General features: G+C 44.1%; 2 protein-coding genes across 2 annotated transcripts; both read right to left on the bottom strand.

The window, feature by feature from the left end:
- Positions 1 to 26,887: 26,887 nt before the first annotated feature.
- BCDIN3D (BCDIN3 domain containing RNA methyltransferase) lies at positions 26,888 to 32,081 on the bottom strand. Its single transcript, XM_066584127.1, has 2 exons — positions 31,880 to 32,081; positions 26,888 to 27,509 (listed from the first exon to the last, which is right to left on the bottom strand). The coding sequence occupies exons 1-2, from the start codon at positions 32,072 to 32,074 to the stop codon at positions 26,937 to 26,939; spliced, it is 768 nt and encodes a 255-aa protein (XP_066440224.1). The 5' UTR covers positions 32,075 to 32,081; the 3' UTR covers positions 26,888 to 26,936.
- Positions 32,082 to 35,736: 3,655 nt separating this feature from the next.
- Positions 35,737 to 66,805, bottom strand: FAIM2 (Fas apoptotic inhibitory molecule 2). Its single transcript, XM_066593732.1, has 12 exons — positions 66,685 to 66,805; positions 58,154 to 58,334; positions 56,042 to 56,145; positions 55,779 to 55,843; positions 50,776 to 50,829; positions 49,270 to 49,320; positions 48,275 to 48,314; positions 46,929 to 46,966; positions 44,291 to 44,378; positions 40,865 to 40,960; positions 40,677 to 40,730; positions 35,737 to 37,033 (listed from the first exon to the last, which is right to left on the bottom strand). The coding sequence occupies exons 1-12, from the start codon at positions 66,697 to 66,699 to the stop codon at positions 36,884 to 36,886; spliced, it is 936 nt and encodes a 311-aa protein (XP_066449829.1). The 5' UTR covers positions 66,700 to 66,805; the 3' UTR covers positions 35,737 to 36,883.
- Between the last annotated feature and the right edge of the window lie 5,284 nt (positions 66,806 to 72,089).

Raw genomic sequence — 72,089 nt, 5'->3', positions numbered from 1 at the left:
GCATTTATCCATGCCTGAAAGCGCTGCGGAATAAGTTGGCGCTATACAAATAAAGATTATTATTATTATTATTGTTACATCTAAAGCTGGATCACATAGTGACATCTGAAGACCAGTTTGAAATGGAATAAGCAGCGCTGCAATATTTCTATTGTTGCCAGTGTTTATTGTGGTGAATCTTCTTTTGCACGGGATGCCGTATGCCACAGGGAAGACAAGGCACTAATTGTGATTTGCCTTTAAAACAATGTTTGTGCTAGTAAGTCTCCCACAGGTGAGTCACTGCGCTGAAGCAGAGGTAATCATGTGTATAGAAAAGGCCTGATGAAAGAAGGAAAGATGAGCGCAGGGCGCGGCCAGCGCTGAGAGATGGAAGTACTACCCAGCATGATCAAAGTGCTGCTGCCTGGAAGCGTGGGAGTAGGGGAAGACTGACGTGTCAGTCCTGGAGTTCAGTCCCGCAGCTCTACAAGTTGGAGATATCTCCGATACAATAGGCAACCGCATATCTTAAGAAACTGGATATAAATCATAGTCTTGTAGAAGCAAAGTAACAGCTAGTAAAAATGTTATTACCAGCACTCCACTTACTGTCAGTGGGACTGCCGAGTACCCGAGTAACGCTCTCGCTCGGGTATTTATGTTAGTCCCATTGAAATTAATGGAGCGCTGCACGTGCATGCTCGGCCAGTGCTCCATTCAGGGTGACCTCACTGAGGGGGAAGAGATGGGACACGGGAGCCCTGTTTTCCAGATTGGCGGGATTTCAGCAGTGAAGTCCCCAAAGATCAGCAAGCTGTCCCCTATCCTGTGGAAAACAGCATAAAAAAAGTTGTAAAGAGATCAGTCTTGTTAAATTTAAATATAAATCACGCAGTCTGTACTTTAAGGAGTTAACACTTTGCTACTAGCAGCACATTCCACCTGAGACATAGAGTTTGAATTCCCCGATATGTCTCTATCCAGTAGGCTCATGTCCCTGTGACACTAGCTCAGTTCATACCCACGAGCAGCGGTACAATCTAAGTCCTACATAGCAGGCTGGCATAACTTACGATTCGTTGACAATGAACTCTGCAGCATCCTCTCTGGTCTTGGTCAATTGCTAAGCCAACAATAACATGAATACATTAAATAATATACAGTAGAAACAGTGCAAGTTTTTTGGTGGTGTTTTGTCTTACTTTGGTTGCACTTTTTGAAACCATGGAATTTTTTTAGACGATTTTTTCATTAAAGGGGCTGCCCAGTTACCAGACAACATTTCTGCAATAGCTCCAACTATCTTAAAATAAACAGAGCCACAGATCCAGCACCAATGCCTCACCGTCCCCCCGATGATCGTTGTGAAAGATGATGTAAGCAGAAGTCATCTGACCGCTGAGGCTTCTCTATTCTAAAATCTTGGCATCATGGTGTACATGATGTGAGCGCTGATGCCAGGAGAACGGACGATGTCCCTGCTGCCTCTGATTCACTGCAGTGGTCAGGTGACTTCCGCTGACGTCATCTTCCACAACAATCATTGGGAGGACAGCAGGCACCATGGCAGAGGACAGGTAAGTATTGCTCTGATGGTTACTGTAAGACAGTTAGAGCTATTTCAGAAATGTTCTTCAACTTCAAAATTCCTTTAACTTTTTTATAGTTAAAAAAAAAAAACGTGTTTATAAAAAAGTATTCCAAAAAGCTTAAAAAATGCATAAAATTCATGGTGTTTTTATAAGCTGTAACAAACAGCACAAAAAAAGCTGTGCATGAAGGAAATATTTTTATGCACTCCTTGCAGAGGAGAACTTCAAACTTTTCCACCTAATGCAAAATCTATAACCGGTCCATGTACCAACTATGTTCAACTTACTGGTTTCTTACATTTCAGGGCCGGGTGAGATGACTACCTCTACCCCCCTATAACCTTCCCCCTGGTGCGATGTACTGAAGCTAGACTTGCTGGCACTGTATCAGGCCGTGGATCATTATTCTGGGGAAGATATAACACAGCACCCAATTGACTAAATTGGCCTGGAATTCCATTCACATACTGTGTTTAACAGGTTCCCACAAGACTGATCTACAAGACTGTCTCCCAGTCTCGACCAGCACAAGTATGAGTCATGAAGCTGAACCTACGCTGTTATTTTCCCTGCGGTTACTTTGGATACATAACAAGAAACTATTGCCTGTATATGCCGACAACTCTAGTCCATCAACGAGGTCCTTCATGGCTGACAACTACAGGCTAAAGTTAATGATACTGACCAAACCAGTTACCCATCCCACCTCATTCCAAGCATGATACAGATACCTGCCAATGTACACATTCATGCCAGCGGGCCCATACAACTCATAGACACATATGTATATACTCACAGTGATCCTCCTTCATCGGCGAACTCATAGACTACACTACAATTTCAACAGTCCAAATGCACCATCCATGTTCTTGTCTTTTATGTCTACATACTGCAGATTGATTGCAAATATTTCGGCAACTGAAAAACCAGCTGGATGGGGTTATTTTTGCAGCACTAGACTTCATGTTCTTGTTCTGGGTCTCTGGTGTTGTAACGCAGATTCAGGATATGATACAGTGGAAGGAGTTACAAAAATATGCAATATATATTTTTGAACAGAGGAATGGAAATGAATATTGCTGTAATAACAAGCAGGCAGTTATCTATTACCATAGATTTACCCAACACTAACTATGACTAACTAAATCCTAGGATCAATAATACTCTATGCACAATATGAATTGACAGTAATGTGGATAACAGTATCAATAAAGTTGTAAAGAGATCAGTCCTGTTAAGTTGAAATATAAATTTATGCTGTCTGTACTTTAAGGCGTTAACATTTTTAACATCCCGATTTAGGCAGGACAGTTCTGCTTACCGCCGGGACCCCAGTGGGACAGCCATTTGTCCCAATTTTGTGACATTTGTCCCGCTTTTGTCCCGCTTTCAGGATGTCTGGTCTCCATTGAAGTGATTACCTGCCGCTGTGCCGTAATCACTTTACGGCACCGCAGCCAGATACACACCCTGACGGCAGTCTGTGCATCCGGGATCTTCCTCCGCTGACCTCTTCTCCTTAGTCCCCATAGCACAGAAGCCGGGGAACGTTGACAGTGAGAAGCCTCCGGAGGAGATGAGGGGGAGCAACACATAGTATGAAATCCGCTGTGGATATGCGACTTATTTTCAGTTAAAATCCACACCAATGGTACAGATTTTGACCATTTTTTTTAGATGCAGAAATGCTGTGGAAATTGCTCCCTGTTTTTTTTAAATGGCCTTGTACATTTTATAATAACGAAGGGAAAATGGTACATCATGATAAGCCCCGCCTCTGACCACACCCCTCTGTCCTGCTTTGACCCTGAGAAACTCTGGTCACGTAACACTTTGCTACTAGCAACAGAGCCCACCTGAGACATAACGTTTGAACTTTCCCTGATATGTCTCTATCCAGTAGGCTCATGTCCCTGTGACACTACCTCAGCTCATAGCCATGGGTACCAGTACAGTCCAAGTCCTACATAACAGGCTGGAATCACTTACGACTCATTGACAATGAACTCCACAGCTTCCTCTTTGGTCTTGGGCTATTGTTCTGCCATGTACTTCTGTGCTCTCTCTGTCCTTCAGACATCTTTTCTCCCTGGATCCCGACATTCACTCAGGCTGTACAGCAGCATTGACTCAAACAGCCCTTCTAGCACCCAAGGCCTAAGGCTCCCGCTGCCTTTTCCTTCCTGGCAGCAGCTCTTTCGCAGGGTGTTGCACCTCTCCAGCAGCACTTAACTCACTAACACAGTCCCTGCACTTTGACTGTGGTACAGCAAAAATTCCTTTTATAGTTTTGATATTATCTCATTAGAAAGTTCCCATGGAGCATGCTCAGTTCTGTTTGGAGTGGACATCTTGGTGCTCCATTGTGAAGTCCAGTACACCCTTTAGGGGAGCCTCTTGCATTCTCTGCAACAAATCTGTTGTGTGTGAACCATACAGCGTCCATGTTTTACCATGCACACTCAGATGGGCACCGTAGGCATGAAAATATTTTCCCCTAGAAGCAATAGTATCCGATGGAACATATATTAAAGTGGTGTCCTATCTTATAAACTCATGGCATAAAGTAATGCTCACATATGTATCACTTTACGATCAGTGGAGGTCCAACTTCTGGGGCTCACACTGAGAGCTTATTCATACAAGCGTATATCGGACCCGTTTTCACGTCCCGCATATATACGCGACCATCTAATGCATTGCATTTCAATGCATCAGTTCAGATGGACGATTTTACAGAGCGTAAAAATGGTCGGCCGGAAAAGATAGCGCATATGGTGCGCATTCCGGTCAGCCATTTTTACGCCAGCTGGAAAAGATAGTTCTGGACCTATCTTTTCGTCTGGAATACACTTCCCGGTCCCATAGACTCCCATGGAGCATGTGGGAGCTGCCGGAAAAGGGAGGAGGGAGGGAGTTTAGCAGCAGCTCTGCTAAACTCCCTCCCCCTCTCCGCCCCTTGCCAGCTATTGGCAAAGGGAGAGGGGGGGGAGATTAGCACACCGCCTCCCGCCCCCTCCCTTTTCCGACCACCGGCAGAGAGGGGACGGGAGGGGGGAGGGAGTTTAGCAGAGATAAACTATCTCGCCCTACTCTACGGTATCCCGGGGTGGGTGTATACTCGCCACACCCGAGCCATCTGAAGGGGGTATAAATGGGAGATGCAGCCGTGACTTGGTCATACAATTTTTGGCCTCGCTTTGGCCAACCAAAAATCGCAGCGCCTGTGTGGAGGAGCCCCGACCCTGAGATTGTAGAGCCACAAAGCTGCATCTCCTAAGTTTCCCCTGTGTAGTAGCACTCTGATCACTCACCTGTGTTGGGAACTGCAGCTGGTCCTATTGACTTGAATGAGACTGAACTGCAGTTCTCTACATGGTGGATGGTTAGCAGCACCACTGGAGAAAGAAAACCGGTGAGGAGGATGCAGCATTACACCAACACTGTGGCCTCTTTATTCTCAGTACTAACAGGGGACCCAGAGGTTGGACCCCCACCATTTATAAAGTAGTGGCATATCATAGTGATATGCCATCACTTTATAGGGTAGGAAGACCCCTTTAAAATGTTCTCATAATGAGGACTGGTGCATTTGGGGATTTTTGGGACCCATCTATTAGTAGGATGAAATTATTACAAAGACTAGAAAGTTCTAGCTTTGGGCCACCTGGTGCGTACATGGGTAGCTAATTGAATATGAACTAAATAGGTGTTGACGTATCCTGCCACATCCTCATGATTGGATCCCTGTAATAATGTATTTGTCAAAATTAGACTCTGATATGACGAGACCAAATTTGAATTGTGCGTGTTATTAAAATGATAGATTGTTGCAATCTGTAATTAATACGCACTGCCGTTTTATAACGTGTAATTGTTTTAATGCAGTGTTAACTGCTACTGTGAGTTTTATGGACTTCTATTACCTCTGCGAGGTGTATAGAATACATCATCCTTCTTCTTAGTATGAACTGTTCCCATGAGCTGTGCAGTCCTGGGAATTGCAGAAGAGTGATATCATGGCGGAGTCCTCCCTCCCATAGCACAACGCTACTTTCTGCCTGTGTCAGCACCTCTAGGTCTAATTGTCTGGAGTGTCCCAGCAAGATGAGGCAGGTTAGATGGGCTGTGTAGGGAATGTGAAGAATACATGAGCGCTAAGCCTGCTCAGACAGGACTCGAGTGCCGAAACACGCAAAGGATCTCCTAAAGGATTCTCCTTTCATTCTGTGTAAACTAAATGATACTGTAGTATACAGGGGCGATGATTTCTTTTGGAACTGCACAGTTTATTAAAAACCCAGATACAATGGATTGTGATCCAACACCCATATCACCCATGTTAATAAGTAATTGCCCCCTTGCCCATTGTGGTTACATTGTGGGTTAATTAGCAGAAGTGTTGCAAAAGGAAAAGTGGAGCTTTCACCCTGAGCAGTTGATCCTTATCGGAGGCCATTTTTTAAGCTGAACAGGTACAGCTTCATACATAGTACAGTGGACATGGACAGTACAGCAAGCTGAGTCCCCTTTAATTGAATTGCAGTACCATTCTGAGCCACTAAGATGACATCATGATCATCTGGACCCACACCGAACAAGAATTAATAAAATTCCATGAGAGATTCAATGCATTCCACCCCACCATAAACCTGACATTAAGCCACTCGTATACAGAAATCAACTTTTTGGACACCACCATAAAGATTTCAAACAACTCAATACAGACATCCTTATACCGATTGATCGGCCTACATACCTCAGATGGGACAGTTTCCATCCTAAACACATTAAAAAGTCCCATGTCTACAGCCAGGCCATCAGGTATAACCGGATCTGCTCCAACCCAACAGACAGAGAGGAACATTTGTACCATCTTAAAAAGACATTTATAAATCAGGGCTGCCATCCCACCTCAATTGATGACCAAATCACCAGAGCCACCATGATACCCAGGAATTAACTACTCCAATACAAGGAGAAGGAAAGAAACAATCAATCGTGTGCCTCTAGTAGTGACCTACAATCCGCAACTAGAGGTACTAAGGAAAACCGCAAAGAAACTCCATCATACCCAACACAACAATGACCGTCTGAAAACCATATTCCCGGACCCTCTCCTCCTATGCTACAGGCAACCTCCAAATTTGAGGAACTGTATAATCAGGAGTGCATTGCCCTCTGACACACAAAAAGAAACTTATCCCTGTAATGTAAGGAGCTGCAAGACCTGCTCACATCTACTGACTGCGGACATAATACAGATCCCCAACACGCAGCAGGACTATAAGATCCCAGGGACATTCATATGTTCCATGTCTGATGTTGTGTACCTGATCCAGTGCAGTAAATGTCCTGTTGGGGGCCTTTATGTCAGAGAAACAGGCCAGAAACTGAAAGCAAGGATGAGATCTCATCGCCACACGATTAAACACAGAAAAAGAGAATTGCCTGTGGCTGAGCACTTCTCTAACCATGGACATAACATAGGAGATATGAGGGTTTTGATATTGAAGGGTGGTTTCAAGTCACAAAACCATAGAAGAATTTGGGAATATAAATTGATAACAACCTTTGACACGCTGAATATTGGGTTAAATTATTCCCCAGGATTTATGCGTGAATGGGAGGTGTGAGACATTTATTGCACAGATAAGACCCCCATCAACAGTAATTCAGGGACCATAAACTTATTATCTCTTATCAGTGTCTAGTTAAAAATGTTTGTGTACCTCTTGCAGCATCCCTAGCCTGACAACCCCCCCCCCTCCCCCCAACAGTAATTCAGGGACCATAAAACTTTCACTCCGCTATCAGTGCCTAGACAAAAAAGTTTGTTTTCCATTGCAGAATTCCTTTTTAAGTGCAAACCAATCACATCCATGTCTGTGCCTTGTCATACGTATTTATGTTATAAGTGTGTTTAAATATTCATGCCTCTTCAGATCTATTCCATTTTTAGCCTGACGAATAGCCCGGGAGGTTCGAAAGCTCGCATTAACATCATGTATTTTTGTTAGCCATTAAAAGGTATCACATCAACAAGATTACTTGGTTTCTTTTGCTGGGAACAATCACATTCTGAGCCCCTACACAATTAATGAAGCTGTGCAAGTTCTAGTGCGCAGTGACAACAGCAAACAGCTAATCAGTGGCAGAGTCGGATGTCAGATCCCCAGCAATCTGATACTAATGACTTAAAGGGGTTGTCCCGCGAAAGCAAGTGGGGTTATACACTTCTGTATGGCCATATTAATGCACTTTGTAATATACATCGTGCATTAAATATGAGCCAAACAGAAGTTATTCACTTACCTGCTCCGTTGCTAGCGTCCTCGTCTCCATGGTGCCGTCTAATTTCAGCGTCTAATCTCCCGATTAGACGCGCTTGCGCAGTCCGGTCTTCTCCCTTCTGAATGGGGCCGCTCGTGCCGGAGAGCTGCTCCTCGTAGCTCCGCCCCGTCACGTGTGCCGATTCCAGCCAATCAGGAGGCTGGAATCGGCAATGGAACGCACAGAGCCCACGGTGCACCATGGGAGAAGACCTGCGGTCCACCGTGGGTGAAGATCCCGGCGGCCATCTTCGCAAGGTAAGTAAGAAGTCACCGGAGCGCGGGGATTCGGGTAAGTACTATCCTTTTTTTTTTTAAACCCCTGCATCGGGTTTGTCTCGCGCCGAACGGGGGGCTATTGAAAAAAAAAAAAAAACCCGTTTCGGCGCGGGACAACCCCTTTAAGGCCCATTTACACGGAACGATGATTGCTCAAAAATCGCTAAAAAGCGATAGTTTGAGCGATCATTGTTGTGTCTAAACATGTGGCCATCGTGCGCTTTCCGTGCACGGCTAGCTGATGGTTAAATTCAGGCCAAACTAAAAATCGTCCTTCGGTCTTATCAGCAATTCTCCATGGGGAGAGATGATAGCATTGTTTCCTGCTGGAGAACAAAGGAACTGAAAGCTGATAAGAGACCTCTGGCTATTGACTGCTTTCAGCTAAAGGCTTCATTTGCACACTTAATTGCTATTAAGTAACTGAGTAGCTACTTAATAGTTTATGCAAAATGATCGCTCAAAGCTGTCACTTAAACTGTCGTTTGAGCGATCCTTGAGGGATAATTGCTCCATGTAAATGGGCCTTTAATCTAAGGTTACTGCAATAAAAACTACAGTGAATGCACTCACCTGAAAGAGCTAAATGATAAATGCTACAATCTGGGTGAATTTGCCAACTGCAGCCCTTACTGCTGATGGATTATTGGGTGCAGGTCCGGCCGAGATGCATGAAAAACAAAAACCACCAAAAGAGAAAGATCGACGCTCCTATCTGAGCCACAGACAGAAGTAAACTGTAGAATAAATCCTTCATTGGCTATGCGTTATGGAGTAGCTTCATACAGGAGTCATGTAGCTCCGTAATACATAGTCCAATAAAGGATTCTGACTTTGACTCTGATAGCAGTGCCAATCTTCCTCTTTTGGTGATCTTCTTCAGCTGTTTGCTGGAGTCACCGTGTAACTTTCTTATTCTAAGGCCTCAGTCAGACGAGCGCACGCGAAATAAACACTTCTACAAGAACCAATGGGTTCCTATAGAAGTGTTCATATGCACAAAATTAGGGGCGCAAAACGCTGCGCACCTAAGAAAGATAGAACATTGACTATCTTTGGTGCTCGACGGGCAGGAATTTCCATTGACTTCTATGGGACCAGGAGTGAATGGAAACTCCTGTGCACGGAATAGCTTCCCCACTGCTTGCAGCAGGGCGCTTAAAAGGTGCTTTTGGCCAGAAGCATCTTTTCAATGTCCCGCTGTAAGCAGCAGGGTATTCCTTCTGCCCCCCTGCTGGGCAATTCCACAGTAGCAGGGGGCAGTAGGGGACTCCCCCACCTCTCTCCACAAGGGATTTCCCTATTGCAGGGAGAGAGAGGGGGGCTGGGTTACATGACTTCCCCCGAGAGCGTGGGAGGAGGGAGTGAAGCTAGATGGATCACCATCTAGCCATATCCCCTATGGGTTGCTATAGGGATTCTCACAGAGAATCCCTATAGCCCCGCCCACTCACTCTCCGCTATGGGGATATCCCTCGAGATTTCTCTATAGCAGAGAGATGTAGCTGAGCTATGGGGGATCTCCCCAGAGCAGGAAGAGTGAGCAGATCTATTGGGGATTTTCCCATAGCAAGGAACAGAGAGCGGAGCAATGGGGGATTAACCCTTCGCCCCACTATGTTTCTCCGTGCTATGGGGAAACCTCCCATAGCTCCACTCACTCTCCCTGCTTTAAGGAAATCCCAAAGCACTGTGGGGCTTCTTCTCTCACCTCCTGGAGCAGCTGCACTTCTCCAAGCGGACCCTCTGTGCGGATGCCGATCGGGGATTCCATAATTGGAATCCACCCGTGTGAGCCCGACTTAATAATTGCAATGAATTAATTTCTGTATATTGGTTTCATCATTGTTAAAGGGTTTTTCCGAGTTATCACTTTTATAAAGAATAACAATACTCACAGTGTCACCGGACTGCCGCTTTGGCGGTCCGATGCCACGGAATTTGACAGGTGATATCATCTGGTCAGAAAGCCTGGTATCATCCTGTAGACCTGTTACGTGGTTTCTAATGTAGAAGCCCCGAGTCAGGTTTGCACTATGTCACTAGTGACATCACTGCCGGCCTCCCATTGACTGCAGTGGTCACGACAGTAAACAACCCACGCATAGGCGTAGCTTTAGCGGTTGCTGGGGTCGCCATAGCGACCTGGCCCCTGCACTCAGGGGGCTCCGAGGCCGCCCTCGCCATACCCATATGCACATTCAGTGCATTAATGGCTAGCCATTCTGTCTGCAGCAAGATTCCCATCATGCGGCAGCCAGAACGGCCAGTCTCAGAGGAAGAGCAGGAAGGAACTCACATGGGTCAGCTGGGGAGGAGGGAGGAAGTCACATGGGACGGCAGGGCACAGTGATCATGTGATCATGTGCTGCCCCCTGCTTCCTGCTGAATGGGAAGCTTCTGAGCTTGCCCCCCCTGCTGCTGTCACATGGAGGAGAAGTGGACCGGACCCTGGGGTAAGTGTGTATATATATATATATATATATATATATATTTGTGTGTGTGTGTCTGTCTCCCTCCTTCATCCATCCATCTATCTATCTATCTATCTATCTATCTATCTATCCCATATTTATCTCTATACTAGCTATCTATCTCATATCTCTCTATCTCTCTCTATATCTATCTATCTCATATCCTTCTATCTCCTATCTATCTATCTATCTCATATCTATCTATCTAATATCTATCTATCTATCCTATCTCATATCTAAGGTGTACAAAAGGACCCTGGTGCTCCAGTAGTTTGGTGTGCAATGGAAGAAAGTGGAAGAAAACTTACTTCGTAGGGGTATCAATGCCTGTGACACCCCTAAAATCCTGGTAGACGTGTAGGATTACAGATGAAATACGTATTCTTGAAGTTCCAAAGGAGAAGTATTTATTATAAAACATGCAACGCGTTTCGGCTATTCAATAGCCTTTATCAAGCTTGATAAACGCTTGATAAAGGCATTTTTACCGGAATTTCAAGCAGCATTTTCGAACACATTTTACAGTGTGTGACAGCACTTTTTAATGCACCCCATCATTGTGAGGAGGTGTGTTAAAAACCATGAAAATGCAAAAATAGAACAGACAGCTCTCGAAAATCACAGCGTTAGAAACGCCATGTTCGAGCGCAGATTTGAGTAACCTCATTAAAATCTCTGGGAGTGTTGTACCGCGGTTAGTACGGCGCTCGGGACACCGTGCTAATAGCGGTAAAAAGCGGTGTGTGTGAGAGTGGCCTGTGGGGCTACAAACAAATTATCATGTTCAGGAAATGCGTCAGGTTTGGAAAGATTACGCCAAGGGGCAGATCATGTATGCAGCACGATCTAGGTATGGGTACGAGGGAGTGTGGGGTGGAGGCCCAGGGGGGGCCCCGAGCTGAACTTTTGCACCCGGGCCCCTGAGCCCTTAGGTACGCCCCTGAACCCACGTCACCCCTGCAGCCATTGTAAACAGTGGGGGTGAATATTTAGGTTTTTTTTTAATATTCCAGTTGTCCCCTCATAGCCACCAATGTCAAGGGTCCTCAAAAAACTCCTTTAACGCCTTAGTGACTGCCAATTTGTAGGATTCTAGCTGCTCAACACAAATCGTGATGCCTTGGCTGGATTTTTCATTTCATAATGCACCAAATGTTTTCTATTGGTGAAAGGTCCGGACTGCAGGCGGCCAGTTCAGCCCCCGGACTCTTCTTCCGTGAAGCCATGCTGTTGTGATGGATGCAGTATGTGGTTTAGCATTGTCTTGCTGAAATATACAAGGCCTTCCCTGAAAGAGATGTTGTCTGGATATAAATATGTTTTTTTAAAACCTATATATACTGCTTAGCATTGATGGTGCCCTTCATGATGGATGTGTAAGCTGCCCCTGCCATAGGCACTAATGCAACCCCAAACCATCAAAGATGCAGGGTTTTGAACTGTATGCTGATGACAAGCTGGATGGTTGTCCTCCTCCCGAGCCCACAGCAGATTGCATCTGTGGTTTCCATGAACAATTTCAAATTTAGATTTTTGACCACCGAACAGTTTTAATTGAGCTTTGGCCCAGAGACGACACTGGCGTTTCTGGATTGTGTTGATAAATGGCTTCTTCTTTAGCTTACATTTATGGGTTGCATGGCCAACTGTGTTCACAGACAATGATTTTTAGAAGCATTTTTGAGCCCATGCAGTAATTTGCATCACAGAATTATGCCTTGTGCACATGAATTTCTCCAGATTCTCTGAATCCATTGTGGATATTATGTACACTAGATGGTAGGGTAAGTCTTTGCAATTTTACGTTGAACATTTTTCTGATCTTGTTCCATAATTTTCAGGCTCAGCTTTTCAAAGATTCGTGAACCTCTGACAATCTTGGATTCTGAGAGACTCTGCCTCTCTAACATGCTCTTTTTAAACATAGTAAAGTGATTTAGCAGAAAATTGACCCTCTAAGGCCTCCCTTACACAGGTGTTTGCAGTGCTTTTCAACACTGCGTTTACTGCAGATTCAGCCCGATTTCAGCAGCGCTGGCGTGCATTATGCCGGCGCTTTTGCTGCATTTTTAGCACAGCTGAAACCGCAGCCAAGGATGCTGAAAAAGAATGCTTTCCCGGCATGACAAGTGCCCAGCAGCCGGCCTAAAGCTCCAAAAACACAGGCGGGGACCCCAACAGCACCTGCAAGGTAAGTATTGATTTATTTTTTTCTCTCAGGTGGTGTAGGTAGGGAGTTTAGCGCTGCCAAAAACATGGTACCAAGTTGTACCATGTTTTCAGCAGAGTTGAAACCGTTGCCCATTCATTTCAATGGGCGACGCAGGGCCGAAAATGGCCAAAGATGGAACATGCAAACGTCTGTGTGAGGGAGGCCCAACTGTTTTTCATTAGTACCACTTCCTTTTCCAGCCTTTTGTTGACCATGTTGCAACTTTTGTGAGATGTGTTGCTGCCATCAATTTCTAAATAAGTTAATTTTTTTTAAATTTCTCAACTTCAACGTCTGATATGTGTTCTATTGTGAATAAAATTTGGTTATATAAGATTTCAAAATCATTGCATTTTTTTTCTTTACATGTTACACTGCATCCCAACTTTTTTGGAATTGGGGTTGTACAGTTATCTATTCTCTGCCAAATTGAGAAGAATCTCAGGTAATTCCTTTGTGAATGAAAGCCAGGTTGTGCCCAGGAGATTATTGAGGGTTCAACTTCTCTAACTTCTAGTCGGTATCACAATGGAAAGCCAGTTTTAGATGTTCCAGGAGAAATGTAATATGACATGCTGGCCAATCAAATAAATGGCTATCCATCTAATACATGGAAGGTTCAGGTCCACCAAAGTAGGCTTATAGTTTAGGCCTGAGCAGGGCAACTCTCTGTGTAATCCCTAGTAGGGCATATGGACAGGGTTGTCTTCATGAAACAATCAGTTTTATTTTTACAGCAGTACATACAAAATGTAATCAAAATTATTCAACTGCCATTGCAAATTAGCCTTATTTGCCAAATTTACAGTTTTCCGTAGTTTCAAACACGAACAATCTAAATAGCTCAACACAAGTGTTTTTTTCTAAAGCCAACACACAATGCCACTTTTAATGACTACTGCAGTCTCAGAGTTATTCAACCCCTTTATGAAAAGCATCTCTAGTACTTAGCAGAGCATGCTGTTATGACCTGCAGGACTTAAATGATACATAGCCAGACACCAGCTTCTGACAGTGTTCCTCAGAAATGTTAGCCTATTACTCAGTGTTCCTCAGAAATGTTAGCCTATTACTCATGGGCAATGAATGGCCTCCAGTTTAGCACTATTCTTGCATTTGTGTGCTGCAACTGCTTTCTTCCCACCAAAGACTTTTCACGGGGTTCAAGTTAGGTGACTGTGAAAGCCACTCCAAAAACTTCCAGCACTTCTGAAACCAAGCCTTGGTGGACTTGTTGTGCTTGAAATCATTGAAGTATCCTGTTGGAATGTCCAATGATGTCCATCCAATAGCTTCCTCATAAAAAGCATGACATTTTCTCTAAGCATTTCCTGATACTTGATTGAATTCATCTTGCCTTCCACACGCTGCAGGTTTCCACTGCCAGAGGAAGCAATGGAGGTTCAGAGCTTCACCATGCCATCACCATGCTTCACTACAGGAAGTATAATTAATTCTTCCTCCTTCAGACATATCGCAGATCCATAGGTCAGAAATGTTTCAATCTTGCTCCACATCTGTGGCTTATTTATATGGTTTTGAGCTTATTGGAGCCAACTTTTCTTGTGCTTTTGGATCAGTATAGGTGTATTTCTTGGAGTTTGGGCATAAAGACCTTCAACGTTTAGTATATGACTTACTGTGCAAACAGAAATCTCAGTGCCTGCTGCCATCGAATCTTGCTACAGGGCTTTAGCAGTCCCTCGAGAATTTTTCACCACCTGCCTCCTTAGGAGTGTGGTGGCAGCCAGTGATAGCTTTCTCTTTCTGCTAGGTCTGGCTAGTATAGTCAAGATTCCTTTAAGTCCAGTCCAGTATTTGATAGATTTTATCTCAAGTACACCTAATGCAACTAATGAAGTCCATGATTAGTTTCATCAGGTGTGCTTGAGATAACACCTAATTTGCAAATGTGTGCTCTTATGAGGGATTTTATCCAGGGCTTGAATAATTTTGAGACTGCAGTAGTCATTAAAATTGGAATTTTGTGCTGAATTTGGAGAAGTTTGTGTTTAAGTTTGTAAATTTGGCAAATAAATAGAGATGAGCGAGTATACTCGCTAAGGCACATTACTCGAGCGAGTAGTGCCTTAGCCGAGTATCTCCCTGCTCGTCTCTAAAGATTCGGGGGGTGGCGGGGGCGGGGAGCGGCGGTGGAGAGCGGGGAGGAACGGAGGGGAGATCTCTCTCTCCCTCTCCCCCCCCCCCCCCCCCGCTTCCCGACGCAACTCACCTGTCACCCGCGCCGGTCCCCGAGTCTTTACAAATAAACCTAATTTGCAATGAGGGTTGAATGATTTTGATTGCAACCAGAGTAGCTATTCTATTAGAACCTTTCTCAAGCAATTAGACACTTTCTCTTATCATTTGTATGCATTTACTTCCATAATATGTAGTAATTCAGTGGGTATTTAAAAATAAGGTAATGCAAATAGCAGACCGTTGCTTTGAAGTACCCATCCTCATATACAGAATTATTGAGATTCTGCTGAGCATTCACTTTTTCCAGATGCTTCACCACATTTATAACAGTATTCTCCTGCTTTTCACCTACACTTTTGTGTCTTTGCAAGTACCATGAAATTCCTGTTTGTCCTGTCCTTGAACTGTTTGTATGCAAACATCTCCATAAAAGGCCCGACCCTTGGGGAATGAGCTCCATTTCATACTTACAGGTGACATGACAATGATAATTGTGTGCATGTTTGTCTAAGCAAAGGGAGAACATATTGCTAGGTCTAGAAATATGATTTATTGCTGGAACAGCTGACGTTCGGCTGAATGATTTTCATTTGTCCCTGCATATCCAATTTATACAAAAATTTAGATAAATTCATGGCAATGAGTGACCTGAATGTGATATTGACAGCTTCACGTAGAAGGTGGACAACATTGTAGACGATGGTATGTATATAATATGAAGCTGAGATGATAGCACTGGCGGATTTCATGAGTTACAATCCATATCAATCAGCAGCCTCACACCCCTTTGACTTTGTTGATGAGTTTGACACAAACTTTTTGCAATATAAGTTTAAAACACAATACAAACTGAGCCGAGAGATAAATACTTATTCAGTCCACTGAGCTTTTTCTTGCAAAAAAGAAGGCTGAGAGGAGACTTAATAGCTGCCTACAAATATCTGAAGGGCTGTCACAGTGCAGAGGGATCAGCCCTATTCTCATTTGCACAAGGAAAGACCAGAAGCAATGGGATGAAACTGAAAGGGAGGAGACACAAATTAGATTTTAGAAAAAAACTTCCTAACAGTGAGGGTGATCAATGAGTGGAACAGGTTGCCATGGGAGGTGGTGAGTTCTCCTTCAATAGAAGTCTTCAAACAAAAGGTTGGACAAATATCTCTCTGGGATGATTTAGTGAATCTTGCACTAAGCAGAAGGTTGGACCAGATGACCCTGGAGGTCCCTTCCAACTCTACTATTCTATGATTTTTGATTCTATGAGCTCAGGAATGTGACAGTTTTATGATGTGTTATCTCTTCTTCAACCTGCACATAGAAAGAGATGGAACAATACCTCTGCAGCCCCACCTATTGGATGTCAACATTCTTACAAATGAATATTCTCCACTGATGCAAGAATCCGGGATGAGGTTCATTCCATTCTTGAGGGTATTAAACATGGTCATAAATTTATACTTCCAAATTCTTCTGTGACGCTGTGACTTGAAGTTGCCCTTCAGTATGATAACACTCATCTGCTCTATGCTGTGTCCGTGACCACAAAAATGTTTTACCACAGGTTTTTCCCTCTCTAATTGAGTGACAATGAGATCTCATCCTGGCTCTCACTTTTTGCTGGGTCCATATGTGTAGGTCCAACCAATGCCATCTTCTGATATATTTTATAGTAATAACAGAAAGTTTTGTTTGGACTGAGACAGTTTAAAAAGAAATAAATAAGATACATTACATTGTTATAGTGATTAAAATTGAAGAGACAATTATTAAAAGTTGGCTATTTTTCATCCACTTCCCTTAATGTATAAAAAGAAAAAACAATTGTGCTCCATGAGGGTGCCGATACTTCACAGAGACGCACAGCAATCACGTTGCAAAATAAATCCAGTGACTCTGGTCCTCATCCAGCAGTTCTTCCATCCAGGCGTTTCTACTCCACTTGATCACTTCCTTCAATGTTCAAACAATCCACAACTAGAGATGAGCGAGCACCCAAATGCTCGAGTTCGCGTTATTCGAGTCAAGCTTTTCGTAAAATTCGAGAGCTCTACTCGAGTAACGAACCCTATTGACTACAATGGGAGACTCGAGCATTTTTGTATGTGGGACACCGGGTCCCGAGCTTTTTTTTCCCCCTAGGTTCGTGTCTGGGGCGGGGTCTAACACGGCTTGATGATCGTTCCAGTAACGAGCACCATCGAGTACACTCATACTCGAACAAGCATCAAGCTCGGCAGAGTATGCTCGCTCAACTCAATCCACAACATTTGTTATTACCTCCATCAAAGGTGAGGCTGCCCAACGTATTAGAAGGTCCTCCAATGGGCCCACGTTCTTATACAATAATGGGCCCATATAACAATAGGGACGCAAACCTTCCTCAGAAGACAACCACATTTAAAATTGTTTTGCAGGCAAGCATTTCTCCAAAGTCCCTTTTTATGGGCTTAGAAGTAAGTAATCCATTACAATTATATTTATTATATAACTTCTGTGTCCAATGAGAACATCTGAGTTTCTAATATAAAAGTGGATGTGAACATGTTCTGTATATTTGGAGGGTCGGCCCAAGGTACCCCAGTCTGACCCTGCTTCTTGCAAAGGTTGATCAGTCAGACGTTACAAATACACTGCACCTCCACTTACATAGACCCTCAGCTGTCCCGTCTGACGTTTTTAACTGATGGTAAGAGAAGCTGCAGGGCATTCACTATTCAAAATATGACACAAATCATGCCAGAAAACTGTCTTAAGTGCTTGCACCACATTTATCATGTTTTTAGAGACTTTAGGACAGTTTTTCCAACTTGTCTGAAAGGGGTGTAGCTACAAAATTGTGCCAAACTTGTGGTACAATTTTTGGAGTAAACTAAGCCGACTGATAGGTGACTGTCAGCTCAGTTTACTCCAAAAATTATCAGACTACAGAGTCTTAAAATTCAACAGATTTGACAATCAGTTATAAATCTGGCACATTCTAAGACTGTATAAGGCCTCCTGTCCACTTGTAGGCACGGATTTAACTGCTGAATCCCACAGTGGAATCCGTGCGTGCCCGCGGCCATGGCGAGGGAAAATACATTATACTCGCCTCTCCAGAAGCTGCAGGGCTCTCCCCAGTGCAGACCGAATCTTCTTTCTTCCAGTCGGTGGATGTGCTCGGCACGCCGGCAGCGTTCACACCATTTTCTTTTTAAATCTTCAGCTTTCCCGCCTATCCGCGACACAGCACAAAAACAGCTGTGGCTGTGCTGCAAGTACGGACGGGTTCCAATGGCTTCAAGAGAAGTAGCAGGAGCCGTTTGTGCGGCAGATCCACAGGAAAATGGAGCATGCTGCAATTTCTTTCCGTGCGTGCTACCCCATCCGCATGCTTTTAGCTGCCTTACGGATGCTAATGCATCCCTATGGGCAGCAAGACACACGGATCTCCCATGCGGGGCCATGCATGGATTTTAAAAATCAAATCCGCATGTGGACATTGGGCCATTGGGCCTAAGTTTACACATTCTAACTTTAGACAGTATTAGTAAATAAGCCCCATTGTGTTCTTCATAAGTGGAGCTATCAGTTGAATGTTCCTGTGATAGTTCAGTACTGTACATAGGTTGGGTTTTCTCTTTCTAATTTTGCTATTATTTTTCTTATTAAATCATCTCCCCCAATCCCCTGAATCTGTACCCCACAGAGGTGTCATGTGTATGCACATTTCACTAGGAAAACACAATGAAAGTCATGTCTACACTTGCTAATAAACCCTAACTTATTAACTGGTCAGTCAAAATTGATGGGTGACAAACGTAAAAAAGAAATTGTAGCAGGACAATTCTTTAGGATTGGCTTCACATGGGCAACTACCATCGGGATAGCCACTCAAAATAGTTGCTAACGTGAACGATTTTACACAAAGCATTGGTTGTTCACTTGTTCCATTTTGCAATCTCTGAACGAATTGTTGGGAGCATTTACACGGGCTCAAATATCGTTCATGGACCAGTGAGGGAGCTAGAGGGTCTCTGACGGGTGTGTATCTGAAATGTCAACCCCTCCTCCATACACGCTCATTGGTTGCTTAAGTCACTGAATGCACATAAAGACGTGCGAACGGTCTGCCAGTAATCACTCACTACTGTAGTCTCTCACTGTTTCGACTGACCACTTGGTTCTGCAGCCTCGTGTTCTTCTCGCCACCGAGGGCTTTTATTTTTGTCATTTGAGCCTATTCATACCTGAATCCTTTTTTCACTTACCTCTGATAATTATATAGATGGACTAAAAAATTTAAATCCTTGCAGGTGAGAACAAAGCCGCAGCCATGAGAGCATTACATCGTGGCCAAACCAGAGAGAGACAAGAAGCCGCAAGTGTTTTCTCGAAGTCACGGATTACTTGGACGTATTAATGCGTTTTCAGGGACTAATGAATTAATCAACCAGCGATTATTTTTAGGTGAACTAAAACAAAGCAACGAATGAATTCTCGCTCATTACCCGGTTGGTGGACGTCTTTACTCTATCGAGCGACTATTAAGACACCCTTACTCTGGCTATGTGAAGTATTTAAAGGGGGGGTTGTAGAGAGGCATCAGCATAGTGCAAACCCGTGTGTGTGTGTGTCTGTATATATATATATATATATATATATATATATATATATATATATAATTTTTTTTATTCCAGTGGTCGTAACATTAAAACTAAACAAAAAAAGAAAAAGTGAATAACACTGATTATTTTATTACAACAGCACCCGTCATGGGTATTAAAGGGAATCTGTCACCAGGTTCATGATGCCTAAACCATGGGCAATATGAACCTGGGACAGGTATGCACAATGCCCCAGTGCATGTGTTATTCTGAAACGCCGCAGCAGTTTGACTGTGGAACGGAGCTCCGAGTCATGGGGCGGCACCGTGCCGGCCTCTACCTGCCACAGCATCGAGGCCGACAGCTCTCTTCCTATAATCAAAAGGAGAGCTGTCCGTGCCCATGCTGCAGGCGGGAAGAGGCCGATGCAGTGCCGCCCCATGACCCAGTGCCGCATGGTTTCAGAATAAAGCACACACTGGGCAATGGGCATACCTGTCCAGGGTTCAGACTGCATGAACCTGGTGACAGCTTCCCTTCAAGCAGCAAAGTGAACAGTCAGTTCAAGATGATTTGCTGGAAGCAGGAAACATGAGCAAGGATAAGGAAGGATCTGAGCAAGTGCCAAATTGTCTAGATGATTGGGTCAAAGCATTTCAAAAAGACTAGGGCTTGGGAGTTCCCAGTATGAGCGATAATCGTTGCGTGTAAATGTGCGCCCATCGTGCAGTTTTCGTTAAGTTATCACTCATCGTCATCTTTTAGCATGCTAAAAGCCAACTATCAGCCTTATCAGGGATTCACAGCAGCATACAGCTGATACTATTGTTTCAGCTGTATCCCGTTCCCTCCCCGATGACAGGCTGGGTATGAAGAACAGAGCGGTCCAGCTGCGTTCTCCATACCCTGCACAAAGCGCTCACTGCTATAACAGCCGGGACACCCTGCATGTCTTCTGCCTCTTCTGCTGGGAGCGCTCTGCTGTATGACAGTCGGGCGCTCCCAGCGGTGAACAGCTGGATGCAGAGAACAAGCGGTTTACCGCTTGTCCTCTGCATGCTCCGTGGGAGGGCAAGGTGATCACTCAACGTTTGAGCGATCACTTTACGCTTAAATGCCACAACGATCGCTCAAAGGTCACTCAAAAGACAGCTTTTGAGCGATAATTGTGTCTAAATGGGCCTTAATGAACAATGAATGAACTTCAATGGAAGTGTTCAAACAAAGGCTGGACAGACATCTGTATGGGATGATTTAGTGATCCTGCACTGAGCAGGGGGTTGGACCCGATGACCCTGGAGGTCCCTCCAACTCTACCATTCTACAAGTCTATGAACAGTCATCATTTGTAAAAGCAAACGAACAACTGTTGTTCCTACGCTTCACAGTTTTCTATGCGGTTATCCGAACAATAGTTTTTCCGTGTAAAAGGTAACATAACCCTTTAAGGACACAGCCTATTTTGTCCAAAAGGAAACAATTATTTTTTAGGTATTTTTATTTCCCCTTTTAATTTTTTTTGCAGGCTGGTACAATTAGCACAATACCAATTTTTGGGGAGCGTTCTCTACTTTTGCACAATGTGTTGGAATTTTTTTAGTTTCTTTACATTGCTGCATTCAAAATTCTGTAACTTTATGTTTTAATGGATGGAGTTATATGAGGGCTTGTTATTTGTGTGACGAGCTGTAGTTTTTATTGGTACACTTTTGGGGTACATATGGCTTTTTGATCCCTTTTATTGCTTTTTATTTTTTTGGGAGGCAAAATGAACAAAATAAGCATTTTGCCTTCGTTTTTCAGGGGATTTTTTAATGGTTTTTGCCAAGCAGGATAGTGTGCAGTTTATTGCAGAGCATGTACTTCAGTACTGCAAACCATTATTGCTTACAGTAGCGATTGCAGGCCATGGCAGGCCCGGAAACCAGTGTTTAGCATCTGCTTACCATGGCAGCCCATCAGGCAATGACTTTACAGAGGGAGTGCAGTCCCTCTGTGAACCCTTTACAAGTCGTGATCTACATTGATTGCAGCATGTAAGGAGTTAACAGCGGAGATCAGTGCCGCCCCAGTGCCATCCGCAGGACGTGAGTTGCGTTAACAACCACCCTGCCGGGATGTAAGCTTACATCCTGTGGCTTTTAGGGGTTAAGCACAGACCTGCTATCTGCCAAGGATCACTGCCAGAGAGGACCTGCCTATGCAGAATACAGCGATACGGGTCTTTATTTTGGCAGATTATCAGGATTGATGGACCATCAGATCCAGGAATAACAGAATTTTACTGCACACTATCCTATAAAACCTGAGTCAGCCCGAAGAGACGCCATATCGGGAGATATTTAACAGAGCCAAGTTTATCAATGCAGTTAGGACAAGTTTGTTATTGCCCAAAACGTATATTATTTAACCCTTTGCAATCCAATTTTGGATTCAGGGTTTCCTAGAGGGCTTTCTCTTTCTGCCACTATACAATGGCTCCGTCAGCTGGCTAGAGCCAGTACTGCGGTATGGGACATGCTGGAGAGGCCTCTGAGAACAGAGAGGCCAGTAATATACAGTAAAAAAAAACCCTGCCGGACGTCTTCCGACATTGGAGCTGTAAAGCCTTCAATCAGACAGTGGATTGGAAAGGGTTAAGGGTTTCCATAGGAATGCAGGTAAACTAATGGGGCATATGGGCAGGGGGGCATCATGAGACAACCATAACTTGGCGAGTTATCAGAGTGCACACAGCAATCAGATGCATGAAAACGTCAAATTCCACATTTGAAAGCATGTGATATAATTCCAATGTATCCTTGCACCAGTGTGAATACTGTACGGCCGGCATTATGGGTCACCTCAGTCTTATTTGCATCCTGTTAGACTGTTCGTCTCCTGAAAACAAGGACCGGCTTGTGGCAATCCAAATATATACAAATGACTTTATTTGCAAGGATTAGCTACTCCCATTAACGAGAATGAATTCAATGTGCATTTGGCATGAATTCACTGTCAGCATCCACATCCAACCTGAAATAGGCCTCTTGTGCCAAATATCTCAGATATTTCTTATCATACAAAGCCTCCTCCTTACATAACTTTTATTCTCAGTTTCTGAGGAGTAGCTAGGACTAAGCAGACTTGGCTAATGCTGCTGCTAGGATGGCGTTACTTGGCCATCGTTGCCCTCATGCATTCATATTAGGCACTGCAGTCAGCTAGTTTACATAAAAATGACTTGCTGGCGGATACCTTGAAACCCGCCAAACAAAAATGACATATCTATGGTTAGATATAGCATACATCCTCCATACTCTACTTGACCCAAGCCGGCTGTAGCAGCTCTAGCAGTTGGGGCACATTTTGCAGATGAGTGGGAACAGATGTCACAGGCTTTTCTAGTATATCCCAAATATGTTCAATGGGGTTACAGTCTAGGGAGTTTGGGCCAAGGCAGCGTGGAGAATTCGTTGTGTTCCTCCAAACACCCCCTAGTGATTCGAGTTCGATAACATGGAATGCTGTCCTGTTGAAAGCCTGCACTGTGGTCAGAGACGTCTTCCTGAAGATATGGGTGCAGATGGTCAGCTAACAGGTCCCTGTAGCGTTCACAATTCAACATTTGTGGCATGATGACCAACAGTCCTAGGTCATGCCAAGAAACGCCCCCCAGACCATGACACCGCTACATTGGGCTGTTGAACGCCAACTGTACACCCAGGGGATATGGCTTCAGGCTGTTTATGCTGTATGCAGACCCAGCCATCCGAATGGTTCAGCAGGAAACAGGGCTCCTCACTCCACCATCCTTCTGCCATGTGTAAAAGGTTCATTGATGTCTTTCCTGGGTCCATGTGAGGCAGTGTTGGCGATGATGTGGGGTCATGAGAGGCACCCTTGTTAGCCTTTGGCTGTTAAGTCCCAGTCAATGCAAGGTACGCTACATGATCATTGTGAAAATGTATCTAACTTCCCTACTGTTGTATGCTGGGTCAATTAGTCCACTATGGCAGATACCAGACATGTCACCCAACTCCGGGATCAACCACACGTGGCCTGCCGCTGTCTGATCTACTGTCGGATGCCTGTCCAGGGTTCAACCAGTCTTGCTAGACTCCAGGTACCACTTTTGGGGAATAGCTAACAAGTGTGACCATTTCAGAAACACTGGCGCACCACCTACAATCTACCTGCCATCAAAGCCCCTCAAGTCTCCACCTTTACCCATGACTACCGACTGTTACCAGAGGAGATGTCAGCGCATTATCCAAGAGTAAATCATGACGCAGCCATCATGTGGCACCACATTAGTGATCATAAAATGTCACGCGCCAGCTGTTCCTAACGCAGCGATTGCTCAGTGCATAATACTGGGTCTTCTCCTGTGGCAGCGAGGCCTTTGGCTCACCCCAGGTAGCTTCCTCTGCACCCCTATAGCTAGCTATGCTCCTGTATAATATATCCATCATACAGTATTTGACTTCTTCAACCGCAAACCTATCAATTAACATTACTTTTACATTGAAGAAACGTTTGTAAATCCTTGTCTCAGAGCGCATTGTCAAACATATTGTATTATACTACGAGCATGAGGACTTTTCTCCATTCATAGACACATGGGTCAGTGAATGTAACTCATGCAATGAAAGTATGCACGGCATTCTCTATACATGGGGATATAGTGTAAGGTGTGGAACACTCGATAATCCAAGGCAGGTAAAGCAGCATCAACCATAATCCTATTTGTATGGCCCAACCTCATCTGCAGAATACGCTGCGCTAGTTGTTATACTGGAGCAATACTGCCACCTGGTGGTGAAACACAAATATGGTGCAGTTCATTATGTAAAATTCATCCAAAGGTGACCTGCAGTGCTGAAGGATTGCTCCAAGTGCTAAGGCATTCGTAGCTAACATCTGCTCTTTAGGGGTAATTCATACGGGTGCATTTGCGCAATGTACTACACGTATAGTACGCTCTACTGAATCCTCATCAGATGAGTGTATTTTTCACACGACTTTCGTTCGCGTGCAAAAAAAAAAAAAAACCTGCAGCATTTCCTATTTTGGCATTACGCAATAAAATAGCCAAATGAAGACAAAGAGGCTGAGTAAACATGAAATACATACAAAACCTGTATATTTACTGCATATTTGCGTAAGAAGTGAATCAGCTTTCTTGCGTTTTTTACTTGTCCGTAAATAAGGTGCATACAATGTTTCCCTGAAAATAAGACCCTGTCTTATATTACTTTTTGCCCTAAGAGGCATGGTGTCTTATTTTCAGGGTATATCTTATTATACTCATCTAGTAGGCTCGGTCCAGGTCCCTCCCGCTGCTCTCCGGAGCTCCGAGCCGTGGCATTAAATGGACAATTCATAAATCCTGCCTCCATGGCTATGAGTGGTTCTTCAACTGCTGCTCAGCCAATCAATGTAGTGCTCTGTGAGCCAATCAAAGCCACTGCATTGGTTCTTCGAGCACTGCATAGATTGGCTGATCAGCACTCAAGAACCAATTAGAGCTATCGCTTCCTGGAGGTGTGATTTATGAATCCTGTAACCAGGAAGTGATCTTCTGTGGGCAAACAAGGACTGCAGAACGCACGGTGGAGCTCCGGCCAGCAGCAGGAGGACCCAGGCCGAGCATGCGAGGTGAGTATTCCTTTTTTTTCATGTAATACACCTGGGGCTTATTATCAGGGTGTGTCTTATATTTCAAGCCTCGCCAAAATATCAGGGTAGGGCTTATTTTCTGGGAAACAGGGTATTTATGAGCGAAGAAAAAAAAATGCACAGAGGCCAAAATACATGGTGAATAGGCGTTTTTTCGGTCCGTGAATACTTATTATCAACGTTACAATCACACGTATCAAATTTCATTCCATCCCGACAACTCCTTCTAGGCGAGGGACTGTTTTTGACAATGTGTGTATCTTTATTATACCTCCCCACCCAATAAATGACTTTTTGTAGCGATAATTAGTTTTTGTAACACAGAGTATCCTGCCCAGATGGTGCGGAGCCGCAGGAGCAGAAGAAACATACTTCTGCAGCGTAAGGATTGGGGGTTATGTACTACTTGTAAAACTGAGTTTTAAAGTGGGAGTCAGACTATCCCAGGAGAGCCGTCTTTATACCCTTAAGACCTGGGTCTAGTTTTACGTCTTAACCCTTTTATGACCCTAAATGATTTAATCAAACTTGAAAGTCTTAAACTATAGGACAAATGTGTCTATTGGTCCTAAAAGAGTTTTTCCAGGTAAAAACGGTTTTCCACCGTATGTAATATGGGTGTCATTTACATAAAGAGGTGTGCTCCAGTCCTCAGATGTGCCGGAACACCACCAGTCATGTGAGCATTTTACTGCCACAAGGACACTAACTGTCAGTAGGTAAACCACCAAAACCCAGGTGCGTCATGTGACCAAAACTTCTCTGTCCCCTTTGGGTCGTCATCCTTCATTCTGTCCGCCCGGCAGAGTCTGGCTGAGGATGGGGGAGAGGGAGGAGCTTGAGCTGCTAGAAAGAGCGGCAGGGAGGGGTTCAGGCTGTGTTGAGGGGGAGGAGGTACTTAGAGGAAGAAAAAAAAAATAGGTCCCTAGAGCAATCAGCCATGGGCAGCTGAGTGGCACACTGTGGTCATGCGATCAGCAAAGCAACCAAGAGAACAGCGCAAGTGAACACCAAGGCAGACCTCTCTGGCTAAGGAATGGCCATATTACATTACAAAATGGTTTTCACCTGGAGAACCCCTTTAAGGGGTTCTTTTTTTTGCGAGGGGGGTGAAGTGGAGGTGATGCTTTAAAAAAAAAAGTAAATAAATAAAAACTGCAATTCCACTAGTGTTTTTTTTTTAGGATTAGTTTTCCAGCATTCACCCTCTGGTGTAAAGAACACGACAACTTTATTCTTCGTGCTGCTCAGTTCATGACAAATATTGTTTTACTACTTTTGCACAATAAAGACAATTACATTTTTTTTTCTTTTTGTGTGGCGCCAAACCCCATGTGCCGTGACCTTACGACTTCTCATTGATACCATTTCAGGGTACATAAGACAAATTGCTTAACTTGAATTCCTTTTTTGGGAGGAGGATGAACATAAACCAGAACTTCTTGCACTTTTTTTTCTTAAACAAAGCTCCCCATGGCCACGTACTCGGGGGTGCTGTTATGCGCAGCACACCTGTTTGGTTTTTTTCCCCCCTTTATATTTCTTGTGCCGACGCCCATAGAGAGCGTATGTTTTTATGCTTTTTAATGAAAAACTGGACTACAAAGAACCCCCCACTATGTAGGACAGTCTATGGGTCTTCGGATTTTGAAAAGCAGAAGACTTCTGTCCCAGCTTGTTTTTCCAAACCGGTGAAGGAGCTTTGAACGGCCATCTTTGGTCATGATCTCGGTGATTTCCTTTGCAATGTCCCCACGGATCGCTAGAGTATGGAAGTGATCAAAGTCTTGTCTGCCCAGTTTGCGCAGTCGGCGGGCTGCTGACCGATAACACTTCCACGGCTGAGGCTCAATCAATACATAGTCGCACAGTGTTTTTAGCCGATTAAGAAATTCTACTAGTCCGTTGTCACCGTAATTTAAGTGAATCCACATGGTTATAGACATGCAGAATCCAATGCGAAAGGAGGATTGGCCAAATCTGGCCAAGAAACGGTGCAAGGTGTCCAGCGATGATGAATCGGTAATGTCCAGAGTAGAGAATGTGATGGCATTAGGGTAAGGGTTTGCAGTTTGTGCTCTAGCGATCAGATCAGGATCAATGTCACAGCACAAGAAGTGGGTGTTCTCCAGTGTTTCCGAATGTCCCTCTGGTTGTGTGAGGTGGTTGTATAGAGCAACACTCAACTCCTGCAATATAAAATACGTAAATATTCTAAAGAGCCTACACCACAAACTGCAATAAGACAACTACAATTGTCCAGCATATAGTAGCACTGACAAAAAGGGATCACAATAGAGCTTCAGCGTACCAAGAATGGGCATCTCTACCCTCCACTCGTACCATACATGCACTAACTTTAGGTACTGGTGTATCTTGTCTCCACCGGAAGAATGGGTGGAGACCTGGGTTTTACACCTTGACATCCAGGGGATGCCCACAGGTGGTGATTGGCTGATGCTGCCTGTCACTTACCCCGCTGCCCTGCCATCCCCACTCCTAACAGTGTCCCATATGCAGTGGCATGTACCCCTAGTGACCCCCGCAGCTGAGCTCCATCTTCTCTTCTGTCTCTGATGTTATCCTGGGCTGCCCGCGACCCAGCCACGGCACATGAATGACCTGCCATGTGTCTGCTCACCGGCTGCCTGAAGAGGATGCATGGATGGATGGCCTGGCGGGGAGACCGACACGTTTCTGATAGCAAAGCTGCTGGGAGATGGGTGTAACTACCAGCGCAGCCAGTATAGCAGTTGCTATGAGGCTCAGCAGTGAGTTCATTTTTGCTAATGGTGATGATCAAGTCCTACTGGTACTACGGGTCTCTTATGGTTACTTGTTACATTCCTGATACTGGAACATCACAAGAGTGGGGAAGATTTACTAAGAATTCTTGCTCAATTTGCATTAAAAAAACCCCAAACTGGCATCCATGTCTTCTGCCAGATTTAGTATGGGTTTTGGACACTCTTTGAACCTCACCATCGAAGTGGGATGGCTTAGATTGCATCATAACGTTTTCTTGGCAGACTGTTTTTTGCGGGTGGTTTGCCATTGACTTCCCCAGTCCTCTTTTACCCCCCATCAAGCTGGGTACTCCTTTTTCTGACCTTGGAAGGTGGGAGACGGAGTCAACCTTGAGCTGGGTACCTGTACTATGGCAGGGATTGTACCAACAACCTTCAAGTCGTGAGCGAGAGCTTAGGACTACATTTATGTTGCCCTAACACTCTGCGTCACACAAGGCTCTGAAGTGTACCAAAATTGTGCTGAAATTTTGGTGCAAAACTGCCCCCAGCTACCAGTTTCCTGAATCCCTATAAAAGCCCTGTGCAGCACTTTTAGGTCACCTAACAAATAGTGATATATTCAACTGGGCGCTCCTCGTTCCACCACACTCCGGTCTGGGTTTACCGCCTGGTTTACGGGATGTTATGAGGGCTGTTGCCAACCCTAGCAATTCATGGGCTGCAGCCCCTACGACGTCCTATAAACTGCGCAGGGATGCAGCTATAAAACACAGCAGTGACTGAACGAGGACAGTGCAGGAGCGGGGAATATATCACCACTTGGTATGTTAGCGCAGGGAAGGGGTTGTACTGGGATGTTACAAGCACACAGCCACTTTAAAGGGGTTTTGTCAGTAGAAAAAAAAAAAACAAAAAAACAAACAAAAACAAAATCAATGCTTGCCTATTCCTCCCAGTCAGTCTTCTTACGGCATCTTCTCCCGACTCCTGCAGTCCCCAGGTCACCTCACCTCCAGCCAGACGGATCCTCTTCTTCCTGTGACGTTATGTACATTACCGGCGTTCTCCTCCCGGCAGGTCAATGTAGGTGACATCACTAGTGATGTAGCATTCTCTGCCTAGCAGGGAGTGCCGAGCTATTGCCGAGACTGCGCATGCGCATTGGTTCTATGCAATAAACAGTATATGAACACTTAGGCCTCCTTCCCACGAGCGTGACGGGCTCCGCCGCGTAATATTACGCAGTGAAGCCCATCACGGCGCCCCCCAGAGCCCCTATACTTACCAGCGGACGATAGCGTGAAGACGCTTCCCCGCCCACCGCCGTCGCGTCGTGTGACACGCCCGCCGCGTCACGTGACGCGCCGGCCGCGTCAAATGACGCGCCGGCCGCATCAAATGACGCTGCGGCGGTAGGCGGAGAAGCGTTTTTTCACGCTATCTCCCGCTGGTTACAGCGGGAGATAGCGTGAACGGACGGCTTCCATTGACTGCAATGGAAGCCGTCAGCGCGTACAGCCCGTCCTCACCCGCAGCAAATAGAGCATGCTGCGGGTGAGGACGGGAAAAATCGCGGTGCGTAATTCCGCGGTGGAATTACGCATCGTGAGCATTGTGCTATTAGGTTCAATAGAACCTAATAGCAGGGGGCCACGCAGCGGATTTTTGCCGCGAATTTACGCGGCGTAAATCCGTTCGTGGGAAGGAGGCCTTATGGTGAGACAGCACGCATGCGCGATCAAGGCAATAGCCCAGCACTCCTTACTAGGCAGTGAATGATACATCATTAGTGACATCACCTACACTGACCTGCAGGAAGGAGAATGCCGAGAATGGACGCTACATAACAGGAAGAAGAGGATCCGGCCGGCAGGAGGTGAGGTGACGCGGGGGACTAGAGAAGATCCGGTAAGAAGACTGCCGGAGGAGGAATATACGTAAGTACTGATTTTTTTCTTCTAATGACAGAACCCTTTTAATGAAGAAAGAAGATGATAAAGACCGTGACGAAGGAGACCAAAAAAAGAAAGAAGGAAAAGTCAGAAAGAAAAAGAACAAAAAAAGTCCTTTCTTTAAGGCATTCATTGAATGGCTGTGATTGGTTCATCAAATGCTGCCTCTGACTGGCTAAGCCACGTCGCTCCAGAACAAATCAGAAGCAGCGCTGCCTGGAGGCGGGGTTTTTCAAACCTCAGACCAGGAAGAATTGCCTGAAGACAAGTGCTGGTGGGCAGCGGCTGTCAGGTGATGTATTACATTTGTTTAGCTTTTTTACTTGCAGCCAGGACTTATTTTAGGACTTCCTACTGCGTTTTCTTGTGATGCAACATATGAGAAGGCTCCACAGGGAAACATGGGCTAAAAAACCTCGCAAACCGCGGCTCTATAGAGCGTGCCGCAATTCTGTATTCTAGCAACGTCGCAGGCTACGAAATATCGCTTGTCCGGAAGAAACCATTAGACAGCACTGGCTTCCCTGAAAATCATACTGCAGGGTTTGCGACAAACCACCGCTTACACTGGGACCGCAGCAGCGCCATTCCCAATGAACACAAAAAGAAAGAAGGAAATGAAGGAAACTCCTGTGACAGCTGCGGCAGAAGTCCGCGGCATTCTCCATATCTTTTCAATGGGACTAGCGCTGCTGCCGCCGGCCCCACTGAGAAGACTGGCGATATCCCGGCTTTTTCCTCGCTCTGCGAGTGTTCTCACTTGCTCTCGCAGCGCAATAGGAAAAAAACGCCAGTGGGCGTCCCCCCGAATCACACTTTTATCAAGGATCGACCTGAGACAAGGTTTGCCCGTTTCAGGTCGCGCCTCACTACGTTTACACCTGAGAGCGCCTTCACTCGCGATAAAACCGTAAGATTCAACAGCGAGTGGAAACACAGAATTATGAAACCAACGCGTTTCAATGTTTTATTCCCATTTGTGAGGTTTTCACTCCTGCCATGTGGCGATTTATAAAAATAAAATAATTAAATCGCGGCATGCTCTTTCTTTCTGCGATTTTTTTTTTTTTTTTTACATCTTCCATGTTTCCCTATGAAGCCTTCTTTTTATCGCATCACAAAGCGCGAACTTGTGATTTTCGTGTGAAGCGATGCATTTTTAACATTAGAAAGCGATGGACTTTCACGCCAAAAAATTCTTGGCAAAATCACAGGAGAAAAATCGCAAGCGGCAGCGATGTGTCTGTGAGGAAAAGCGGCGCCCCCGCTCAAAAATCATGAGAAAAAAGATGGTATTTTGCCGCGCTTTTCTCGCTGCAAAACTGCGGTCGTCAGTATGAAGGACCTTAGGGGGAGATTTTTTACACCTTTAAAAAAAAAAAGAAAGCGCTGCAGAATAAAATCTGCAATATAGAAAATGAAACACTGTCGATTTCGAACTCTGCGCCGCGGGTCAATCCGTGCGGTACGTTTCCGCAGCGCACAATCGCGATTTATGAAGATCTCATCCCTGTTGTTACCATATTCGGACGCAGATTTTTTGTGCATAAGGTCGGACTCACACGCCCGTGTCCAGCAGCGTGCAGGCGGCAAGATATACGTGAGTGGCACGCAGTTAGTACGCCATGACATTGTATACGGGCTGCATCCTGGCCATCGCCACACGCCATCTTGGCATGTACGCACGTTAATACTGCGGTTACTCTTTTTCACGCAATTCGTGTGAGCGGATTGGTATTCCGCGTGTCGCTACAAGGACACGCCTTAATCCTTATGGGAAATAAACAGTAAATCAGTCTCCCAGCCTCTAAAAAAAACGTCCCAGAAACCAGACATCGGTGCGGGGCCGCCACTCACCCCCGTGTTACAGCCCACATCCAGCGCCAGCAGCGGCTCGCTCTCCCCTCCGGGTCCCCGCAGGAGCTCCAGCAGCAGCCCGGGGGGCAGCAAGCTTATGCGGGTCCCGGGCGGGTGAAAACTGTAATAATTCGGGAAATTTCCATACTGAGCAGCTCCTGGGTCTTCTCGCTGCTCGGAACCATCCATCTTCATTTCATTTCCGGCGGTTCACTGCTGCGAGCTGCACGACACACTTCCGGTCCGCCGCCATCTTACCACTCCCAACAATGTGAACTCCAAGACAACTTTCATGTCTCCACACCTCACAAATGCGTCCATACTGCTTGGAGTGAATCTTAATTCTCACATCACTGTGCTTATACACACACATATATATATTGTCATCATGGTAGTACACTGCAGGCCAGCGTCACAAGGGCGCATGCGAATTTGCGGACATGAGCGCACTGTTTTTGTGAAACAAATTACGCTTTTTGCTCTGTCGGCGTATTTTACAGTACTTTTGACACGAGCGTTTTATCGTGGCTATTTTGCCTATTTTGACCGTCTGAAGCATTGGATTCCAATGCATCTGTTCAGATGGGCAATTTTTCGGCACGTAAAATCGGCCAGCCGGGAAAGATAGGCATACGCTGCGCATTTCGGCCGGCCGCATTTGCACACAATTGGAAAAGATAGGACTTCTCCTATCTTTTGCTGGAATACGACAGACATTCCCATAGACTCTTATGGGAGCCTATGAGAGCTGTCAGGAAGGAGGAAGTAGTTTAATAGCGGCTCACATTGCTAAAGTCCCTCCCTCTCCCCTTGCCGACAGCTCCCATAGGCTGTGGTAGATAGGGGGAGGGAGTTTAGTGTACAGCAGCCAGCAAGGGGCGGAAAGGGGAAGAGAGTTTAGCAGAGATGAACGCTTTTCCTTTGGCCGTCTGAATGGGCGAGAAAACAGGAGATGCAGCTCCAACTTTGTCGCGGCTGCCTCCCGTTCATGCAATTTTCGGCCGCTATGCAGGCGGTCGAAAATCGCAGCGCCTGTTTGAAAGAGCCCTTAAGATGCAAAAACTGAAGTTAAACACAAATACACTCACAATGAAATCGTCAGTTTTTCACCGACCAAACTCTCACTTGCCTGTGTGAATAAGGCCTTAGGCCCCCTGTCCACAGCAGTGTATTCGCCGGCGGTAAACCGTCAGCGAGTCATGCTGGACGACGCTTCCCATAGCATTGCTATGCACAGCATGCTGCGAATTGCCCCGATTCTCCGCGGTCAGTCTATCAAATAGGACTGACCGGTGGAGATTCGGCGGCGGCTCCTGCTCCCGGGCGGCTGCTCCCGCGGCATCGTCTGTGGACAGCCGGCCTTACACTGTACAGACAAGAGTGGAACAGACAGAGTTTTCAATGGGGTATGTTCAGAATTAGAGGTTCATCTTGATGGATTTTTGTCTTTTTTGAAACTTCAAGGCCAAGCCTATTATTTATATGGATCTGTGATGCAGCGCCTTTTGAATTTGGTGGGTCTGCTATATATGCCTTTCGTCTCCTAGATACTAGGTCTTCTCTACTAGGAAAGCATACATTGCTTCCAAGAGGCATCATACGGTGGGTCACTGAGTGACTATGGAATTCTGTACAGCCTGTGCACTGTAGTCGTAGTCAGCTGTGTCCCAAACAATACTCGCCAGACATTGCTTTAGGCCGAATGACCATGGCCGGGGTCGGATTCTGACTGCGAAATCTCGCAGCAGAATCAGACCCGGTGCCCAGCCAGAGACACATACTCACCTGTCTACATCGCCACGGGTGTCTCGGCTGGCGCACATGTACAGTACAGGGCATGACACGCAGGCACTGATTGACATTTTGGAATCGCCGTGGATCGGGCGGCTTTCATTAACTGTAATGGAAGCCGTCTGTGAGATTTCCCGCACAAAATAGAGCATGCTGCGATTTTCCCCCAGAATCAGAAAATCACAGTTGTTTTCCACTCGTCGGCATGGAAGAATCTTTTAACATAGCATGTTATGAACGGACATTGCTGTGGAATTCACGGCGGGCGTCTGGCAGCGAATTCCACAGCGAAAATCCATCCTGGGACATTGGGCCCTACAATAAGATGTGAATACAGAATATTAGATCCACACAAGGACCCCTGTTAAGGTTGTCTATTAGAGATGAGCGAGTATACTCGCTAAGGCACATTACTCGAGCGAGTAGTGCCTTAGCCGAGTATCTCCCCGCTCGTCTCTAAAGATTCGGTGGCCAGCAGGGGGCGGGGAGCGGCGGGGGAGAGCGGGGAGGAACGGAGGGGAGATCTCTCTCTCCCCCCCCCGCAACTCACCTGTCACCCGCGCCGGCCCCCGAATCTTTAGAGACGAGCGGGGAGATACTCGGCTAAGGCACTACTCGCTCGAGTAATGTGGCTTACCGAGTATACTCGCTCATCTCTATTGTCTATACATTAATACTAACATCTTAAAGAATGTCACAAGTCAGAAGAATATAAGTCTTTATTGTATCAATCTGCATGTCAGCTGATAATTCACTGTAACTACAGCTCAAATGGGATACAAAAATAGAGATCATGCACAATACTTATCTCACATATTATCGTGCTAGTGATAGTCAATGGCGATGACAAGAAATACTTGATAACTGAATATCCACCTAGAAAGCAACAATAAATAGCAGGTAAATGGGTTGTGTAAGCCACGGCCGATTTCTACGCAGAATAGCGCCTCTCTAGTCCACGGGCTGTTAGGGCTCTCACATGGGGCAACTATCACTGCTGGGCTGTCACACAAGAGCCATAGTCATTCAGTGAATGGAGGCGGAGTGCGACGAAGATCTCCTCCGGCCGCCAGCATCCATTCATAGTGAACAGGCAGTCCTTCATAGATGCATGACTGCCTGTATGCACTGAGCAAGCAGTCGCTCATTAGTCACTTCGTTTCACTGAGCTGAAGCAAAGCGACTAGTGACTAATGAGCGATTTCTTGCCTCTCGGGTACTACTTTTACATGGATGAATATCACTGAAAACTGCTTTTCAGCCAATAGTCAACCCATGTAAGAGAACCCTTAGGCTATAGTTACATGTCTGATTGCAATATGGCTGGAACTCGCACTGGAACAGGACCAATTGATTTTTATGGATTAATTAAGCCGTGTTCCTATGGGCGACAAAGTCGCGTCATTTTCTCATGATGCCACAATGCTACAAATCACATGTATGTGAAGCCCATGCATTCCTACGGGTTCCTTCACATTTGCGATGTTTTGTAGCATGTGACATTGCAAGTCAAAAACCTTGCGGGTTTCGCAATATGCACGTGACTTGTGTGGTTTTGTAGCCCATGTTTCCCAATGGAACCTTCCTCTCTGTTGCATCGCATCACACGAAAACGCAATTTTCGTGCGGTGCGATGCAACTTTGACAGTAGGAGATCCTACTGTAAAAGTAATAACCTAGCTGCAGAAAAAAAAAGTAAAAAGAAACACATACATTACCTACGAAGCGCTGTCAGCTCAGCTGCATCTTCTTCCCAGTCCCGGCAGTTGTCTTCAGCACCTCTTCTGGCTGGGGATTAGAAAATCCCTGCCTCCAGGAAGTCACAGCCCTCAGCCAATCAGAGCTAGCGCTCGATGAATCAATCACAGCCAATGCATAGCTGTGATTGGTTCATCGAGCGCTGCCTCTGATTGGTTGAGTATTTCAGCCAATCAGAGGCAGCACTTCCTGGAGGAGAGGATTTTCCCATCCCCGCCCAGAAGAGATGCTGAAGAACAGTGCCGGAGACTGGGAAGAAGATGCAACAGAGCTGACAGTGCTTCTAAGGTGATGTATTCAATATTTTGTTTCTGCAGCTAAGGCTTATTTTCAGGGTAGGGCTTATATTTGAAGCCCCTACCGAAAATCCTTGCATGTGGTGCTACAAAATCTCACGACTTTGTAGCGCCGCAAAATCGCGTTATTGCCGCAAGAAAAAAAGCAGTGATCTCCCATGGACCAACCAATAGAATATTGCTGCGATTTTCTTGTGGCAATGTTGTGTCGCCCCCTCCCTGCCCTTTGTCTGCAACCAACAATGGGAGGAGGCGGTACAGGGCAGCACTTAACTCCGCCCCTGTCCTGCCCTCTCCCATTGCAAAGAGCGTGCGGGGAGGAGAGCAGAGGGAGGGAGTTTAGCAGCGACGCTGCTAAACTCCCTCCCACCTCCGGCCACTGTCATTGACTCCTATAGGAGCCCATGCAGCGGCCGATGTATTCCGGCGTAAAAACGCCCCGTGCTATATTGGCCTGACTGGGCGCTTTTACGTCTCAGAAATACGGCAATGTGAACTGATGCATTGGAATCCAATGCATCAGATCACAGCGTATATCGGCCGGTCGTGAAAACATAACAACGCATTGGACACAAGTCAAAATTGCAGGGAAATTGATGGCAGATTTTCATTCACTGATATTACTAGCGCCCATGTACAATTTTAGGTATAGCGTCTCAGCTCCATTCACATAACTGAATTTGACCTGCAATTCCACTAACAACCTGTAGACAACAGTGGCGCTATTTCTGGTAGAAAGTAGTCATGTTTTTCTAATCATTCACACCCCCTTTAACTAAGCAGCAACAACTGCTGGAAGTCATTACATCATTAAGATAAATTATTCTTGGTGACTTCCAGGTGCGTTCAATATGTAGTAGGACGCATTTTCTGTTTTCTGCCTTATTTATTAATAAGCCAGATATTCACATTTCTTTTCTCGAACGCAATCAATTATTTAGCAGTTCACCAAATCTCAAGATCACACTGAATATTTCTGGTGACAGTCAGACCTTCAACAAGCATGTGCCTGGCTGACAGTTGCATTTGGGTTACATTGATGTGTGTGCCTGTGGTGTCAGTAGATCTCAGTGTGTAGTGCCCTAGTGTTAGGCTAAGCAGGATGAATGAGTTCTCAGCAGGCACCTGTTTAGAATGGTTATTTATTTATTGCATGTCTTCAATCATGGGATGAGCCAAACAACTGGAGAAAGAATGAAAAGATGTAGATGATGTCCAAGTAGATGTTGAGCGCTCCAAAAATGTACTCTTCGGGACTGAGCGTGTACCGTCGGTTTCCCATCAACATCTGAGTGTCAAATGCCAAAAACTGTAGAAAAGGGGAAGAGAAACTTACAAATGTCTGATCTTATGGGAAAGGTTTAGACGTGGCATATATACATGAAAGGGGAAAACTAGAAAGGGTTATGTTATGAAGACAATGACTATCTATATACCCTGTTTCACTATATGAACATTAGATACTGAAAGAGAGCCTGACAAAAAGTACCCTGGACCTGGCCATGATGTAATACTAAATATTCCCTGTAGTGGCCACTGTGCAGGAAATGCTTGATGCTAGATATTTGGGGTTATGGGCAACCTGTCTCTTGGAATTTGCCCAACCTGGTAGCTACAGTATTTTCCGAACAAAAAATTCTAGAGACCTAATCTATAAAAAGACATAGCCATCTACTGATCTACCTAAGGCTGATATTTCCATCTCTTTCATTTCAGTGTGTAGTTCTGTCTTGGGGTCATATTTGACTTGATCCTTCCTTTGCTCCCTATAGTCAATCACTTGCATGCTCAAAAACATATCCAGAACCCACTTTTTTCTCAGGGCTTATTTAGTCGTCCGTATATCGGCCGGGTTTTCACGCCTGGCCGATATACAGTGTCCTTTTCTACAGGGGGAGGAAGCGGGCTGGGAGCAGTGCACTGAGTTCCCGCCCCCTCTCCGCCCCCCACCAATGTTTGCAATGGGAGGGCTGGGATGGGGGCGGGGCTAAGTCCCGCCCCATCCCCTCCCATTGCAAACAGTGGCGAGGGGGGGGCCCGCCTCCTCCCCCTGCAGAAAGAGACACCGTATATCGGCCGGGTGTGAAAAGCCGGCCAATATACGGACGTCTGAATAAGCCCTTAGGGCTCCCACACACTTGCAATTGCGTTTTTTGTTAACGCAATTGTCAATGGGACTTTCTAATGTTAAAAACGCAACGCAATGCACCAAAAACGCAGTTGCGTGCGTTGCGTTTTTTTTACAATAGAAAGTCCCATTGACAATCGCGTTAACAAAAAACGCAATCGCAAGTGTGTAGGAGCCCTTACTGTGGATAAAGCAAAAACTCTAATTGTTGCCCTCATCTATTGCCGCCTCGACTAAAGGTAGTTTTACACGGAACGATTATCATTGAAAAACAATCACTAGATCATTTGAATTTGAATGATATTATCATTTAGTGAAAACAGCCAACGATGAACGAAAAATTGTTCGCTTATCGATCATTTCATGCAGGCACAAAAATCATCGTTGGCTCGTTCGCTAATCGCTTGGTTTTAATACCGATCATTTAGTCCTTTTCATTCACTGGTAAAGCGAACTAAACAACTGAACAAGCCTGTTTAAAAAAAAAAAAGTTTATCTTTGTGTTTAAACTGACCACTCAAGTGAACTCTTATCCATAAACTCTCCACAGTGCTGCACCGTCCTATATCTCTTCCTCATCTCTGTCTTCCACCCTAATCATGTGTTTCCTTCTGCTAACGATCTCAGACTAACATCCTCCATGATCCAAACCTCCCACTTTTGTCTACAAGACTTTTTCCCGAGCTGCACCAGTCCTCTGGAATGCACTACCCCAGACAGTCAGGCTAATCAAAAATTAACATTTTTAAACATGCCTTAAAAACGCCTCTCTTTATGGAGGCATATAACATCCCCTGCATTTACACCACAAAGATGATCGCTTAAAAAAATGGGTTTTGAGCGATCATTTTGCCTAAACTACTACTTGGTATTAATGCCTATTAGTACCAAGTAGTAGCCTGTGAGCTGCCTGGAGCTGTATGCAGGGAACAGACCACCTGCTATTCCCTGATTACATTCCCTTTGTTCTGCCAGTGGGGCTGACAGCTGAGACAATATAATCAGCTGTAATCAGCTCTTCCTGGGCAGAACACAGTGTCTGGTCCTGCTTATCAGCTCTTCTGCTGAACAATGGTTTTCCAGTCGAACTAAAGGCCCATTTACACGAGCAGATAATCGCTAAAAGATCGCTCAAACGACAGTTTGAGTGACAGCTTTGAGCCATTACTTTGCATAAAAAATAATTGGTATTTGAGTATCTACTCAGCTACTTAAATACCAATTATGTATGCAAATGAAGCGTTAACTGAACTCAGCTAATAGCTAATAGCCCCAGGCAGATCCTTTGTTCTCCATGGGGAAACAATGCTATCAGCACTCGCCTGTGGAGAACTAAGATAAAAGTGAGTGATGATTTTTAGGTGAGCTTGATTTTAACGATCACCTAAAAGTGCCCGAAATGCGGGTGCCCGGCGTCTATTTACACACGCTGATTATCGCTAAAACGATCGACGATTAGCTTTTTAGCGATAATCGTCCAGTGTTAATGAGCCTTAAGAAACATTGTTTGGCAGAAAACTGTAAAGATGGTCACATTGACACACAACGATTATTACTCAAAAGATGGCTTTTGAGCAAATTTTGAGCAATAATTGTTGTGTCTAAATGGGCCTTAATTGTTCTCCATTTACCCTTTCACATTCTCCCTCAGAATCTGACCCCTTCATCCTACTGTATCCCTCACACCCTAATGCATTTCATAGCTGTACATACACAGATAGCCGCTGGTGAACGGCTCATACAGCTTTATGTATACTACCCTATTTATATATAAGATGGCTGGACCATTGTACGGAAAAAACACTTGTACCTCTTGTGTCACCCTTATTTCCTCCTATATTGGATGCTCTTGTAAGCAGGACACATAGACCCCTATAGTTCAAAATGTTTCTGTACATGTACTCTCTGATTTGTAAAGTTGTCACAGCATGCTACTTGCGACAAAGAAGCAGGTTTGGGTTAATGTCATGACGTCAGCATGACCCGTGTGACCAGAGCATTGGCACATGCGCCCTGTCATCCTGCACTGGATGTCAACGTGTTAAATTTAAGTCTGCTGTGTGGGGTTCGATTGATCAACGAGTAGCTGGTTTCCCCAACCAGCCAATCAACCTTTATTGTAGTACCTAATTTTAAGCCCCTCCTCTCTATAGACGCCAGTTATTGCTCTGCATGGTGGCGTTCTGGTCTGGTCCACGTGCTCCTGCTGCCATCAAAGTCAGATAAGTTCCTTGTGTTTTAATTTATTATTTAGTGTAACATTAGCTTCCTAGCACTATTGTGACTATTACTATTTGTATAGACTGGAAGAAAGAAAGGAAAGGGGGAACATGATCAAAACCTTAAAATGGTTGGAAGAAACTAAACAGTACAAGTGGGCACAGTCTGAGATTAGTTGGGGCAAATTAGAACCATGTTGGGAAATAGTATTTTACTCAAAAAGTAGTAGATGATTGGAACAAACTTTCAGCAGACGTAGTTGGATAATCTGTAGAGATGAGCGAGTATACTCGCCAAGGCACATTACTCGAGCGAGTAGTGCCTTAGCCGAGTATCTCCCCGCTCGTCTCTAAAGATTCGGGGGGCGGGGAGTGGCGGGGGAGAGCGGAGAGGAACGGAGGGGAGATCTCTCTCCCTCCCCCGCTCCCCGCCGCAACTCACCTGTCACCCGCGCCATCAATCTTCTATGTTTCTAAAAATGATACTACACAACAGTGTATCGGTTCATATAAATTACTATATCTAGAGATGACCTACTTCTCCTAAATATCCAATCATATAAGAGCATACACCATAGAGATACATATTCAATGTTCACACTCACCATGGTAAATACTATGGCCCCAAGAGCAGCATAGATCGCATGAAGCCATGGCACCTGGAAAGACAAGTAGATATAAAATATGTTGTAGGCTATTAACAATCAGACTGCAAATGAATAATGATCCCAGGGGCACATGAGCGTATGAGTCTTACAAAAAGCAGTAACGTCTGGAAGAGCTAGTTACTTACGTATTGGAATGGAATTAAGATGACGAGGAAAAGTCCACTAAATAGAAGTACCATGACCAGTGTAAAGAGGAGACCATGGCAAGAAGTGAAGTCAACCTGGGAAATGAAAGATATGAGTTATCAGTCAGCAAAATGAGTGGGAACCTTGTAGTTCTAGCTACGATGAATGGGTATGATGTATTACTACAGGCTTTTACAGCTCATTCTTCTCAGGGCTATTTCAGACGACCGTATATCGGCTCGGTTTTCACGCCGAGCCGATATAGTGTCCTTGTCTGCAGGGGGGGAGGATGGAAGAGCCAGGAGCAGGAACTGAGCTCCTGCCCCCTCTCCGCCCCTCTCCACTATTTGCAATGGGAGGGGTGGGATGGGGGCGGAGCTAAGTATCGGTCGTCTGAAATAGCCCTCAAGCTGTTGTTAATGTTTTCCAGATACGAAGATGATGAGATCTTAAAGGTATGTTTACACGGGGCATAAAGGGTGCAGTTTTTCTGCAGCAGAATTGCATGTACTGTAGAAAATCTGCCACATTTACAGTGCAAGCCATGTGGATGAGAATTTAAAGGGGTTGTCCAGTTATAAACTATTGATAGCCTATCCTTAAGATAAGCCATCAGTAGTAGATCAGTGGAAGTATGCCGCCTGGAAAGCCTACTAATCAGCTGTTTGCCGGGCCCATGTGCTTGTTCACTGAGTTGATTTCTGCAGGAGGCAGACAACTCCATTCCCACTGCAGTGGCCAGAATTAGTATTACAGGCAAAGTTCCAATTAAAGTGAATGGAAACTTTTCTGCAATACCAAGCCAGGCCCCAGCAGTGAGAACTGAGCTGATTTCTGTGGGAAGCATGAGTGCGCCAGCCCAGTGAACAACTGTTTAGCCGGTATTCTGGGTGGTGGATCCCTGATAATCTACTATTGATGACCTGTCCTAAAGACCATCAATAGTCTACAGCTGAACAACCCATTTACCAAATTTAATTCACATTGTGTGGAAAAACTCAGCACAGAATTGACCTGCTATACAGATTTAAAATCTGCAGGATATCAAGTAGACCAGCTTTACAAAGGCAAGCACGATACTGGTCCAAGAAACGTGGACCGATATCATTTTTACACACATAATAATAATCTTCATTTGTATAGCGCCAACTTATTCTGCAGCTCTTTCAGGCATGGGAGAGCACACACAATACAACAATTACATGTGATATACAATCAGTTTGAAACAAATAGGGTGGGGGTGATACAGGAGGTACAGGAGGGGAGATAAGGCACGGGGGAACACAGGCAGTACGGAAATTACTTATGGAAATCAGCTATTAGAAAGCAAACGGGTGGAGGCGGTAAGGAGGTGCAGGGATAGAGGTCGTATGCAATAAGCATGGTGGAAGGTGTGGGGAGCCATAGGGAGGAGTGGGGACTAGGTCAGGAGATTTGGTATGCCTCCCCGAAGAGGTGCATATTTAAAGCGCGTCTGAAATTTTGTGCATCAGGAATTGTCCAGATGCCTTGGGGTAGAGGATGGGTGCTGCTCTAGAGAGGTCCTGGAGGTGAGCATGTGAGGTTCATATTAGAAGGGTGTTTAGTCTAAGTGTGTAAGCGGATCGGAGTAAGCGGGCTGGGTGGTGTACTGACAGGAGGAAAGCGATGTATGGAGAGCTTTGTGAGTGAGATAGTGCAGAGGCTTCTGAGTAACGGCTGGATAGAAAAATGAGCCTACCTGCTGGGTTTAGAATGGATTGGAAAGGAGCGACTCTGGTACGGGGAAGGCCAATGAATAAAGAGTTTCAGTAGTCAAGTTGGGAGTGGATGAAGGCGAAAACAAGTGTCTTTAACGTGTCCGTGGTGGGGAACGGACGGATTTTAGCAATATTTATGAGGTGTAGGTGACATGTTCGGTCCAGAGATTGGATGTGGGGGGTAAAGGAGAGGTCAGAATCCAGTGTGACCCCAAGGAAGCGGGCATGCCGTCTGGGAGTTATGATGATGACAGACACTAGAATGGAGATGTTGAGGGGAGGTCGGTTGGAAGGCAGAAAAATGAGGTCAGTTTTACGGTTAAGAAAAGGGAGGACAAAGTATTAGAGACAGCGGACAGACAGTTTGTGATACTTTGGAGGAAAGGTTCAGAGATGTCACTGGAAGAGGTGTATATTTTGGTGTCATCAGCGTAGAGATAGTATTGGAGGCCAAATTTGTGCATGGTTTGTCCAATTGGGGGTGTGAAGATAGAGAATAGGAGGGGACCAAGGACCGAGCCCTGGGGGACCCCAAAAGCGAGAGGAAGGGGAGAGGCGATAGAGCCAGCGTAGGAGATGCTGAAAGAGCGGTCAAAGAGGTAGGAGAAGAACCAGGAGACAGCAGTGTCCTTTAGGCTTACAGAATGAAGCATAGCAAGGAGGAGGTTATGGTCGACAATGTCAAATGCAGAAGAGAGGTCAAGGAGGATTAGTAGGGAGTAGTCACCTCTCAGCTTTGCTGTCACCAGGTCATTTGATACTTTTGTGAGGGCGGTTTCGGTTGAGTGTAAAGGGTGGAAACCAGACTGGAGGGGGTCGAGGAGAGAGTTGTCAGAGAGAAAGCGTATGAGGCGGGAGTAGACCAGGTGTTCTAGTAATTTGGAGATGACGTGGAGGTTTGAGACGGGTCGGTAGTTGGCAGCATCGGTCGGGCCATTGGTTGTTTTTTTTAGCAGAGGGGATATAATGACGTGTTTGAATGAGGAGGGGAAGGTGCCAGAGGCTAGGGAGAGGTTGCAGATGGTGGTGAGGTAAGTAATGACATCTGGGGAAAAGGACCGGAGAAGGTGAGAGGGGAGAGGGTTGCTAGCGCAGGTGGTGGGGCGAGCAATGAAGAGCAATCTGGAGACTTCTTCCTCTGTCGTTGGTTCTAGTATGGATGATTCAGTGTTTGTCACACATGTGATTTACCCTGCGAATGCGAGGCATTTTGTGGGAAAAATGCATTGAATATCTGGATATACAATTTTCATCCGCGTGAAAATTGCAATAGGGAAAAATAAAGAAAAAAAATCACATTGCGTGCGCATAAAAGTCACATCTGTATGTGATTTTGTTTTTAAAAAAAAGTTTTTCTGCTCCCATAGAAAATAATGGATGATATCACCCCAAAAATAGGACATGCTGTGATTTTTCTTTGTTGCAGCATTATGCAATCACTCATGTAAGTACGCCCATTGTAAATAATGGTTTATTGCAACACATGAGTTTTGTGCATTTTTATTGCCCACATAAATGCGGCCTTAGGGTGCATTCACATGTCCGATTTTCACATGAGTGATTTACGCAATACATGATATATAGACGCTTGTGTGAATGAGCCCAAACTCAGAGTCTGGTGGGATACACAATGTAAGGATTCCCATTTAACAGTAGGAAACTCGCAGTAACATAATAACTTCTCACCTTAGTTTGGAAGCTGAATAAGGTTACGGCAAGGCAGACGAGCGCAGTGATTCCAAGACACAGGATCACAGACTTGGTGTTATAATAGCTGAAAATAAAGAATATTGAGAGAGTAAAACGTCTCTTAGGTAAAGTCCCCTGGTGCAAGCACCGAGTCATGACTGAGTCCCAGGGTGACGTCATATTGTGAGTTTTTTTTGGCAGACTGTTTTAGTGGGGTGATTTGCCATTGCCTTCCCCAGTCATCTTTTACCCCCTCCCCCCCAACCCCAACAAGCTGGGTGCTCATTTTACCGACCTCGGAAGGATAGAAGGCTGAGTCAACCTTTAGCCGGTTACCTGAACACCTACAGATATCTGTCCAGTATCAACTACAACATACATGTGAACCTATTGGCCCTAATGGTGCTATTGGTGTGATCATGGGATGATACTCAGACTACTCCATCATAGTGCTGAAGATTATTGTGGACCCAAATGTGTAAAAGCAGCGATTCGTGCTAAAACCAGATCTATTTAATATGCATTGATAATAACAAGTAAATGACTTCTCTACATAGTTATTTCACTTTTAATTGCACTAGCTTTAAATGCCCCATTCTTGGTCTTGAGACTTATTGTCTAAATTCTGATTCACTAACACAGAAGTGTAAGAGACGGCTGCTTAAGTGCTCTGAAATCACGCGTTTTTATTGCCCACGTAAATGCGGCCTCTTCGTGGTGTTGTTGCAATTTTTTTTTTATAATTCATGACGCCAGTGCTACATTAGCAAAAGAATGTTAAATGTGATGCAATTAAGAAATCACAAAAACAGGGTTTAAGAAAAAAATACGTAATAACTTTTTTTTCCATCTCTTTGTTGATGTCAGTAGCGATCATATATCAGTGGACACATACAAGCCTTTCAGTAAAAGTGGTTATTTTCTTTACATGTTAGGAGTGTCATTAATAGGACTAATGTGCATAGGATTCTTCAGGTTACAGACAGAGATGATGCTCTGCGTAACATATGGCAGTGCTGGTAGTTTTCATTGGATCGGTTTAATGGCTCTTCAGTGGTGTGAACTGTGAGCAGTATATACCTTCGTTTTGGCCCAGGTTATGAGGGTATTCCGTGGCTCTGGTGTCTGCAATTATAACTCTGCTCTGTGTTTTGGGCCTTCTCCCCACAGGAAAATGAATACTTCTGTGTTTTATCTCTCATGTCTCGGCCAACTCGCAGGGACTCTCCTGTGACATGCCTCAACTCTCTTCTAGATCGAAGAACTCTTCCGGTAGCTTCCGGCAGCTCGCTGATTGCAATGCTGACAGGCATCTTTCTTCTCCCAGTAATCCTAACTCACTCTCTATACACACTAACACTGGCCCTCTCTCTCTCTGATGGACGCCTGAAGATTTTCACTATTTAACTCTCTCACTTGTCTGACTAACTCCTCTCAACTACACACATGGTCACACTGACTAACTATACAGTTCATTTGTTTACTTGTCGACTTACTGACAAACGCTTTGTGCATTTTACTGTTCTGACTTGACTTATATCTCACTGACTGACGATCTTCTCACTATAACTATGATACGACTCCTCTCCTACCCCTTTCTCTCTTCACTCCCCTGACCTGCACGATTAACTGCCTCCCAACTGTCACTCCACTGGCTTACAGCCAATCAGAGTTCAATCTGCCGGGAACCAATAAGAATTGTCAACCTGGCAGATTATTAATAGCTCTGTCATAGGGCATATTAAGTAGGGGTTAACCCCTCCTGGTTATACATGCCACCATTTAAAGGCAAGGCGCTTTTGTAGGACCCTTTTGGGCCACTAAAGAATGATCTGTCCATCAACATCTGGAGGGAGAAGGATGTCAGGATGAGGGGGAATTTATACATAAGCATTATTGGACTCCTCTCCAGTCCAGCCCTGCAAAGTTTCAAAAGTAAGATTTGCAAAACCACTAAACTGATTGGTATGAGAGACAGACCAGTGAGACTGTCACTATGCACTGCTGCCCGCAGCCTTGGCAGCTTAGGGGACCTGACAGGCTCCCTTTAACATTTCTGTAAGCAGACGTGTTGTCTTTTAGAACGGCCTGCCTATGAAGTTCATTGGACCATTGCCGGCTGCCTAAATTGAAGGATAGATTCAGAATTTAGGCAACAGGTCTCAAGGCCAAGAGCAAGGAATTTAAAGTTAATGCAATTAAAAGAAAAGCGTTAAGGTATGTTTAGACGGAATGATTATAATCGGATGAAAGTGAACGATAATAATCGTTCAGTCTAAACGTGAGCCAACGACGAATGAGCACCGTGAGGTTCTTGTTCGGCGTTTAGTTTAGTGTCTAGGTGTCATATAGAATATTTGTGGTTTTACTTTTTACATTGGAAGTTTGAAAGAAAGTAGTATTTCATATCAGTCAATCAAAGGTATGGATGAGCAAGTAATAAATGAATGGGTGGTCGGGCCAGGGTTGTCACTCTTGTGGCTCTATTCTCTGGCTCATCCATGGGATCCTGAATGGCAGACCCTCTGGTATGAGACCTCTTCATGGGACAACCTCTGTATTATTGTAGTAGTTTGACCCCAGATACTAATGCCTGAAAACAACTTTCTAGCTAATCCATGTCCTGACTCCTTACCTGGATAACATCCCTGTAACGTATGCCATGGAGAGAGTCTGCAAACAGAAGCACTTAATTATGAACAATGAAATGTGAAGTCTGCACAATGCCAGTATCTGTAGGTAAAGGCAGCAGCATACATGTCAGTGCTCTCCTTCCAGGTCAACCCTGGCTGTGTTGTTATATAATAATACTCTTTATTTATATAGCGCCAACATATTCCGCAGCTCTTACAAAACAGGAGGAATAGAAACAAAACCACGGTTACATATATTAATCAATTGATGGAGATACCATAGTAGGGGTTGGGGCCTGCTCCAACGAGCTTACATACTACGAAAAATTGGGGTGATATATAAGGTATATGACTATATCCTCCAACTATATCAAGTGGGCAGCACTGTCTAGGTGGAGTAACACAAGACTTGTACCTTAAAGGGGTTATCCAACAATAATGCAGGGTAATGATGTCCTTCACATGTGTGGCATGAACTATCTCCTTCAGCCACCAAACGTAGAAATTAAGGGTCAAGAGGAAGCTGAAGGGGATAGAATATTTCCTAGATGTTGCGATTTACTGGAGATTGAACTGGAAGGTGCCGTCAGAAAATACTTTTATTCTTATTATCCCTTATACTACCCCAAAAAATACTATTAAGTAATGAGACTATTAGACCTATTATAGAAATGGACCACCAGGATTGGTCACTGGACACGAATAGCTAAACAACCATTAGATCGCCAGAGGAGATTGAAAAACACTGGACCACCAATAGGGGGAGTATTGGAGAGGATGGCGAAAATAAAATGCGGTTAACAGTATGTTTCTGCCATTTTTAATATTTGTGAACAGAATCGGTTCAATCAGCCATGCTTGAAATCTTGTATTACATAATAGACTCACTTTCTGTTCGTGGCGAGGTACTGGTAAACCGTTGTGACTGGGCTTCGAGTTTTTAAACCTAAAGTTTTTACGCCATTAAAAAGTTGACTAACAGTTTCTGGCAGTGTTTGGGTTGTAGCACAAGACGTAGAGATTAGAGATGAGCGAGTATACTCACTAAGGCACATTACTCGAGCGAGTAGTGGCTTAGCCGAGTATCTCCCCACTCAAATCTAAAGATTCGGGGGCCGGCGCGGGCGATAGGTGAGTTGCGGCGGGGAGCGGGGGGGAGACAGGGAGAGAGAGATCTCCCCTCCGTTCCTCCCCGCTCTCCCCCGCCGCTCCCTGCCCCCCGAATCTTTAGAGACGAGCGGGGAGATACTCGGCTAAGGCACTACTCGCTCGAGTAATGTGCCTTAGCGAGTATACTCGCTCATCTCTAGCAGAGATAGATGCATATATGAGTTTCCGCTATACTTACAAAGATGCTGAGGAGAATCAGGTTCCATGGGAAATACCTCCTGTAAAGAATGAGAAGTGATGAGTATAATACTTTACTATTGGGCATGAAGTATTTTTTATGTATCACAATAACATACCGTATTAAATGTTAAGGTAACTCAGTAGGGTTGCCTTCAGTCCTGTGGAAAACTATAGATAACTTTTCAAGGCAGTCTTCACTATGAGGCCTGTGAAGTGGGACCACAATTCCGGTTAGACATTCATTGACTGTCTCAGCCAATCAGCGCTGGCAAGCTCTGATTGGCTAAGACAGTCAATGAAGGGATGTGATTGGGTATCGAGCAAGCGCCAACAACCAATCACAGCATTCTATTGCCAGAGCCGGGGTTCTCAAACCTGGCCTTCAGCAATAGACTTGGGAGTGCTGAGGAAGCCCGGATCAGCGGCAGAGAGCAGCGGCCGCGACCCGGACCACAGCGGCTAGGTGAGTATTACTTTCTTTCCTTTCTCTACCTAGCTGGGACTGATTTTTGGGGTAGGGCTTCTATTGCAAGCCCTCACCCCGAAAATCGTCGAGCGGTTAACGCTGCCAAAAACGTGGCACCAAGTGTTGCCGCGTTTTCAGCAGTGCTAAAACCGCTGCCCATTCATTTCAATGGGCGACGCAGGGCTGAAAACGGCCAAAAATAGAACATGCATCGCTGTCAAAGCGCAGCGTTGGAAGGCGCTGAGTTTTCAGCCCTGTGTGAGCAGCCCCATTGAAATGAATGGGAGTGTTGTACAGCGTTTAGCGCTGGGCTGAAAAGGCAGCGCTAAACGCTGTATAAAACGCCCTGTGTGAGGGAGGCCTAACATTGCTGTGCTGCTCCATTGAGTGTGTTTGTTGGCGAAGCGTACGAGTTGTAGGATTTTGTGGACTAAACGTATCTTGGGGTTTAATTGATGCAACATCTTGTCGCCCCCTTTGCACCAGTTTAACTGTACTTCACTTGATGGCCTGTAATAGGATCGTACCTTGGCCCGGTGCAGCAGGCAAGAACCAGATATGTTATGAAGAAAACAGCACTGCCAATAAGAAAACAAGACATATAAAAACTGATGAATGTACAGAAGATTTCTATTGTATTTCTTATTACGTTCATGGATACATAACCATTTTTTCAGCTTAACTATTAAAGGGACACTCTAGAGAAAACACAATTTCCATCCCTGCCCCCTCACTTGATTGACCATCACACTCTGTAGGTATCCTCTGTGCGTTGCAGTCACTTTCATGCAGTGCAGCTACCTGTCTGATGCTTATCAGACCCCATCTTGAGATTTTTTTACTTTCACATTCAAATCTATCCCATGATGCATCGGCACAGTATTAACTAGAGGTTATATCATTCTGCCTAGGGGGATAGTTTAATAATAATTACCTTCTATATTCACCTAAATAAGCTACAGATCATACGTATACAGTCAAGGCGATGAACTGTGATCTCCTCTATTATAACTGTGTGACAGAAGCTGCGTGATCATCATCAGTAACTGTGACAGGAGTGTCTATGTCCCTCTCTAGGCAGTTTTTGTGGTACATTCCAAGTAACAGTATCACGCAGACTGAGAAACTGACTAGTTTCTGACATCATAACCCCAGGCAGATCTGAGCTGGTCAGAATTGAGATCACATGACCATCTGAGTAAAAAGAGGCCAGGAGTTTCAGATAGAAAGAAATAACTAACCAAGGTAACATTAGCTAACTTATATATACCAGGGGAATAGCTGCATAGTAACTGAAAAGAAAAATTACTGGAGTGGCCCTTTAATAATAATAATAATAATAATAACGCCTATTGGTTTATAAAGCAACATGTTGCATAACATACATTATGGGTTGTTGATAGCATTAGTGTGTTCAAGATGGCAAAAGTAAGGCTCATTCACATCAGCGTTTCAAAAGAGGACGAAATAGCGCAGCATGCTAGACTATTTTATCATTTCCAAAGCCAGAAGCCTGGCCAAAAAAACGACCGTACCCCATTATAATCAGTTGAGTATGTTCTGTGCCGTTGGATTCCATCATTAATCAAATCCATTTGGCCAGGGCGTGCCATATTCTTTCGACTTAAATGAAGCAGGAAAACGGAACCCCAAACGCTGATGTGAACCAGTTCTGTCATATTTTAATTACATCTGCTAAGCACATTTCGACTTGATCCAATACACTGTCAAATTTGGCAAAATTTTGGGGAGAAAGTCAACGTCATATAATGTGATGATATTTTGTCCAATCATGGTCCTTCTTCAGTGAGCCCAGGTAATGATCCCCAGAGTACCAGCAGACAAGAACCCAGTTGCTTAGCACTTGCCAAAATGATCTGTTCTAATGGGTTAATTCATAAAAATAGGAATATACAGTAGAATATGAGATGTGGAATGCATATAAAAACAGTAAAGCAATCTATTTGCAGTTACTTATATTTTATGACATTTGTGTCATGATGCAGTAATTCAGGTTTTATACTCATACTCACTAGGAAGCCCAGTACCAGCCAGGGTTGTCTTGAACATATTCCTTCACTGGGTCACTGGAAGACAAGCAGATACGATTGGATATTATTGTGTTATAGTATTATATATATATAATTGTCTATGTTGTATCATACGATTCAATGATACTAGAAAATGTCTTGTGCAAATTACTGTAATGTCACAAAGTCGCTTGCATTCTATCCCTATAAGGAACATGTTAAAGAAGTATTTCCATCTCAGACTTTTTAGATATTTCCACAGGCTATGCCAAAGAAATCTGGTAGGTACGGTTCCACTTTTAGGAACTGCACCAGTGTTGAGTTATGGCCACCAATGCCCCCAGCCACCATTAATGGAGTGGCCGGGACAGTCGGGTGGAAAGAAATAGCAGAGCACCCTGCAGTACACTCTGTAACTTGGGAATTGTGGAAACATTGTAGCTACCTTTGCTCCTCTGTTTGTATAACTCCAACTTACTTCCATGGAGTTACAGAAACAGCATAGCTGAGTTGTTTCCGTCATTCTGGCTATTGTTGTAGTCAGCTGTATTCCATCTTGGCTATATTAGCCACATGCACACTGCAGTATTACATCTCTTTATGAACTCCAAGTTGCACTGAGCCTCTAAAAGTTACCCCGAGAAGTCTATGGGGTCCTTTTGCACCTCTGTATGCTTCCGACTTCACCTATCAAAGTACTAACAACCACTTGTCCGTGAGTGACTGAGTGAGTTACATGCTCCGCCCCTGATCACATGATGGTGACATCATCAAAGGTCCTTCATCTCGAGTCAGAGAGTTACATGCTCCGCCCCTGATCACATGAAGTTGACGTCATCACTGGTCGTGTTCCATAGGAACTGAGGCCTCAGGGATTTATAGGGGATGCATCACTTACTCTGGATGACCTCCAGCTGAAAGAACCTGTGATGAAGTCACTGTCAAGTAATTAGGGGCGGAGCATGTAACTCACTTTCGGATGATCAGGGGTGGAGCAAGATTGAGTTACATGCTCCGCCCCTGATCACATGACAGTGACGCCATCAAAGGTCTGCTAGGTGTTTGTTAGTATTCCATTGCAACTAAGGCCGCAGGGGTTTGTAGGGAATAGAATACTAATAAACACCTACAGCAGCCGTATGCTTACAGGACCTGTCATGATGTCTCTGTCATGTGATCAGCCACCTGTGTGGGAGGAGTCTGGGGTCACATGACCAGTGGTCATCAGTGTGTGCAGACTCTGCTGTGCTGCTTTTCATCCCTGTTGTATGAAGAATGTATGTAGCAGAGCTGTATGTGATGTACATGTAGCAGAGCTGTGTGTGCGACATGCATGTAGTAGAGCTGTGTAATTACTAGTGTATCTTTATAAGCAGACCTTGTACCACCATATGTGGTTTCTATAGGGTATTATATTACAAAGAATGTCTCCATATGAATTTGGTGGCATAAGGAGGTACAGAACAGCAGAATAGTCCCACACTACAGCTTCATACAATATAGAACCCTTATGGAATCCAAGTAGAAATTAATGTGCAGCTCTAGCTTGAAACTATAATTTTTACTAATTAGGTAACTGTCTTAAAGGAGTTTTCCAGTGACTAAAATTTGGTTGATGCTGGCAAAAAGGGACGGCCCCAGAGATGAAAAAATGCACAGAAACAGTGTGACATAGAAAGAGCCAATGTAAGAGTTCTTTTACATGGGACACAGGAGTGATGATCATACAGTGACTGGAGGCAGATCGGGCCGGAGATCTCTTCTGGGCTGCCCGGTTCCAATCACAGTAAACAGGCCGCCTTTTTTAGATGAATGATTGCCTGTTTACACATTTGATTTTTATGCCTGCTGAAACCGACTGATGAAGATATGCGAACAAATTATTATTCATTGCTCAGAAGTCTCTGGCAGCATTTACACTGAACAATTAACTTTTAGATTCCTGCATTCAGTATAATAATTCTTCAGTGCAAAAGGGCCCTAAGGCCGCCTGCAGACGGGCGGAAATTCCGGGGCGAGATTTCCCGCGGAATTTCCGCCCCTGGAAGCTGCCATAGGATTGCGTTAACAAACGCAATCCTAGGCAGATGTCCGCGATTTGGCCACGCGAAATCTCGCACGGCAAACAAATCGCGGCATGCTCGCAGAGCCCCGTACAGAAACGTCACTCCCCGGCCCCGCCTCCGCTCTGCGCATGCGGAGCAGGTGAGTGACGCACTGCTCTCTGCAGACGCTCGGGTCGGGTCCCGCTGCGATCTTGTGATAGACACAGATGGAGTGCGTTACCTCTGAAGAGTCTAACATGGTCATTTGTCGCTGAGATGAGTCAGATACAGCAGATAGGAAAAGTCAATCACCACTGCCATCATCACGACAGTTTGAGTGACAGCTTTGAGTGATCATTTTGCATAAACTATAAATAGCTACTCAGCTACTTAAGAGCAATTAAGTATGCAAATGAAGCCTTAGCTGAAAGCAGTTAATAGCCCGAGGGCTCTTATCTGCATTCAGATCATTTGTTCTCCAGCTGGAAACAATGCTATCAGCACTCCCTGTGAGAGAACTGCTGATAAGAGTGACCAACGATTTTTAGGTTGGACTGAATTTAACGATCAGCTACCAGTGCACGAAACGTGCCTGATGGGCGCACATTTAGACAAAACGATTATCGCTAAAACTATCGCCTTTTAGCGTTTTTTTTTTTTTTTTTTAGTAGTGATCATTGCTCCGTGTTAATGGGCCTTTACCCAGGAGTGTCCAATCTTTTGGCGCCTCTGGACCACATTAAAAGAAGAAGAGTTTTCTTGGGCCGCACATTAAATACACAAACACTAACAAAAGCTCTAAGCAAAAGAAAGTTCCGTGAATAATTTTCATGATATCTGCCACCACAAATAAGCAAATAGGTCCTCACATAATAATCCGAATTATGCAGCGACCCGTTTAGAAAGTCTTTTAAAATCGTCAAGCAGGTCCCAAGTTTGTAATCACTAATATAGAAAATGAACATATCTAAGATAATATGTCACAGTTTTTTTTTTTTATATTGTTTTATTTTAGAAGTAAAAGAGGGCAACATAAAACTAGTAGGATATTTGATATTTTATTTGAGAAACACTCCAAGTTTTCCAAACAATCCCCATTGTTCTCCAAACAACCCCAGTCATTCTCCAGATAACCCCCACCGCCAGGTCCTATAAACTACAGACTGATGTCAGTGCTCGCTACTGCATGCCAGCCTGGACACAGAAACCTGCCACAGCCCGTTTCTGACACCAGGGGACGGACATACGGTGTTGGCTGGCCATGATGAGACCACTGTCTCTGATCTTCACCTTGATTCTGGATAGGAGGGGTTAAGACTCAGGAGGACAGGAAGGAGAATTACCACTGCAGGACGCCGGCTGGACCCAGAGTGAGAGAATGAGTCTAGCAGTCACAGAGCTGCAAGTTCTGCCCACTGCCTTGTTATCTGTATGATCCCGTACATGAGCTCACAGCCTGCCGATGCCAGGTACTGCCTGCCGCATCCTCCAGATTCAGCCATGTATGACCACCCCTCCGCACTGTTCATGGTCGCACATGTTGCAACTGTGATCATTACACCCTTGCCTTTAATCAACTAAGAATGCTTATCTAAGTCACCAGGGGCACATGTAACATCTGATGGTGTAAAAAATCTCATAATGTTTTAAGTAAGTTTACGATTTTGTGCTGGACCTCATTCATAGCCATCCTGGGATGCATACAGCCCCTGGGCTACGGGTTGGACCCCCTTGATGTAGCCTGTCTCGACTCATTTACCACTGCATTGGCTAACCCCAAGAGATACCTGTGACCAGAGTTTCTTCCTGCAGTAATACCAAGCCTGCCCAAAGTAAGCACCAGTCCCCCTCCCTCCAGGCCGACCATCCCAAAACCTGAGCGACACTACAAGTGGACAAAACATTTCAGTATAGACTCTTTTATTATTTCGTAACCATTCACTGAGTACAGAAAATAGAAATACAGTCACGGGAGAAGCCCCTTTAACCTCTTAAGGACTAAGTACGGTAAAAATATGGCTTTAATCCTGGCCGATAGCAAAACTACAGCATGGGATAAAAGCCTCTACTCCTGCAATCAAGCAGGAGCAGGTCGGGTCTTTGGCTGTAAATTACATCTGAGGACCTGGAGGAGAAGCTATTTTTAATTGCTTCTGCCTTCTCCTTCCCAGGCTACATAGTGTTCAATGAGCACTATATACTAAACAGTGAAAGTGGAAGTAGTACTTCCACTATCCAACCCAGCGATCTCTGTCACAGCAGAGCTGCAGGGTCCTAGCAGACCGTGAACACCTGTGTTAGTGACTACCGTCACTACAGGGGAATATCTCCCCTTGTAACTGGGGCTCCTTATGGATGCCCCAACTATAGCGGAAAAGTATGAAATAAAAAAATAATACAATGTGAATGACCCCATGGGGGTCATAAAAAAGAAGGTTACAAAAATAAGTAAAAAAAAAAAAATTCAGAATAAAACTAAAATATATACATCAATATATGCATGACCCACAGGCGATAACAACCAAAACCGTCGCCATATGCATCCTGTAATCCGCGACTATACAGATTACATATCAAAACGTCCAAAAAAAATGCGGAAACCATTCTTGAACTTTATTTTAGCGTAAATATACTAATTTTAAAAAGAAACAGCTATACATTATCTTTTTTATTGTTCTTTTAACTTTTTGCTCCCCCTCTTCAATAAAACAAAAAAAAACCAGGAAAAAAAAGTTAATGAAAAAAGATAAAAAATAGCCCTATATGTCACAGAAAAAAAGCAGAAAAAATAATTTTGGTAGCTGAAGGGAAAAAAAAATAGAGCAGTAAAGCCACCACATGGGTAAAATCCCCCAAAAATGTCTTGTCCTTTAGGTACAAAGCAGCCTGTTCCTTAAGGAGTTAATGCTGTAAGCAGATATACCGCATTACAGTAATATTAAACTGATATCTAATACTTACCAGAAGGTAAAAAGAGCCACAATGGCCACGGTAACCAGCAGCTGTAAGGAGAGGATTGAATACACCTAAAAAATAAGAAGAAAACAAGAGCATTTATTTGACAGCGCGGATACAATGCCATGATATCACCACTGTCACGTTGCTCCACCAGAACAATGGCTCTGTGTTCAACCTCACACAACTTCGTCTTTCTGCCCCCACTTTGATGTTTTCATTATGAAATTGCTTGACTTTACACTGTACAACTCTTAACCCACACTTACCTTCCTAATAAATGACCGGCGTACTCTGTCATCCTCCCAGCTCATGGAAGTCAGCATCTCCGTGTCTCCTGGATAGGTCCCGCTGCCGTAGCCGGGGCTGCTGCCTGTATGAGAAAGTGACAGTTTGACTGTTCACTACCCACAGCAGTGCGGTGACCAAGCATTTAAGTGCCTGCATATTCCAGGCCACAGAGAAGAATCTGATCTATTCCTTTTACTAGCTTAACACTGTCTGTATGTAACAACTCCTACAAAATCACCCAACTAACAATACATATACCCTTCAATAGGATAAATTACACTTACACCAGTTTATTAAATCATTGCAAAACACAGGCCATCAAGACCTAAAATGACCCCCACTCAATGGGGGTTAACCCTGCTGAAAGACCAACACCGCATCCATCCCAATGCGTTTCTCCCATATAGGTAGTTGATGGAGTTATCAGGGGATATTCCTTTCACAAGGCCCAGTGTTTATTGTATACCAGCCCCTTCCCATAAAGAGTGGCATGAGCCTTTGGTTGTTGAGGGTGACTTTAGATGGGACAACTATCGCCTAAATAATTGTGCAAAAGAGCAAATGTAGATAATAGTCATTCCATGTAAGCATGGCCACTAACATGATGACGAGCCATAATTTGCTCGCTTGTTGCTAGTCAAGGGCGTAACTATATATTCAGAGGATGCGGTTGCACCCGGGCCCAGGAGCCTTATGGGTCCCATAAGGCCTCTCTTCTCCATATAGTGAGCCCAGTACTATGAATAAAGCATTATAGTTGAGGGCCCTGTTACAGGTTTTGCATTGGGGATCAGAAACTTCAAGTTACACCCCTGTTGATAGTCATTCGTTTTCACTCACCTAAAATGTAGTCACTGGTTGATCAAGAGTCATCTGGTGTAAAGTTGCAGTCGTTCATATTGGAATGACTTGCGAACGAATTTACGTGAAGATACTCCCTATGAGCGATTACTCAGCGAGTGAGTAATATACGGTAAGCACTCTGTGTAGAAGCTTACAAACAACTGTCATTCGTACGCTTCAGTGACTTTTCTAAGTGACCATCTGAAAGATACGTGTTTAGTGTAAAGGTCCACTTATTCTCATTTGTTTGCTCGTACTGTGGAGGGGGATCCATTAGTATGTGCACATAACCCATACCAAAGGGAAATGGTGCCGGCTGTGTGTTCATAGAAATGAATGCTAGCAATATAGTTGCCCGTCAATATCCATTCTCCCATTGCAATTTTCTGGGAAGCACAAGAAGTAATTGAAAAAAAAAACTAAGAAAGAGCAAGTATTAAAGGCAGAAAATCTATATAAGGGAGGGCACAGAGCAGTGACCCGGGGAGCCAGGAGCTCCAACAGAGAGGGTTTGATAACAAGGCTTGTGTCATTGTAGAAGCAGAGATGAGACACATAATCCGACTCTATGGCAATGCTAATGGAACAGAGTTCGTACAATTGTTGACCTCGCTTTCTGCTGAGCATTCGTGCTTAAAAATATAAGACTTTATAGGATTATGCAAAGATTGAATTAATTGCTTTCCTCGAATATGCGGCACCCTCAGCCGTTCCACACATACATGTTTATTTGGAAATTTGGGTGATTACTGAATGTTTGGCTGACAGCTGGTTAACATGTATTCCTAAAGGGTCGTCCTACCTTTTTATGACTTTTTTTGTACCTTTTTATGACTTTTTATGACAGTTTTACAGTTTTTGATAAGTTGTTGTCTGATGGCTGGGAACTACACCATTACCGGGAATGATATGCCCCAGTTCCTCATTGTTGGAGGGTGTTGGCCATGCAACACAGCAACTCTACATAGAAAAGACCATCAAGAACAGATTCCTCATATGTGCCTGTTTCTAGCGCATTCATTTTCATTTGGAGAAAGACAATATAGCAAGAAACTCTTTGGTCAAGATGAAGTTGGGCCCCTTGTTCTAGATAATAGTGATGGTCCCAGAGGTCAAGCAGGTCAAAATTGTTTCAACAAATTAACTTAATTAATTATTTATAACTATAAGAAGTTTCTAGAAAATTTGCTAGAACTCCGAAATAATACAATAATTTACAATAATAAGGGGTAAGGTTGTAAATTTACCTGTCTCCTCCTGCGTCCAGTTGGGATATGGGGTCACAGTTGGAGATGCCAGAAAACCAGCTTTCTTCCCATCTCCTGCTGTTGCTTCCTCATAGGAAGGAGGTGCCGAAGGAGCCAGGGTACTCGATTGCACGTCTGCATTACCTCCTCCATTCTCCGGAGGCTTGTTATTGACAGACACCTTCAGAAAAATGGATTACATATTGTAAAATGATTTAACCTAGCGCAGTAGATAAACGGCAATGGACATTAGACAGCGTTGAGAAATTTCAGCATGCAGAATCCTGGGGAAAAGCAATAAACAGTTCTTGTTCGTTGTCCAGTCATTGCCGGCATTTAAACCCAACTATTATCATTCACTTTCACTCGAAAAGTTCCATCAAAAAGCACCTTAAGCCAGAGGTAAAACGTTTCTCAAGCAATAGGTCTCTTCCTCAGTAATGCTGGATTATGTACAACTGGGGGTTTCACACTGTTTTCAGCTGTACATAAAAGTCACAAGCAAGAGGCATTGATTAGTAGAATTATACGGCCTCTAGCTGTAGGGAAAAGCTGTTAAAAGTAACATAATCCAGCATTACTGAGGAAGAAACATGTTGCTTGAGAAAAGCTTTACCTCTGGCTTACACAATGAAAAGAGAAGTTTATTTAGTTACTTTACACATTAATGGGGCGCATACTCATTCCGCAGGGCTGTACATTACTTGGGGCTCACAGTCTAAGTTCCCTATTAGTATGTTTTTGGAGGACGGCCTCCATTGATGTTAGTGGATGCATGTGACCCGCAGCCCATACGCAGTTAACATTGTGTATGAGCTGTGGGTACCTGCGTCATTGCTAAGCGACAGCACAGGAAATACAAAAAAAAAGAAACAAAACCTGTACTGCACATGGCTGCTTGCGTGCCTCGACAGTCATACGCAATATAGGTACTTGCCGTATGCAGGGTCACCAGCTGGGATTACAGTCGGAATCCACTGCGGGCCTCATGCATGCGGAATCCAACTCAGTTGTGTGAGCCCTGCCTAAGGGGGGTCTCACACAAACAGTAAAGCCCAGGCATTGAAAGGCATGTATTTTTCAATTTTGCTTCACACTCACGGGTATGAGTTGCGCATTTCGCAAGCAGAAGAAAAATCACAGAGTGTTCATTTTAGCGCGAACGGCCTCCATTGAAATCAAAGGATGCGCGTCCTCATACGCAATTAATATTGTGTATGAGCAGCGGAATGGCTTGGAACTAGCAAGCAGAATATATAGAAAAGCAAGAATTTCCCTGTCGGCGATCTTTTTTTCGCGTAGACGATACACTGTGCATACGTGTACAAAGATCGCATCAACGTTCTTCCCTAACCATTCGTTATTACTTTCCAGAACGTATCGCAGGCGGCTGTGGAAATTCACATGCGGAATTTGACTCGTTTCTGTGAGCCCGGCCTAACATGGGGAGAACATACAAATTTGTATTGGATTATCTTCTCGTCTCTTGTTTGTTTATTGGAAGGTCGCGCCACATGCCAGATTTGTTTTCAATCTGTATCCTCTGCATGTACATGCCCACCTCTAGTACAGTGTTAACCTCCACAATTGTTGCAACGCATTTTCCTACCTCCATTAAGCCTTTATGCAACACAACAGGGTTCCTCCACCCATTTCTGCTTCCTTGCAAAGCTCCTTTTTTGCAATTTGGTCATTTTACGTTTCACTCCTTTATAGTACAGGGTGATTGAAAAAGAATGGTGCAAAAGCAAGTCGATTTATTACTAAATTAATTGACAAACAACAGCCAGAGTGACATGAAAAGATAGGAGAACTCTTCAAGTTTTTATTGCACCTTACAGATGTTCATCTTGAGTGCCATTGGTGATACTAGAAGATGACCTAAAACAATGTATTTCCGCTGTAGTGCAGTCAATAACAGAGGATGTGCTAGTACTAGAGATGAGCGAGCGTACTCGCCAAGGGCAAATACCCGAGCGAGTATTGCCTTTTGCAAGTACCTGCCCGCTGGTCTCAAAAGATTCGGTGCCGGCAGGGGTGAGCGGTGAGTTGCGGGAGTGAGCAGGGGGGGGAGAATCTCCCCCCGTCCTTCCCGCTCTCCCCCGTCGCTCCCCGCCGGCACTCGAGTATTTGCTCTTAGCGAGTACGCTCGCTCATCTCTAGCTAGTACATGTCTGGGGAGAAGTGGACTAACGACTTGATGTCTACTGTGTCACCAATGATTGCTATGTTCACCATCTATAAGGTGCATTTAAAACTGGAAGAGTTCTTCTGGTTTTTTTTGGTCATTCTGGCTGTTTTAGGTCTACCAACACCAGTAGATACATTATTATGTTTAACCTCAAATGTACAGATCGGAACCACAATATCTAAATATATTTTCCCTAGTTTTTTTAGCCTTCCACAAAGTCAATATATCTGTTAAGATGCACAGAATTTCTACAAATTACAAAGTTTGCTGCTGATTTCACAGCACAAAACAAATGAAATCTATGCAGTATTAGTACAAACCGAGTGATTGTCATATGGCACAATAAACATGTCACCATCTCCCCTCTACACAGAAGCCAAGGTGTTAGTCACAGGCTGTCATATCCATGGATACAGCATTTAGTAGAAAACATTGTGTAAGAGTCATCTGAGCTGAAAGTCATGGTGATCACATTATTATGTGAAGGAAACCTAGATGCGCTGTCATGACAGGAAGCACGGTGTTAGTACAGGCTAGTAAAGTGTGAAATTCCCAATTCTACATTTCCTTGATATCAAAAGTACAAATTTGACCTTCTTGGCACGAGAAATAACTAGAGTACAGAAGTTCTTGACTATAAATCTATTTGCTTTGAAAAGTCGTTTTTGTTAGAAGGTTACCGCAGTGATCACCTGTAACATGTGAGGGAACTCAGCAGAAAGTGTTCACCTTTCCTACAGCACCAACACATAATGGCGGATGCATGCGCAAAAGTCAAAAATTGCCCAGGAAATTTAAAGTCTCCCTGCTCCCGGCGACCTTGGTCTGGAGATGTCATGGGGGGCCGCGGTGAGCGGTTCCTGGTCACTTGATCGCCGTTATTCAATGGATAATGGCGATCACGTAAAAGTTTGAAAAGAAAGTGGAAGTTTCATCTCCCCTCATGATGCAATCGGTGAGAAGAGATGAAACGTCTTGCTAAAGGCCTCCGTATTTCAACCCTGACGCAATCATCCTCCATTAGCGGGTTGGAATTAAGTGATTACTCGCAGAAAACAGAGCGTAGCATGTTCTATTTTATGCAGATATCCGCAACATAGAGCCCATTGTGCTCTATGGTCGCGGATATACCCGCAGCCCATTCGTAACTACATTGTATACGGGCTGCGGGTACCCGTGTCATCCCTAAGCGACGGCGGGGGAAATATAAACAAGAAAAGGTGTACTGCGCATGACCGCCTGTGTGAGTACTCCGTTATGCGCAGTACATTACATGGCCGTACGCAGTGCCACGGCCGGGCTCACAGCTGGGATCCACTGTTTTTGCCCCTCATCAGTGTACAGTAGGTTTCTGGGTGAGAAGCTTTCGACGTGGGTCGGGAGGGGTACAGGTTCTCTTAGTAGGCATAACGAGATTTAAAAGGCCAATAAATGCTCCTCCTCATTCTTTCAAAGCTATTCTGCGTCCACCAGGGAAAGAGATGATATTTGTAGTTGCTTTCTACTTTAGTTAAAGGTTGAAGGTCCTAAATGGGCAATTTCCTTCTATTTAGGCTAAAGGCACACAACTGTAAAGTAAGATTTAGATGCAAAATTGAAAATAACTTAAAATCTTCATGCAGTTCTGCAGTTGGACCTGTGGATTTTGTCATGGAGTTTCGCGGCTGTGGATTTGGCTGTGTCCGGAGGCGCAAATCCATCCTGACCCAGACTGCCGTGAAAATGTCTTGCAGACACTCCTTTAGCTAGTTTCTTCAAATAAATTCATCACCTCTGCCCCTCTCACTGCCCCACTTTGCACCCTGCACAGTACAGTGCCCTCAATATTTATTTTATTGTGTCTATAAAATAGCAATGCCTACTTTGTGCCCTGCACAGTAAAAATTCAGTATTTGGTCTGTGCAAAGTAATATGCCCTCTTAGTGCCTAAACGTGTCTTCCTCAAAATAGAAATGCTCCATTAGTTCCCCTACTGTTATAATGCCTTTCTGTATGCCCTTCACAGAGTAATAGTGACCCCTTAGTGTCCAACAGTTATGGCACCCTTCCTCGTGTCACTCATAAAATAATAGTGCCCCCTTAGTGCCTCTCACAAAGTCACAATGTCCTCACAAAATAATGTTGTTCATTAGTGTCCCCACAAAATAAAAGAGACCCCACCAAGTAATGGTGCCCCAGTAGTGCCCCACACAAAGTAATGGAGTTTGAATACTGGCCCATGCACCCTTGGTGCTCTAAAAAAGTAATGATGTCCGCAATAGTTCCCCTTGGAAAGTAATGAAGTAATGATGCCCCCCACAAACCCCTCTCTACATATTCTTAGTTGTTCTGAGCTTGAGAAAGGCAAAAGTTGCCGAAACGCGTTGCTCAATAATAAAAGCAATAGATGTTAAGCCACATCGCGAGGATTTACTAGTCAGTCGGATCCACACAAGCGCGGATCTTTTTCTCCTTTCTTTTTGGGTCTGTCCATTTCAAGCGTCCCACGTTGGATTGCTTGGATTCCCTGCGGCTCTCCAGAACTCTGGATCGTGGAATCAAGGACTGATTATATATGCCAACCACGACGATAGGTAATGAGAGACCCTTAAAACAGGGTTATCCCACCATGCACCAGGTGAGTTGACACTCATTTAAGTTTACTGGTTGCTGTTGAACACATATTTTGGATATGTTTATGCCTGGTGCACTCCTGATATGTTGATTTATATTCTTGGTTGTGTTTTTACTTTAGTATTTGGCTCACATCTTCCAGGATCACTTCAAACTTCCAACGAGGCTGCAGCAGCTTCAAGATGGGCAGAGCATTTGAGTGTACCAAGGATTCCTCCACAGGATGGCCTCTGCCTCTCTGATGATGTCATGCACTGTCAGCCACATTTACTAGTGTTGCAAGGGAGAGCTGAGTCACAGCGATGACCTCTGCAACCCCTATAGCTACGTCCCTGATTTTGACTGCTATGTGAATAAGGGCCAGTTCACATCATAATCGGTGGTTCCATTTGCCGCTTATTTCCACATAAAAAAAAACCAGGATGAAATAGTGCAGCAAGCTGTGCTATTTCATCCTATAAATTCTGTCAAAATACCGGACTGCTGGCCTAAAATCGAACTAACCCCAATATAGTCAATGGGGGTCTGTTCAGCGGTGTTCTGATCCGCCATTAGACAGAACCGTTTGGCCAGGGGGTACCGTTTTCCTGCTCCCTGAACGCAGTAGGAAACCGAACCCCCCTGAACACTGATGTGAACGAACCCCTAATTACCTTTACTTTTACACCATTCTTTGAAATCACTCTGTAATGCTACATTTCCACTACAGCAATCACTATAGTCAGCTGTTTTTCGGGGGCCTTTGTAATGAGAGAAGACCATCATCACAAAAACTCAAAATTATATGTATTCTTTGATTTTTGAAACATGTCGTGGAATGGACGTAGCTCAGAGGAGTAGCACAGTGCGCCAAAGTAATTGAAGATAACTCATACACTGAATCATACATTCTTCCATTAGGCACAGCCAAAGAATATTGCATTGCAGAATGTTACAAATGTACATACAATTCTGTATTTAGGTTAATCAGCCTTCCATCTCCCCTCCTCTTATCCCAGTGATTCACAACCTATTTTTAGATAGGACCCATTTTTTAATGATACATTGCTCCGGAACCTCAAAATAGATTATTTAGTTGCATGCATGTCATTGTAGAAACCGCTGGTTTTGATATTTGAATATTAAGATAGATATATATGAGATAGATAGATAGATAGATAGATAGATAGATAGATAGATAGATAGATAGATAGATAGTTATGAGATATATAGATAGATCTGAGATATAGATAGATAGTTATGAGATATATAGATAGATATGAGCTAGATAGATAGATATGATATAGATAGATAGTTATGAGAGATAGATAGATATGAGATAGATAGTTATGAGATAGATAGATATGAGATATAGATAGAAGATAGATAGATAGTTATGAGATAGATAGAAAGATAGATAGATAGACAGATACATAGATATGAGATAGATAGTTATGAGAGATAGATAGATAGATAGATACATAGATTTGAGATGCATAGATATGAGATAGATAGATAGATATGAGATAGATAGATATGAGATAGATAGATAGATAGAAGATAGATAGATAGTTATGAGATAGATAGAAGGATAGGTAGATAGACAGATACCGTAGTTATGAGATAGACAGATACATAGATATGAGATAGATAGTTATGAGATAGATAGAGAGAGAGATAGATAGATAGGTAGATAAAAGATAGATATATATTAGATAGATAGATAGATATGAGATAGATAGATAGATAGATAGATAGATAGATAGATACATACATAGATATGAGATAGATAGATATGAGATACATAGATATGAGATATATAGGTAGTTATGAGATAGACAGATAGTTATGAGATAGATAGATAGATATGAGATAGATAGATATAAGAGAGAGGGAGAGATAGATAGATATGGGGTAGGTAGATAGATAGTTATGAGATAGATAGGTAGTTATGAGATAGACAGATACATAGATATGAGATAGATAGTTATGAGATATATAGATAGATCAGAAATAAATAGATAGATATGAGATAGATAGATAGTTATGAGATATATAGATAGATATGAGATAGATAGATAGATATGATATAGATAGATAGTTATGACAGATAGATAGATAGATATGAGATAGATAGATATGAAATAGATAGATAGATATGAGATAGATAGAAAGATAGATAGATACCGTAGTTATGAGATAGACAGATACATAGATATGAGATAGTTATGAGAGATAGATAGATACATAGATAGATTTGAGATGCATAGATATGAGATAGATAGATAGTTATGAGATAGATAGAAAGATAGATACAAGATAGATAGATAGTTATGAGATAGATAGAAGGATAGGTAGATAGACAGATACCGTAGTTATGAGATAGACAGATACATAGATATGAGATAGATAGTTATGAGATAGATATATACATACATAGATATGAGATAGATAGATAGATATGAGATACATAGATATGAGATAGATAGGTAGTTATGAGATAGACAGATACATAGTTATGAGATAGATAGATATGAAATAGATAGATAGATATGAGATAGATAGATAGATATGAGATATAGATAGATAGATAGTTATGAGATAGATAGAAAGATAGATAGACAGATACCGTAGTTATGAGATAGACAGATACATAGATATGAGATAGATAGTTATGAGAGATAGATAGATAGATACATAGATAGATTTGAGATGCATAGATATGAGATAGATAGATAGTTATGAGATAGATAGATAGATAGTTATGAGATAGATAGAAAGATAGATACAAGATAGATAGATAGTTATGAGATAGATAGAAGGATAGGTAGATAGACAGATACCGTAGTTATGAGATAGACAGATACATAGATATGAGATAGATAGTTATGAGATAGATATATACATACATAGATATGAGATAGATAGATAGGTAGTTATGAGATAGACAGATACATAGTTATGAGATAGATAGATAGATATGAGATAGATAGATATAAGAGAGAGGGAGAGATAGATATGGGGTAGGTAGATAGATAGATAGATATGAGATAGGTAGTTATGAGATAGACAGATACATAGATATGAGATAGATAGTTATGAGATAGATAGATAGGTAGATAGTTATTAGATAGACAGATAGATAGATATAAGAGAGAGGGAGAGATAGATAGATATGAGATAGATAGATAGATAGATATGAGGTACATAGATAGATAGATATGGGGTAGATAGATAGATAGATAGATAGATAGAATTGAGATAGATAGATAAATATGAGATAGATAATATGTTTGGTGTAAATGGGAATTATAATAAAGGGGTTAATGCACCACTGCGGGGGTTACCACTTATTCCCGTGTATATTGGGTCTTTACAAGGGGGCTGTATCCATTCTGCCTTATTGACTGCTCAGTAGTTTTTGTGACGCAGTATTGATATTCTCTCCAGCAGCTTGTTTTACCTATCTGGAAGTGACGATACATTGCATAATTGATGCATCCAGCTCCTCTTAAGTTACATTTTGCCGGCAGGCGCCGTTTTATCCAATATGTTACTATATTAGAATTATCTGATTTTATGCAACACCTTCCACTCACAAGGTGAATTATAGTTTGCTAGGATGCTATGGATTGGCAGATACATAATGGCTTATGTAACACGTAATATGAGCAGCTGTTAATACATTGCGATCTTTACATCTGTGTATTGTGCTTTGTTAGTTGAAATAGTAGGATGTAGCGATTACCTTTCCCTGGGTCATGATGCTGCGCTTTGCTCTCTCTCCAGGTACCGGACGCTCAGCTCAGCTCTGGACAAGCAGCAGTAATGCTTTATATTCTAGCAACATCCAGCAGTCCGCAGGACTGTACCATTCCTCCATAATCCAGGAGGGGGAGCAGTGGGTCTGCGTTCAAGTTCATGGGGGTGGAATTAGCAATCACATGCATCCACAAGGCACTAGCAATTACTAGAACAGCATATGGCTAATGGAAGGAATAAGGACATATGAAATATGGAAATTAAATGATATTCTGCGATTGCAGAAAATCAACATGAATGCATAAAATTATATAGTTTACAATTTGGAAAATTATTATTACAACTTTGATGAAATGTAAATAATGGCCCGCACGCTGGTTGTCCTGTTGCTAAATATTACGTCCCATAGAAATGCACTTATAATAATAGCGAGTCAATTAAAATGCAATACATCGCAAATTAATATGGTTGTAGTTGCATCCCATAGTAGCCAATATCAAATGTGTACAACCAGCTTCTACTAAGGAAAATGACAAAAATAGGTTGCTGTACATGTATTTAGGTCAAGCCACAGTATAAGGGCAGTATTTCAGTTTATAGTAAAATAAGTAATATAAAGGACTTCTGTCTGTTTATTTTCAGCTACTAACGTAACATGAATAGAGATGAGCGAGCACGCTCGTTTAAGGCTGATGCTCGAGAGAGCATCGTTTTTTTCGAGTAACTGCATACTCATCTGAGCAAATGGGGGGGGGGACGGCGGGGAGGATATTGAGAGTGATCTCTCTCTCTCCCCTGCTCCGCTCCCCCCCCCCCCCCCTCAGCCCCGCCGCCCCCCCCACCCCGCATTTCCTTGGACGAGTAAGCAGTCACTCAAAAAGACCGATGCTCTCTCGAGCATCAGCCTTAAACGAGCATGCTCGCTCATCTCTAAACATGAAAAACAGGCTGATTTACCATCCCCTTTACTCTGGCTGTAATAGTAGCCGTGAAGTAGGTGTTTAATTCTACTGTGTCGTATGTAAATTAGATTAGAACCACCCAATGGGCAATGAATTACTGGTGAGTAGTCCGATGTGTTCTGTATTATCAGTCCTCAACTCCTTCCTCTGGCTCTTGATTGGCCGCTAGCATCATACTTGAGCCAACAGAAGACCCGCCAGGAGAGGTTTAGGACCACAAAATGCAGAAAGCTCAGGACCTTTATCTTGTAAAAAACTGCCCATTGGATGATTATAACGTACGGCGCTCGTAGATATCAAAAACCAATTTTTAGGTAATTTTTGCATTCAAGTATGTTAGACTGTCCTCCATGTCAGCGTGTTTCCGTGCTACTGTGTTAGTAGGGTTATTCGCATCTCAGCCAAACACGGCCAAGATGGGAAAGTTGCTTTCTATGAGGTGGCCAGGAGGTTCAGGATTATGGAAACAGCAGAGTGAGGCAGGGCTACGCTATTTTTCCATAATTTTCACAGAAGTCAATGGAAGTCATGCAAACAACACAGCAAAGCCCCTTTGTCTGTTTCCGTAACTTGGGAGCTACGGAACTATTGTAGCTCACTATGCAACATTGTTTGTGTTACTCCCATTGGCTTCTACTGGAGCAACAGCATAGTGAAGCCCGTCCGACAGTTTCCATAATTCCTAACACTCTCAGCCACCTGTTACAGCTTCACCAGGTGTGGTTGGAGTCAGAACAGGAGATAGGTTCAAGTCCCAGAGGTGGGACCCACACCCTTCTGACTTTTATGGCATATCATGCGGAAATGCCATAAAAGTCTGAGATTAGAATAGCTTTTTAATACAATTAGCTAAGGGAAAGTAAGCAGAGAGAACAGTACCTCTCCCCACTCCAGTGGGGCAAACAGGTGCTCAGAACCAAGTGCTCAGCAATGATGTCATCAGCCATAGCACCATTTGCCATGCAGACCACTTCTGGCAGCCTATTTAAACAAGCAAAGGCATCTTGACTATTGATAAGTGATTAGTGGAATAACTACAGTGGTTCTTGTAAGAATCGGGCGTATTTTAGGAAAATTATTGTGAATCGGGACTGTTGATTCTAGCTGCCATTAAAGTCAATAAGAAAAAATTAGGTGCACTACAGAAGATCCCCAATGTAGCCAAAGTCCCCCCAAATTGCATTGGTTTTCTTTTTGTCTTATATTAGCAAATAAAACACCGCCAACTAAATAAGTTGCACATAGGTGAGAACAGAAGGCCATACAGTACAGCTTGTATATTTATCAACTGTCCCTCTTTGGCATAGTGTAATTGAATTCCCCAAATCCCACTGCTAGCTACGAATGGTCTGCAAATAATTGGTAGTTGCTGGACTGGTAACTTTGAATGATGTCTAAGGCCACAAACAAGACTGCAATATTCACAATGCCAAAGCTTAGTATGTTGGTCTGCTTTACTACTATATACTTTGACAACAGCAGAAACATACCCTCTCCCAATGTATAGACCCTGTTTCATATAGGCATATAAACAGTACCTCTCTACCGCTGCCATGTCCCGCGGGGATGCAGAACACATCTGCCGCGTGCGGCAGATGTTTCCTGCTTCCCCGCAAGGAAAAAGAATTCCCTGCTGCACCTGTCACATCTGTGACAGATGCAGCAGAGGAATTCTAAATCCCTGCTGGGAATAAAGGATTCCCTACCGCAGCTGTCACACATGACAGCTGCGGTGGAAAATCCTGCTGCCGGCATCCCTGAAATGTTTTTCAGGGAAGGGCTTTAAATATAAGCCCTTCCCTGAGAAACAAAGATAAGTGTTAAAAAAAACGGGAAAAAAATACATACTCACCTCCCTTCAGCTGCCGGGAGCCACTGAGCCCCGGTAGCTGTCAATTGCTTTTCAGGGAAGGGTTTCATAAGCCCCTCCCTGAAAAGCCATTTAAAGTAGTGTAAAAAAATAAAAATCAATACTCACCTGCCGGGCTTAGCTGCGACTTCTTTCGCTGTCCCCGGCTCTGTAGTTCTGAGCTTTCAGCAGCCGGGGACTTAAAAACCCCTGCGTGCTGGTAGCTCTGATTGTGATTGGCTAAAGGGCTTCAGACAATCACAATCAGAGCTACCAGCAGGCAGGGATTGTAAATCCCCGGCTGCTGATAGCTCAGCAGCGCTACAGAAGTCGCTGCAGAGCCCCAGCAGCCGTCAATGGCTTTTCAGGGAAGGGCTTATGAAGCCCTTCCCTGAAAAGGCATTTAAAATAGTGTAAAAAAAAAATCAAAACTCACCTGCCGGCGCTCTGCGGCGACTTCTGCCGCTGTCCCCGGCTCTGTAGATCTCAGCTATCAGCATGCGGGGATTTAAAATCCCCGGCTGATGGCAGCTCTGATTGTGATTGGCTGAGCGCTTCAGCCAATCACAATCAGAACTACCAGCAGGCGGGGATTTTAAATCCCCGCATGCTGATAGCTGAGATGTACAGAGCCGGGGACAACAGCAGAAGTCACGGCTGAGCCCCGGCAGCTGAAGGGAGGTGAGTATTTTTTATTTTTATTTTTTACACTATTTCAGCCAATCACAATCAGAGCTACGAGCAGGCGGGGATTTTAAATCCACGACTGCTGAAAGCTCGGAACTACAGAGCCGGGGACAGTGGAAGAAGCTGCGGCTGAGCCCCGGCAGCCGAAGGGAGGTGAGCATTTTTTTTTCTTTTTTTACACTATTTTAAATGGCTTTTCAGGGAAGGGCTTATGAAGCCCTTCCCTGAAAAGCCATTGACAGTTGCTGGGGCTCAGCGGCGACTTCTGCCGCTGTCCCCGGCTCTCAGCCAATCACAATCAGAGCTACCAGCAGGCGGGGATTTTAAATCCCCGCCTGCTGATAGCTGAGACCTACAGAGCCGGGGACAGCCAGGAGAAGACGCGGCTGAGCCCGGCAGCCGAAGGGAGGGGAGTATGTTTTTTTTTTTCCGTTTTTGTAAACACTTTTCTTTGTTTTTCAAGGAAGGGCTTATATTTAAAGCCCTTCCCTAAAAAACATTTCAGGGGTGCCGGCAGCAGGATCCTCCACCGCAGCTGTCATGTGTGACTGCTGCGGTAGGGAATCCTTTATTCCCAGCAGGGATTTAGAATTCCTCTGCTGCATCTGTCACAGATATGGCAGGTACAGTAGGGAATTCTTTTTCCTTGTGGGGATGCAGGAGACATCTGCCGCGAGCGGAAGATGTGTTCTGCATCCCCGCAGAACATGGCAGCACCGGAGAGGTACGTCTTTTTTTATTTTAAAATTTTTTTTTACACTAACATTTTTGTTTTTCAGGAAAAGGCAAATTATTGTTTTCAGTGGAGCCGCCGGCAGCAGCCGCGGCTCTATTGAAAACAAGTCAAGCAGCTACCGAGCATCGGTCACTCTGAAAAATGCTCGAGTATCCCATTGACTGCAATGGGGTTTGTTACTCGAAATGTGCTCTCGAGCATTACAAAAAGCTCAGCTCGAGTAATGAGCACCCGAGCATTTTGGTGCTCGCTCGTCTCTAACACTATCCTGCTTTTTGTTGGTCACGTTGAAAACCTATCCACTGTGAATCCATTTGTTTCCAGAGATGCCTTCACATTGTTTCCTCTTCTGCTTCTCTTTCCCTTCTCTTATTAGGGGTTTTTGCTAGACTTCTTTCATAGTGCTCTAATTTTAACAATGTGTTCTTTAAACAGAAGGCAGAGATGCTTAAAGATCATTTACCTTATTGTTACACTCTGCTCGATGATTGGCCAAGAAGTTCATGTCATGTATGCACTCTACCATTAAGTGACTTAGGTGCAGCCGCCAGGGGTTGATGTATCTCAGCTACTCAATCTTGTGCCCCCCTTCCCCTCAGGCTGCCAGCTGAGCATAGATCAGACCCCAACACAGTCCATACACCCCAAACTCTGCTGTCACCACCCATGGAGAAGACCAGGTAACCTGCATACACACAATGGGTTAACGCTATCGAAGTAAGCCGCTGAGTCAGAGCCACAAAGTCAGCACTTATCAAAGTTTTTAGACTTTAATACAAAAAATGCAGTACTCACAAAAGCATAAAAGGATATACAATAAATGCAAAACAGTTATGAAACTAAAATGGACAAATATACAGAAGCTTAGAACTTACGGGTCATTCTAAAGACTGTGTGCTCTTCAGGGTGGATAGAAAATGGCACACCTTCCTGCTGCAATGCGTTGCCGTTGTGGATTATCTTTCCCACACCAATGGATAGCCAAAACAAGCCAATCAGTACTTAGAACAATTTTTGTGCTCTTACATGAATATATACTGTAATCACTGACCAGAACTCTTGCCATGTGTGCAGTTTACCCCTAAGAACCACATCTCCTAAGCATCAGTCAAGTCTCCTTTGGAGCTGGTTCCTGGACTCGTACCTTGTCTTTCTCT

This window comes from Eleutherodactylus coqui, chromosome 1 (assembly GCF_035609145.1).
Source record: "Eleutherodactylus coqui strain aEleCoq1 chromosome 1, aEleCoq1.hap1, whole genome shotgun sequence".
NCBI classification, from domain to species: domain Eukaryota; kingdom Metazoa; phylum Chordata; class Amphibia; order Anura; family Eleutherodactylidae; genus Eleutherodactylus; species Eleutherodactylus coqui.
The sequence above is the reverse complement of the archived record's forward strand: the minus strand, read 5'-3'. Positions and strand labels throughout refer to the sequence as shown.

Coding starts and splice junctions, on each gene's coding strand:
- FAIM2 (XM_066593732.1), bottom strand. Junction 40,731..40,864: donor TCTTAATTCCATTCCAATAC/GTAAGTAACTAG, acceptor TTGTCTTTCCAG/GTGCCATGGCTTCATGCGAT. Junction 37,034..40,676: donor GGGCCATAGTATTTACCATG/GTGAGTGTGAAC, acceptor CCTTTTCTACAG/TTTTTGGCATTTGACACTCA.
- BCDIN3D (XM_066584127.1), bottom strand. CDS start 32,074: ATGAAGATGGATGGTTCCGAGCAGCGAGAAGACCCAGGAGCTGCTCAG. Junction 27,510..31,879: donor ATGTGGGCTGTAACACGGGG/GTGAGTGGCGGC, acceptor TTTATATTGCAG/GAGTTGAGTGTTGCTCTATA.